Source organism: Amphiura filiformis, chromosome 14 (assembly GCF_039555335.1).
Source record: "Amphiura filiformis chromosome 14, Afil_fr2py, whole genome shotgun sequence".
Classification (NCBI taxonomy): Eukaryota; Metazoa; Echinodermata; class Ophiuroidea; order Amphilepidida; family Amphiuridae; genus Amphiura; species Amphiura filiformis.
Genome location: NC_092641.1, coordinates 3,868,834 through 3,940,922, shown reverse-complemented (window position 1 = coordinate 3,940,922; position 72,089 = coordinate 3,868,834). Strand labels below are relative to the sequence as shown.

Genomic DNA, 72,089 nt, shown 5'->3' with positions numbered 1-72,089 from the left:
TATGCATGTTGGAAAACGTCAATAACATTTTTATTTCTGTATTTTTTAGATGAAGCACTGACTGCTCAGAAAGATCAGGTTATAGAGTCCAGTAAAATTCAAGTACAGAGGAAATGCAATCCAGTTTGATTACAACAGTGAACAGAGAGAGACAGAATCACGAAAGCGATAGTCAAATTCCGTAAAGGAAATGGTCAGGAGGATTAGCAGATTTGGAAGAGGCGGTTGGTGAAATAAACAAAAGAAATAAGCTTATCAGAATTGCGTCAGATGATGGCTGGAAAGTCATTGATGAGTATCTGGCTGATGAGTTGGCGTCAAACAGCAATGACGAGAAAAGGACCAGATCAGCGCAGCGGACAGAGGCTACAAAACGTCTGAAAAATTAGTGCGTTCCTGTGAGATTGAAAGTGACTTTTGGTCCGATCATCTCATGGTTATGTATCACATTGATATTGCTAAACCATGTCTACCTAAGAAAATTGTTAAATGCCGTAACTTTAAGGCCATAAATCAAGTTCAGTTCAAGCATGATATTTACTACCTGGATGAATGAAAATCTTTACAAACGTATTCTCAACCAATTTGACCATGATAGCCTGAATTTGGTTCGAATAATTTGAGAAAACCTCGAGAAAATTAGCGGACTATAGAAACCAACTCCGTTTCAATCTACGGTGTTTACACTCCAAAACAACACCATTTAGCCTGTGGATTAAACCGCTTGTGAAAGGGAATTAGGCTAATAAAATCATAGTCACAGCGCAGATAGATCTGCTCGACGAACGTGTTCGTCAGAATAATTTTACCAATTTTATCAATGTTTTGAGGAATGAAATAAATAGTATTTCGGAGGATTTACATGCGAAATTACCAGCTGTTGTGTACGACGAAGTATCACAGTTCACCGTGCAGGCGCAGTTGACTCAGCATCCCAAGTCGAAGTCCAGACAACAAGAAAAGTTTGCAAGGTTGCAGAACTCGACACGTGCATCACGATCGGATTCGGATAGAAATTGGAGGAAAAGCGAAGGATTTGAACTGGACAGTGAGCTAAAAGATAAATGTGTTAAGTCCGAGACCGAAAGGGATGTTTTCGCGAGAGGATTGAACTTTTCTGTGGCACTAAATCGGATACCGCATGTTGATCTGATCACTGCTACTGAATCTGCTATCAAACACAACACCTTGAGCACATCGGACGCGGAAGATTTAAGGTTAAAAGTAAAGTTGGGTTCAGGTGGGCCGGGGAGGGGGGGGTAAATCCATGTGTCTGATAGGTAGGGGTCACTGAGCAGTTTTCCATCTTGTAATAATGTAATAATGTGTACATCCATATCGGGAGGGTGGGCTTGTCGGCTGCTGCATGTGTCTCTTTTCATTTGTTGGCCTTGGGTGGATGCCGGACTCGTCCCGGGTCCTGGTCGCTTGGGGTCGTCACAGGGTTGCCTGGTTTGGGAATGTTTTCTGTATTTCTTCATGTAGGCAATGTGGCTTGGGGATGATTTGGAGTGGCATGGGTCTTGTTTTTGTTCCTGGCTGGTGGGTTGGGGAGACACGTGTGGTGGCTGGCGGGTGCATCCTTGTGATGTGGATGTACACACAATGTGTTTAAACAGTGCAATAGTATATCTTTTATGTAATTGCCCCAATGGGTTGGAGGAGTCACACCTTTTGGTGACAGTGTCTTGATGCTTCTGACTCTTCCTGGCTAGCCCATTGGGTCTATTTTTACTTTTGTTTCCTTTTGCATGTATTGCGTAATTTTACTTTGCTTTTTGATGTATTTTTAGCCGAATTTGTAAAATTAAAAAATTTAAAAAAATTAAAAAAATATCATCTTGCCTTGTTAACGCGAAGGCTCCAAACTCGAATTTGAACAAACAGCAACTAGAAGCAATTAAAACCCTTGGTGGAGATAATGACATCACTAGTTTACCAGCGAACAAGGATAGGTGCACTGTTGTGTTAGATAAGACTGAATATCATAGCAAGGTGTGTGTACTGCTAAATGATACTAAGACTACGAACCACTGTAAGAAAGTGATAGACTGTCTCCAAATCCTTGAAAAATCTGAGGTTATTGATCGCAACTTGTATCACAAACTGCACCCGGGCGAGTCGATACCCAGGTTCTACGGTCTACCGAAGATCCACAAACCGCACGCTCCGTTGAGACTATAGTAAGCTGCGTGGACTCGGTGACTTATAATGTAGCAAAACACATCGCTTATATTATTGGACCGCTGGTTGGGAAATCCAAACATCTTTTGTCAACTCCCAGGATTTTGTAATCAAAGTTTGCGGCATTCATTTGGATGACAACGAGGCCATAACTTCGTATGACGTTTCAGCGTTGTTTACATGTGTACCACCTTAATTCTTAAGGAAGGATAATACCCTGAAGGAGCGCACAGACCTCAGTCTTGACCAAGTTTGTGAACTTCTTGAATTATGTCTGAACACGACCTACTTTGTCTACGATGGCAAGTTCTACAGACAACGCCATGGTTGCGCAATGGGGTCACCAGTATCGCCGATTGTCGTAAACTTGTTTACGGAACTGTTTGAACAGTTGGCCCTTACATCGTATGCTGGTACCCCCTCCCACTGGTATCGTTATGTTGATGACACTTGGGTGAAGCTACGTAAAGATCAACTAGCCCCTTTCTACAATCGTATCAATAATGTCATCGAACATATCAAGTTCACTCTAGAAGAACTGAAAGACAACAAACTTGCGTTTCTAGACTGTCTGGTCACCGTGCAAAGCGATGGCAGCCTAGAAACATCCTAGGACACGCTCACAGATCAGTATCTGTTGTTTAAATCACACCACCCATTGGTGCACAAACTGGGTGTAATAGGCACTTTATTTCATAAAGCGAACACTATTCCCTCTAGCGAGGACGCGAAGGAACAGGAACGGTAACATCTATAAAACGCCCTGAACCTTTGCGGTTATCGTAATTGGACCTTTCTCAAAGCACTCTCTCATACCTAATCTACCGACAAATGCGCCGCCGCTGCCGCACGCAAGACTCAAGATGACGGTAAGGTAACTTGCGATAGTAACATCACTATCCCCTACGTCTCCGGACTTTCAGAGAAACTCCGTTGGATTTTTCGAGACAAAGGGGTACCTGACTTTTGCACCACTAGCTCTGCCCCCTGGGGCATGGCCATAGGCCTATATTTTATCCGGCTGCCTGTGTGTTGGTAGTGGCATGTGGATCTGGGAGCCTGACTGTGTGCTCGCTTTTGCCATGGGATGTGGCTCCTGGGACGTATGTTGGGCTGCCGGCTCGTGGGTAGTGTTTTGGGGCCCATGGGGGTGCTCCGGTGGGTGGAGTGGGCGGCGGTGGGGGTCAGGGCTTCATCCAATGCAGGTTATGAATAACATATTATTTCCTCTCTATATCTAGTTTCATCTTAATTTTTTATCTTTAATTTATTTTTTGAACTATTTAAATGTTTGTGTGCAATATTTCGGACTGGGTAAACTTTTACACTTTTAGCTCTGCCCCCTAGGGCATGGCCATGGGCCTAATCCCGGCTGCCTGTGGGCTGGTGGTGGCGGTATGTGGACCTGGGAGTCGACTGTGTGCTCGTTTTTGCCTTGGGATGTTGGCTCCTGGGACGCATGCTGGGGCTGCTGGCTCGCGGGTAGTGGTTTGGGGCCCGTGGTGGTGCTCCGGTGGATGGAGTGGGCGTTGGTGGTGGTCAGGGTTTCATCCAGGTCTTTACACTGGTTTAGGTAGCTGGGGTGCTGTTGGAGTGTTTTTCGGGCTGACCCCGGTGTTTACCTGCTAGTAGCATGTCTTGGGTGCAGGGATGTTCTTTTCCATTCAGTTATGTCCCTGCGCTTCTGTTTCTTGTTCTTGGATATGCTGGGTCAGAGCTGACGTTGCTCCAGCTTTGGCTCCAGATACCTGAATCCATTGTGTTTGTCATTAAAAAAACTTCTTTTTTTCTCTACTGTTATGTATATTTCCTTGATGCTTTTGATGTAATGTGCAACCATATGACCTATGTCAGTTCATTGATTGGTCACCCCAGGTTAAATCAGAAATAAATAAATAAATAAACCCAAGAACACTTTACGTCCAGCGCTAGTCCACTCCAAAGATAAACAACCTAAATACAAGTAAAGCAACATCGTTTACGCGATTCAGTGTCAAGATAGTGGATACAAAGAGCTGTATATAGGGGACTAAACAAACGCCTGCTAAACGCATGTACCAGACGAGCCAGCACTGGTTGCGGTGACTCGGCCGTCTATAATTATTTGGACATCTCATGGTTTGAGAGAGGGGTCAAAGAAGCAATTTACATGAAACCGGAGGAGCCTTCACTTAACAGGGGAGGCGGCCTACGTCACAACTTGGCCGGGCTACAGCTCATCGATCAGGAAGATACCTCTCAGGTTGAACGCAAAGGTGGTGACCTGTGATACTACAACATCCGTTTCTTGGGTCAATGATCTTTTACCGCCAGATGATCAGTAGGGCTGATGATGCGTTCAGGATTGGACGTGAAAAATTCTCACTCAAAAATAATAAGTCAGTTGACTAGATTATAGTTCAGTATCAATATCGTTTACTACCTGGATGGATGATAATCTTCACAAACGTATGATCTTTATAGTAAAAAAAATAAGAAAAGCGCAGTGATTTATAGTGCGCTTCGCACAGGCACAACGCCTAGACGTTGATCCACAAGCCTCAGCACACTTTACAGATTGTCGCTGACCACTACGGCCCCCACATCATTCCATAAACCATTTAACAACAAATCAGGGACTTTGCTGCTACAAGAGCGCACACCCTAGACATTCCACAAATAATCATCGCAACCAGGATCAGCTCATGTTGTTTGACCATAGTACTTGGTATGCATGTTGGAAAACGTCAATAACATTTTTTATTTCTGTATTTTATAGATGAAGCACTGACTGCTCAGAAAGATCAGGTTATAGAGTCCAGTAAAATTCAAGTACAGAGGAAATGCAATCCAGTTTGATTACAACAGTGAACAGAGAGAGACAGAATCACGAAAGCGATAGTCAAATTCCGTAAAGGAAATGGTCAGGAGGGATTAGCAGATTTGGAAGAGGCGGTTGGTGAAATAAACAAAAGAAATAAGCTTATCAGAATTGCGTCAGATGATGGCTGGAAAGTCATTGATGAGTATCTGGCTGATGAGTTGGCGTCAAACAGCAATGACGAGAAAAGGACCAGATCAGCGCAGCGGACAGAGGCTACAAAAACGTCTGAAAAATTAGTGCGTTCCTGTGAGATTGAAAGTGACTTTTGGTCCGATCATCTCATGGTTATGTATCACATTGATATTGCTAAACCATGTCTACCTAAGAAAATTGTTAAATGCCGTAACTTTAGGCCATAAATCAAGTTCAGTTCAAATATGATATTTACTACCTGGATGAATGAAAATCTTTACAAACGTATTCTCAACCAATTTGACCATGATAGCCTGAATTTGGTTCGAATAATTTGAGAAAACCTCGAGAAAATTAGCGGACTATAGAAACCAACTCCGTTTCAATCTACGGTGTTTACACTCCAAAACAACACCATTTAGCCTGTGGATTAAACCGCTTGTGAAAGGTAATTAGGCTAATAAAATCATAGTCACAGCGCAGATAGATCTGCTCAACGAACGTGTTCGTCAGAATAATTTTACCAATTTTATCAATGTTTTGAGGAATGAAATAAATAGTATTTCGGAGGATTTACATGCGAAATTACCAGCTGTTGTGTACGACGAAGTATCACAGTTCACCGTGCAGGCGCAGTTGACTCAGCATCCCAAGTCGAAGTCCAGACAACAAGAAAAGTTTGCAAGGTTGCAGAACTCGACACGTGCATCACGATCGGATTCGGATAGAAATTGGAGGAACAGCGAAGGATTTGAACTGGACAGTGAGCTAAAAGATCAATGTGTTAAGTCCGAGACCGAAAGGGATGTTTTCGCGAGAGGATTGAACTTTTCTGTGGCACTAAATCGGATACCGCATGTTGATCTGATCACTGCTACTGAATCTGCTATCAAACACAACACCTTGAGCACATCGGACGCGGAGGATTTAAGGTTAAAAGTAAAGTTGGGTTCAGGTGGGCCGGGGAGGAGGGGGGGTAAATCCATGTGTCTGATAGGTAGGGGTCACTGAGCAGTTTTCCATCTTGTAATAATGTAATAATGTGTACATCCATATCTGGAGGGTGGGCTTGTCGGCTGCTGCATGTGTCTCTTTTCATTTGTTGGCCTTGGGTGGATGCCGGACTCGTCCCGGGTCCTGGTCGCTTGGGGTCGTCACAGGGTTGCCTGGTTTGGGAATGTTTTCTGTATTCCTTCATGTAGGCAATGTGGCTTGGGGATGATTTGGAGTGGCATGGGTCTTGTTTTTGTTCCTGGCTGGTGGGTTGGGGAGACACGTGTGGTGGCTGGCGGGTGCATCCTTGTGATGTGGATGTACACACAATGTGTTTAAACAGTGCAATAGTATATCTTTTTATGTAATTGCCCCAATGGGTTGGAGGAGTCACACCTTTTGGTGACAGTGTCTTGATGCTTCTGCCTCTTCCTGGCTAGCCCATTGGGTCTATTTTTACTTTTGTTTCCTTTTGCATGTACTGCGTAATTTTACTTTGCTTTTTGATGTATTTTTAGCCGAATTTGTCAAATAAAAAAATTTAAAAAAATAAAAAAAATATCATCTTGCCTTGTTAACGCGAAGGCTCCAAACTCGAACTTGAACAAACAGCAACTAGAAGCAATTAAAACCCTTGGTGGAGATAATGACATCACTAGTTTACCAGCGAACAAGGATAGGTGCACTGTTGTGTTAGATAAGACTGAATATCATAGCAAGGGGTGTGTACTGCTAAATGATACTAAGACTACGAACCACTGTAAGAAAGTGATAGACTGTCTCCAAATCCTTGAAAAATCTGAGGTTATTGATCGCAACTTGTATCACAAACTGCACCCGGGCGAGTCGATACCCAGGTTCTACGGTCTGCCGAAGATCCACAAACCGCACGCTCCGTTGAGACTATAGTAAGCTGCGTGGACTCGGTGACTTATAATGTAGCAAAACACATCGCTTATATTATTGGACCGCTGGTTGGGAAATCCAAACATCATTTGTCAACTCCCAGGATTTTGTAATCAAAGTTTGCGGCATTCATTTGGATGACATCGAGACCATAACTTCGTATGACGTTTCAGCGTTGTTTGCATGACGTGTACCACCTTAATTCTTAAGGAAGGATAATACCCTGAAGGAGCGCACAGCCCTCAGTCTTGACCAAGTTTGTGAACTTCTTGAAGTATGTCTGAACACGACCTACTTTGTCTACGATGGCAAGTTCTACAGACAACGCCATGGTTGCGCAATGGGGTCACCAGTATCGCCGATTGTCGTAAACTTGTTTACGGAACTGTTTGAACAGTTGGCCCTTACATCGTATGCTGGTACCCCTTCCACTGGTATCGTTATGTTGATGACACTTGGGTGAAGCTACGTAAAGATCAACTAGCCCCTTTCTACAATCGTATCAATAATGTCATCGAACATATCAAGTTCACTCTAGAAAAACTGAAAGACAACAAACTTGCGTTTCTAGACTGTCTGGTCACCGTGCAAAGCGATGGCAGCCTAGAAACATCCTAGGACACGCTCACAGATCAGTATCTGCTGTTTAAATCACACCACCCATTGGTGCACAAACTGGGTGTAATCGGCACTTTATTTCATAAAGCGAACAATATTCCCTCTAGCGAGGACGCGAAGGAACAGGAACGGTAACATCTATAAATAGCCCTGAACCTTTGCGGTTATCGTAATTGGACCTTTCTCAAAGCACTCTCTCATACCTAATCTACCGACAAATGCGCCGCCGCTGCCGCACGCAAGACTCAAGATGACGGTAAGGTAACTTGCGATAGTAACATCACTATCCCTACGTCTCCGGACTTTCAGAGAAACTCCGTTAGATTTTTCGAGACAAAGGGGTACCTGACTTTTGCACCACTACCTCTGCCCCCTGGGGCATGGCCATAGGCCTATATTTTATCCGGCTGCCTGTGTGTTGGTAGTGGCATGTGGATCTGGGAGCCTGACTGTGTGCTCGCTTTTGCCATGGGATGTGGCTCCTGGGACGTATGTTGGGCTGCCGGCTTGTGGGTAGTGTTTTGGGGCCCATGGGGGTGCTCCGGTGGGTGGAGTGGGCGGCGGTGGGGGTCAGGGCTTCATCCAATGCAGGTTATGAATAACATATTATTTCCTCTCTATATCTAGTTTCATCTTAATTTTTTATCTTTAATTTATTTTTTGAACTATTTAAATGTTTGTGTGCAATATTTCGGACTGGGTAAACCCCTGACTTTTACACTTTTAGCTCTGCCCCCTAGGGCATGGCCATGGGCCTAATCCCGGCTGCCTGTGGGCTGGTGGTGGCGGTATGTGGACCTGGGAGTCGACTGTGTGCTCGTGTTTGCCTTGGGATGTTGGCTCCTGGGACGCATGCTGGGGATGCTGGCTCGCGGGTAGTGGTTTGGGGCCCGTGGTGGTGCTCCGGTGGATGGAGTGGGCGTTGTTGGTGGTCAGGGTTTCATCCAGGTCTTTACACTGGTTTAGGTAGCTGGGGTGCTGTTGGAGTGTTTTTCGGGCTGACCCCGGTGTTTACCTGCTGGTAGCATGTCTTGGGCGCAGGGATGTTCTTTTCCATTCAGTTATGTCCCTGCGCTTCTGTTTCTTGTTCTTGGATATGCTGGGTCAGAGCTGACGTTGCTCCAGCTTTGGCTCCAGATACCTGAATCCATTGTGTTTTGTCATTAAAAAAAACGTTTTCTCTACTGTTATGTATATTTCCTTGATGCTTTTGATGTAATGTGCAATCATATGACCTATGTCAGTTCATTGATTGGTCACCCCAGGTTAAATAAATAAATAAATAAATAAATAAACCCAAGAACACTTTACGTCCAGCCTAGTCCACTCCAAAGATAAACAACCTAAAGACAAGTAAAGCAACATCGTTTACGCGATTCAGTGTCAAGATAGTGGATGCAAAGAGCTGTATATAGGGGGACTAAACAAACGCCTGCTAAACGCATGTACCAGACGAGCCAGCACTGGTTGCGGTGACTCGGCCGTCTATAATTTTTTGGACATTACAAAACATCCATTTGACAACAAGGATGTTAAAATCTTGGACAGAGAAAGCAGATGGTTTGAGAGAGGGGTCAAAGAAGCAATTTACATGAAACCGGAGGAGCCTTCACTTAACAGGGGAGGCGGCCTACGTCACAACTTGGCCGGGCTACAGCTCATCGATCAGGAAGATACCTCTCAGGTTGAACGCAAAGGTGACCTGTGATACTACAACATCCGTTTCTTGGGTCAATGATCTTTTACCGCCAGATGATCAGTAGGGCTGATGATGCGTTCAGGATTGGACGTGAAAAATTCCCACTCAAAAATAATAAGTCCAGTTGACTAGATTATAGTTCAGTATCAATATCGTTTACTACCTGGATGGATGATAATCTTCACAAACGTATGATCTTTATAGTAAAAAAAAATAAGAAAAGCGCAGTGATTTATAGTGCGCTTCGCACAGGCACAACGCCTAGATGTTGATCCACAAGCATCAGCACACTTTACAGATTGTCGCTGACCACTACGGCCCCCACATCATTCCATAAACCATTTAACAACAAATCAGGGACTTTGCTGCTACAAGAGCGCACACCCTAGACATTCTACAAATAATCATCGCAACCAGGATCAGCTCCCCGAGTTTCGTACGAGTTACAACGAGATAATTAGCAGTAAATTCCTTGTCCAGGGGAATTTCAAGCTAACTCAAGAGCATACTAGGCACAGCCAGGGTTCGATCGAACCTGCAACCTCTCGCACCATAGTCGAACGCCTTAACGATTGAGCTAACTTGACTGCTCTTAGTACCTTACCATCTGATGCTTCTTGTGAACAGTATCTCAATGAGTTTGATGATATGTTATGCACCATTATGGACAACCACGCCCCTAAAGAGACTAAGTACCGTACTATTAAACCACGGTATCCATGGTACAATGCTGATATCAGAGAGCAAACAAGGTTGCGTCGTAGGTTAGAAAGAAAATGGAGAAAAGATGGCTTACTGGTAGACAAACAGGGCTACCTGGTTCAAGCGTCCATGTTAACAAGCTTATTGAGAGAATTTAAGTTGAATTTTATCATGAAAAATTACCTAGTTCTGATGCTAAGGGTATTTCTCAAACTATAGATACCCTCTTGAATATATCTGGCAAACCTTCACAATCTTGTGATACTACTCAAAACGTATGTAACAAGTTTGCTGACTTTTTGAAACTAAGGTTGCTAAATTACGTAAAGATCTCCATAAAGACAATTGTTTTTCCAATTCTAGTGAACAACTTGCTTCTGCTAATAAACCTGTTATTCCTCGTTCATAGACTTTCGTAAAATGGTTTCCAAGTGTCCAACTAAATTATGCAAGCTTGGTACCATACATACCTGGCTGCTTAAAGATCATCTGGACACTTTTGTACCGCACCTCACCCACGGTTGTTTGATGGGATCATTTATTAGTTTTTCAAACAAAACATCATGTATAACCAAATTTTAGGCTTAAACAGCTAAAAGTGATATCGTGCTAATGTATACAGATTCTTTTGAGTCGTTCTCAACTTTAATTTCCCCTCTTTTACAAAATTATTCACTTTTATAGTATATTTTAAAGCTTTTTGGGATATAAAATGTGTGTATTAATGCCAAAATTGGTGGCGCTATTTAGTTACTGGAAATTACCCTTTCAACCTTTTAATACAAATAATTCCTTTTATTGTTTGATAAAATATGTTTATAAAATTTCCTTGTTGCTTGTTTCACCTATTCCAGCTGTTTTAATGGCGGTATTAATCATCTAACCCTTGCAAATAAAGATATATGATTTAGGATAAATAGCGCCATCTATAGTTTGCATTTGCTTAATAATAAAGCCAATTCTATATACATCAAACAGCCGTGCACCTCTTTTGATCAACATGTCTCTGTCTCAATGTGTTTTCCCAAAACCTTTGGGTCAGGCAATCATCTCTCCAATCGTAAGGAATCCAAACCTGGATTTTAATGAGTTGGCCAATTATAGGCCTGTGTCAAATGTTAAGTTTGTGTGTAGGTGGATTGAAAAGGTTGTTTGTAAACAAATTAATCAATATATGTTTGTGAACAATCTCAGTGAAATTAATCAGTCTGCATATACATCAAACAGGAACACTGCACTGAGACAGCGCTCGTCAAAGTCAAAAATGAGATGTTGAATGCCGTAGACAATCGGGAGGTGGTGTTACTTGTCGACACCATTGATCATGATGTGCTGCTGTCTCAGCTCGAGAAAAACCTTGGTATCTCTGGAAATGTCCTGAAATGGGTGCATTCATATCTTAACAACAGTTTCTCGCAGGTCCACATTGACGGATTTTTCTCAGAAGCTCGTCCACTTAGTTATGGGATACCACAGGGATTCGTTGTAGGCCCGCTTATGTATGTCATCTATACACTTCCAATAGGAGGAATTATTCTCAAATACGGACTAACTTATCGGCGCTGATGACACTCAGATTCTGACATCTTTCAACCCTAAAGAACCAGGTGCCTCTCGATAAAGACTAAATAACTAGATGTGCTTAAATAAACACACGCTAAACAGTAATAAAACTTTTTTTTTGTCGCCGGTATAATGCAAACACTCAGTACTCTTAGCCAAATTGAACTTAAAGTTGGTGATAGTATCATAAAACCATCTGATACTGTCCAAAACTTAGGCATCATATTGCACTCTCATCTCTCAATGACTCCGCAAATTAACAGCATTATATCATCCATCAGTTTTCAACTTCACAACATACGCCGCATTAAACGTTTTCTTGACCATGACACACCCCATCAGAGCTCTTGTACTATCGCGCTTTGATTATGGTAATGCCCTCTTGTATGGAGCCAAGTCTAAAGATCTTGATCGGCTACAACAACTCCAACACAAGGCTACCAAGTTGATTTTCTCTGCCGCAAGACGCAATAGTTCATCTTCACTTATGCATAAACTGCATTGGTTGCCCTTACGAGAACGCATAAACTTCAAATTTTGCATCTACATCTTCAAATGCCTGGAAGGATCTGCACCTAAATACCTCATTTATTTAGTTTCGCTAAAAAAAACCCATTCAGGACTGGTCACAAAATCATCATTGGACAAAACTCAAATCACTACTCATGTTGGCAGAATTCAGGTTGGCGACAGAGTATTCCAAGCTGCTATACCGGTACTGTTGAACTGTCTCCCACGTAACATCATGGAGGCACGCTCAATCACAAGCTTCAAGAAACTCTTAAATCTCACTATTATGCTTATTAATTTTGTGCTTTATTTATTATTATGTATGTTCTTGTCATTCACTCCTATGCGCCTTGATCTTTACGTTAAAGGCGCTATATAAATACTGTGTGTATGCATGTATTTGTGTATGTAACACAGTTAGGCATGAATACAGATTCTGCGTGTCGAGCTGATATTAAGAATAATACTCTGAAATGTATGGAAGTAGTGGTAAAATCAAATGAGAAGTTGGGATTTGTGACTAATTATGACAGCATGTTTATACCACAATTGATTTTAATAGATACCCAACAAAGAATGACACTGGGTACCAATAACATGGACACTGTCACCGGAGGTAACCGATTATTGCAGAGCCAATGATTTGTGGAGAAGAATAGAGATCCAAGGATGTCCGGGGAAGCAAGTTTCCGATTAAAGTGCTGGCTGAGAACTATGTTGATGAACGGTATGACTCTGAATTTTATTTATCAAACTTTTTAGTGCCAATTGTGCAAAAAAGAATGCAAGCTAGCATTGAATTTTGGAAGAGATTAGGCCTACTCAAGAAATTCTGCAGATAATAGAAAAGGGATACAGAATACCTTTCGTGGAAATGCCCCCACCAGCAAGATTCCAAAACAACAAATCGGCAATAAAACATTGAGAAGTTGTGCTAGACACTAATATGGATCTTCTTGCGAAAGATCTCATTGTGGAGAAAACAAGTCCTCCTGATATTGTGAATCCACTGTCTGCTTTGGTTCAAAGTTCGGGGAAATTGCGTTTAAATATTCGTTATGTAAATCAGCATTTGAGGGTTTTATAATGTTTAATACATGTTCCAGGGTGAAAACATCATGAAAGGTTGTGATAGATTTGTTTTGGCCCCTGAACATGTGTAAAACATTACCAAACTATACGCAAATTTAGTGTATACATGTTGATGGGCCAAGTGGACTTACGGTCTTCTTGCGCTCAGGTCTTCATTTATGAAAGGAGGGAGTTTAAGTTTGAGGATTGGAGGGTGGCTTTAGAGTATTTTCATCATGGGGATCATGTGCTTTCATTTGACCTTAAATCAGGGTATCACCACATTGATATATTTTCAGATCATTGCAAATTCCTAATAGTTCTGAAGCAAATGATACTGGTAATAAGACTGGTAGCAATTCAACTGGACAAAGTGACAGGTGTACGGTAACAAATCAATCTATTGTGAAAAAGGTTAAAGATCTCATTTCTGAAGAGATTAGTTCTCTGTGGGACAACAAAGTGCAAACCCTGCTTGTCCAGGGCAAATTCCTTGAGCTCCTTAAGATCCAGGAGTCTTCTCTGACATGGAATCAAATTATCTATGAATTGCCTAAAGGGTGTTACAGTTTGCTCTGAATGCTTCCACTGATTCTCTTCCTACACTAGCCCATTTATGTACATGTAGGTGGCGTCAGCTGTCCTTGTTTAACAATAAGTGTCCTCTTTGTGACAATAATCAAACTTTGAGTCACATTGGCTACAGTAAACAAAGTCAATCAGAGTTGTTTTAATATACATGTATAATAGAGGATTTTCCATATTGCTCAATGTTCAGTGCATTGCACCATCAGGGGAAACCCTGATAATAGAATGTGAAATGACATCATTGGGAATCACCCACATGAAGTGTTGTAATCCCGGGTTGTAATATAACAGAATGGTCTATTAATAGATCATGGGTTTTTGGGAGCATAAAAAGATGATGCTTGGAGTTTGCACTTGGCAGAATAACATGAGAGATTGTAAACTTTACATGTTTGTGTTGGTCGTCATTGTGCTTCAAAAGGAGGTACATTTTAACCAGTTTGCATAGCCAAGTATGTTCTATTTTAATACAGCAACGATTGAGATTTCGAGTACACGAATGTGCTCTTCCTCATCAAAGAATTACAATTCTTCTGTCGAACTGCTGGTGTATACAACAACACATCTGTCAAATACAGTGGAGCAGTGCAGAAAGGAGGCCTGTTTCCTGGAGAAAGAGTGAATGGTGAAAGAAGCACCATTTTTGGAGAAAGCAGCTCAAGGAGATAAGCGTTTGGAGAAAGCAGCGCAAGAAGAAGTGTTTGGGAGAAAGCAGCACCATTTTTGAGGATGTTATACTGTATAGTGGACTCCGCTGGTTTTCGCAGGAAAAGTGAATATATACATCAGTCGTCCAGAACATTGCAAGAACTCTATGATCACCAACAAGCAGACTACTTAAAAGTACTGATTAATTAAAACTGTGCTTGTGTGATTATATCGTATATGCAATTGTTGTTATATGTACCAATCATATTTTACTTTCAATTAAAGACTTAGATTTTGTTAGCTTAATCAATCCGTGTATTTGTGTTGTGCGTTCGTGTAAATTGGGGTAAAAGGTAATTTTGGCCTTGAGTCAGTACGACTCGTAACAGTACCACTTTTAAATGTCATATTTGTTAAAGCTCCTCCCACTTTCAAAACTTGTAGATTACATGTGCATTTTAGTTCTGACAAACACTTATTGGTATTTAGGTTCGGTAAATATCACCTCAAACCTCAATAAATTTAATAATATCAGAATAATGTTGCTCACATTCTGAAATTTTACACCCACAAAACTCAGATTCAGTCTCCTTAAATCCGCCATTTTAGGCAAATTCACTACATTATGAACACCATAATGAACTCATGGAAAGCACATTTTCTACCAATTATTATTTTACACCATCTCTCGACACATCCCGATTATTATTTAGCCCGTACGGTTTATGCAGCCCTCTTCTAGACCAGTCTTGGAATTGTGTGAAAAAGTATCGCATACTTCATGTCAAGTCTGTAATAATAATAATAATAATAATAATAATAATAATAATAATAATAATAATAATAATAATAATAATAATAATAATAATAATAATAATAATAATAATAATAATAATAATAATAATGACATGTGAACACCCTATAAGCACTTGCTAATGTCAATGCATAATGCATGTGTGTGTCTGCTATGTTATTTATTTGGCAGAAGAGGCATTTTGATATTATTTTGTCTCGCCAAACGCTGTTGGATTCAATATATTTAAAAACAATTCCAATCCCACCCCCATGTCACAAATAAATCTACGCCACTGTTAACAAACAAACAAAAGAACGAACAAAATATATATTTGAAGCATCGGAAATGTATATAGCCAATGGTTACAGGAAAAATCGAGAAACATTGAGTTAGAATAAATATAAAGGAAAGAAAAAAGAGACGGTGAAGACGAAATGCAAATAAGGAATAATATTCACCCTGCTGTATGTATATACTATTTTTATCGATATCCACATACAAAATTACCTCGCGTGTTTCTGCAATGGTACATGTATTACCAACTAACAGACTTTGTACATAATCTGCACAATCGTGATTCCTTCACCAATGTATTTTAGCAAACAAAACGTTTTACATATCTGTAATCTTGCGTAAAGCGTATACTATTTCGGGACTGGTAGCGATTAGTTATGGCTCATTCCTTCTTACTTTATTTTGAATAGTAATTAGTTCCAGATGTCTGGCATAAAATATAAGAATAGTTAGCGTTTGAGATATGCTGATGACGAAGTACAAATAAACAAACACAAGGTGTGTTATAATGTGATTGGTTTAAGGTGTGGTGTCATATCTCCAACTACTCACGGGAACAAAACATTCTTATCGGGATGATGCATTAACGTGAACAACTCGGATTGACAGTGCAGCGTTGATGATACCTTATATCGTGTATGTAGTAAATTGGTTAAAAACACCACGGGAAACAAGTCTTTGTAGAAAGATGCAGCTAGTAACCATTTAGTTGTGTAAGTATTTGTTTACTTAATTTCACAAAATACGTATTCATTATTTTAATTCATTATGTAATATAAAATTTGCCCAGATTAAAAATTATAATTCTAACAATTTGTTATTAGTAATTGCAAAATGTTTAGGTCATTGTGACAAAACGCTCCAATTTGTGTATAGCTCGCACATGGTTTAACAAAAATATTTTATTTTGCAATGTGGGAAAAAATCCCGAGTCTCTTACAATAAACATAATTTTTTCCCAGGTTCGTCGTCGCAAATAATAAAGGAGACAAGTAGAAAAGGTGATCACGCCTGGGAATCGAATCCAGGACATCAGGACCTCAGGTCCTGAATGTTCCCTTCGTCCAATCAGAATTTTTTTTTATATTGAACAAAAACTAAGGGTGCTGCAATCATTATGTGTACCCCTGAGGTGGTGAATTATAGGGGAAATGAATTTGTGGCAGACCAAAAGGGGGGAAAGCATATTTTGGCAGGTTGAAAGGGGGTCAAGCGATTTTTGGCAGGTCGAAAGTTACTAGTTTCGCCTGTTTGGGCCGATCTATTGGACTTATAATGATGGTGATGTGCACGAAAAAGACAACAAATTGATTTTGCAAGATTGACATAATATGTGCGCGTTCCATCACCCCTTCGCATCGCACACTTCATCAGTACCAATGGACTATCGCCCTGTGACATGGTGACAAGGTCCCACGCCCTCAGTCGACAGTAATGCTGTGACAACATTTACTATTTCCATCTTCCATTTGGTATATTTTAATTTTTTATTTCAACTTCGTGCGCATTCATCCTGGTAAAGTCGTCCTGATCAGGGAAACCTTCCCTTGCAAATTCCTTTTTTTTTCATCTTGAACTTGTAAAAAATTAGAGCTATCTAATTCCATCCTTTCTATTATTTAACTCATAAATATGAGTGCTAGGGCAGACCCCACCCCACACCATGCCTGGAAAAGTCCAAACCTCCTGAGCTGGCTCGAAATACCGTGAATAAATTGACAAAAAGTTGCAATACATTTATAACTTCCTTTAGCCATAGGCGTGGATCCATATCCCCACCCCCTGTTGACGCATGTATGTACGTTGTTGACCAAATTAACCTTATATTTGGCCATTTAGCCTAAAAAGTGCAACTTTTGCACAATATTTCACCAGTTTAGTTTCAATATGCCAAATATTTTCGCACTCTTCGCGCGCAATTGTACAATAAATGTCGCTAAAAGGTGATATTTCCAGAATTGTTTCCAACCCCATCTCCTAACGTTAAAAGTAAATATATTGCCACTGCCTTTAGCGCGATTTTTTAGAACACAACTGTCCTAAATTTGGTCCATTTTAGCATGATATGGCAAAATTTTCGCACGCTTTGCGCGTGTTTGTCCCGGTAGTATTCTTTTAGTCGCAGATCGGAGGGATTGGAAATACAATTTTTGTATACCAGCCATGGCCGAATTTACAAAGGCACATGTCCATAGGACATGATCTAGGGAAGGGGCAAAATTTTAATAGGAAGATAATATTAATAAAACAAATGAAGTTGGAATATAATTACACACAGATCCCCCTTTTGAAATTTAGCATTGAAATAGCAAATCTTGGCGCGCTACGAGCGCACTTTTTTGGATAACTAATCTGCAGATGGTTCAGCACGCAGGACAGCTTGGAAAAAAATTGGATTACAGTTCGATCCGAAGAGCCAGGGGTGGCAATCATGTTACCAAGCAATAGGTGAATCCGACCCTAATTTACCAGCAAGAATGATTTCTCCACCGACTGATTAATGGTCTAGCGACGGCACTGGTTTATGAGTTAAATTGTATGAATATTATATTAAATAAAATAAACATGATAAATGGCAACGCATTTCACGACCCGACTTCAACCTGTGATAAACATTATTGTGTTTTGCTACCCGAATTGTATTTGGTATGTCGGCACACAAATGGCTCGTCGGCAATCAGTGACTCTTACACCCTCTAATGAAAAGGTCTGGCGACGCCCTGTCAGCCATAATGTGGCTATCAACAAATTGATTGATTGATGTTATAGTGTTCGTCTGACAATAATATGCCATAATAGGTAGTTCTCAGACCAACCGTTCTCATATTAATTCAGGGTAAAATCATCTGAACCTCTCCTTGTATCGGGTGGTGTCCAAAAGGGGACCAACTTTAGCCCAGTCACATGTTCTGCTGTAGCAAATGACTCTGCCATTAAAGCCTCCTGTTGGAAGTATTCAAAACAATTACATTTTCACTGGGGCATCCAAGTCGGTTCAAACATACACCCCAAACAATACATTACAAACGGTAACCCAAATACATCACAAACCCAAAGACAGGCAAACAACATCTGTAAAAAGGAAATTCTAACAATCCTTGAAAGCGTTGAACCAGTGAAGTGCGCATGACTTCGGCATGAAGTGTGCGAATACGACACTGAATTAATTCAAGCACATTTTCCCCCACAGATATCTTTTAAAAGTGAGCTTTATGTACACAGGACATCATTTGTTTGGTGCTGGAACATAAATTTATCGACAAGAAGTTTTCGAAGAAATATGGCCACTATTTCTATGTCTACCATATCTACTGATAATGACCGCTATATTGATCTAACACAACATAAACATGGTAAGTATTGTTAATATAATTTCCATTCGTACATTGTTCGGAAACATCAGTCGTGGCTTTAGGTTGACAGGGCTGGCCCGCTTGCTATTTTGGCTTGCAGGCCCTTACTTTTTTGCAAGGGGACGTCCTCCCTTCTCCCCCAAAAAAATCATAACAAAAGAAAAAATAAAGCAATAATTGACCTGTACATTTGCCCTTTTAGTACAAAAACATCATGTTTTTTTGGCCCATGGGGTAAAATTCCAAAATTTTCAAAAAAAGTCACAGTAAAACAGGATCTAGGAACAAAATATGCTCGTGCCCGGACCCTCCCCCTAAATTGTAATGCTTCTGCCGCAACTGTTTCTTGTTTAAATAACGCCAGGTACAACGAAAAGAAGATATTTCCATTCTATTGTAGGATATTTCGGCCCTAGGGGTCCAAAGATTAATAGCAACCAATGAACGAATGAATGAATGAATGAATGAATGAATGAATGAATGAATGAATGAATGAATGAATGAATCTTTATTTTCATAATAAAAAACAACAACATACATTGAAATTAAACAATAAACATAAAATAATAAAAAGACAATTATAGAGGAGATGATTGAAAGGCCAATAAGGCCAGCATTGACCATCCCCTTACAGAAATAAATTAAAACAACATCAAAAAGTATATTAAGCCTATCACACACGAACAAAAACGGGGCTAAAGGAACTAGTTATAAAATGAGATTAGCTGTAATTTATATTTATTTCGAAAATGTTTTCGTTTAGGGTAATCCATAACAGTGGGCCAGTAGTCCTGATTGAATGATCAGTGAATACTTTCTCGTTTCTTGTTTGATTATACTTATTACTGTTTCTTGTGTCATAGCTATGAATATCGGATCTTTTTAGAAAGAAATGATCAAATGAGCATGGTAGTTGTTTAACAGAATATGTATACATGTATACATCTAGTTTTAGTTTGAATGTATCAAAAACATTAAGAATATTGAATTTATGAAATAGTGGTCCAGAATGGCTATTTGAAATGGTTCTCATAGCCCAGTGTTGGAGCAAAGGTATTTTTTCAAGATATGTTTTACATGCGTAAGTAGTCCATAATTAATATACGGCAAAACAAGCATACAATAAATCGTGTGCAAAACACGCACAGGTATGAACATTTTTGCATGGGTAATATCTCAGCTAAAAGTATTCTAATAGGCTCAATATTGGATAAGAGTAATGTCCTACCAAAGGGCTCTGACTGGCAAAAAAATGGACAATAAAATTATTTTTACTTTTGGAGTTCTGACCCCCCAAAGTTGGTCCTGGATGGACGAAGTTGCATTTTGAGGGCCCTATATCTTTTAAAGTAAAGGAGTTACACGTTTTCTGATGCCAAATTTGAATTCTACACAAATAAGTACCCCAGGATACATACTTTTCAAAGTTGTAAAGGGTTCCCTTTATACATTTATGGACCTCCAAACGTTGTCTTTCGCGTTGCGACACATTTTTACACTGACCCCCTAAATTTTAAATTGATGCCACGGGAAAACGAAATAGAGTATGAAGCTCAAATTTTCGGGATTTTACTTTCTCATCAATATCTACCACCACACAGAAAAAGAAAAAAAAAAATTGAAGAGGTGCTGCGGTGCACATCCCTGGAGTTGACATGGAATGGGTCCTATGTCATTTATATACAAAATTAAAAGTGAATGACCTTTGACCCATAATTGGAATTGGTACATCAGCTGAGGTCAATGCATACGCAAGTCGCAACGTTGTACTACTTACTTTGTGCGAAAGTTAGCATTTACAGGTATTTGGTGAATGACCAGAAATGACCGCTGAATGATCTTTGACTCCAAGTCGGAGATTACCTTTTGTGCACCCGTTGAGGTTAATGTATGATAACTTAAGTGTGTCAGTTAAGGTTACTGCATATGTACCAGTCCCAACTCTGTACCATTTAATGTGTGCCTGAAGTAGCATTTTCAGGGTATTTCGTAAATGAACGGAAACGATCCTTAGATGACCTTTGACCCTAAATTTGAGTTTAACTTTTGTGCACCAGCTAAGGTCAATGTGTGGAGGTGGGTGTGTGTGGGGATGGGGGTGTGTGTGTGTGTGTAAGTCCTAAATATGTTCCTAAAATTTTCAAGGTATATCGTAAATGACCGGAAGTGACCGGAAGTGACCTCTTAATGATCTTTGACCCAAATCGGAGATTACCTTTTGTACACCCGTTAAGGATAATGCATGTGTGTGAGTCGCAACTCTGTACTACTAAATTTGTGCGAGAAGTAGCATTTTGATTGCATTTCGTAAATGACCGGAAGTGACCCCTAAATTAGCTTTGACCCCAATCGGATATTAGCTTTTGTGTACCAGCGAAGGTTAATGCAGATGTGCAAGTCCCAACTCTGAGCCATGACATTTGTGGAAGGAGTATTTTACGCGAAAAATCACGTTTTTGAACCATTTGACCCTTGCGTGACCTTTGACCCAAAACTGGTCACACATCATTTTATATATTGGACAGTGATGTTTGTGACCAAGTTTGGTCAAATTCGGCCCAAGCATGAAGGAGCAGTGAACATGTTGCCAGAAACAAAGAAGAAACTAGATAAACTGCGGTCTTGTAAGACCACGAAGTCCAGCCGTGACCTTGAAATGATCTATGATGACTTAGAAATGACTTTGGTCAAAAAATGTTTTTGTGACATTATGTAGGTACTAATTTTAATAACAATTTATCATAACAATTAAGTATTACAAATTAAATTAGATATGTTTGACTCATAGATTGTTGCAACAAACAATTATACCAATTCAATAATGAACATTGCTTCTGTGAATCAAACTTAAATCTACTTAAAGCATAATTATTAACTACAAAGATAACAAAATACAATCATACCTGTTGCAAAAACCAGCAGAACATAAATACTTGAAGCTGAATTTTGGTATAGACGAAGTATGGATAAACTTCTCTCCAAGAACATGACAATTAGTCATCTCACAAACATGAGAAGTTGCTAGAAAGTTTCTAAACCCAAATTTATTTATGACTAACCAGATATAGTAAGAAACATAGAAAGTTTTTGTAGGCCTGACATGGTTGCCATATTAGATATGACAAAAAATTTAGGGGACTCAACTTTCCTGATTGTTACAGAAGTATATCACATACAATACATATTACAATGTGTGTTTGTTCTAACAGTGTTACAAGTTGAAGTTCAAGATGGAGCACTTACACCTCCAAATATGCCTCCAACGAAGACGGCAGCCATGGCAACACCAATAAAGAATGTTATCATGTACTGTGCCATCATCGTGTCAGTTATTAGCCTGCTTCTGTCCATCATTTGCCTGGCGTGGTTAGTGCAGTCTGGGGTGCAAATGAACATGATGAAAGGTGAAATTAGCAAGCTTAAGGAAAATGGTAAGATGATTTTGTATCATTTGCCTGGCGTGGTTAGTGCAGTCTGGGGTGCAAATGAACATGATGAAAGGTGAAATTAGCAAGCTTAAGGAAAATGGTAAGATGATTTTGTATCATTTGCCTGGCGTGGTTAGTGCAGTCTGGGGTGCAAATGAACATGATGAAAGGTGAAATTAGCAAGCTTAAGGAAAATGGTAAGATGATTTTGTAAACTTGGATGAACATTTTTATCGAAGGCCAAAAACTAAAAAGTTTGTTTCCAGCAGCTGTGTTTGAGCACGCGCAAATAACTATTATATACGTACTCGTATACCCTTCCACTAGGAGATACAAATCCGGGATCGGTTGAAAAATCCGTAAAAAATGTGTAATCAATACAGATTAACGCAATTAAAATAAAGTCCCACTGTAGGGCTGCGCTCCTAAATGGAAAAAGTACCAATTATTGTTGTAGAATCACACAGTAAAAGAAAACATTCCCCGTAGGATTTCTTTTTAACATCCTGTTTGTAGGACCACACTGTTAAAAAGTCCCTGATAGGACTACAGGGTAAAAAAGTTACTTTGTATAAATACATGTAAAGTCTGCACAAAAAGAAACTCAGCTGTTATGAATGCGCATATAGCGATGATTTATTTACGCGTATTTTGATACCCCATTTGTCCAATCTCGTTCAATATTAACAACAGTGTTTATAAATTGTAGTTTTGTATTGATTTGAAGTAAGCGCGGAGATAAATGGAGGGTTTTACGTGCTACAATGCTTGTGTAATAACCATTGATCACTGTAAACTGCAACTTTTAAATTAGTGTATTTTATCTTTAAAAGCACCACTGTGTTGTTGATATTGAACAACATTTGACAAATAGAAAAAAAAAAAACGGTAACTTGTGGTCATATCAAGAGCATCCAATGTTACATTTGGAAGAGGCAGGCCTTTCAATCAATATCAAAAGCAAACATTTTGATACAGCTTGTACCTTTTCAAATTCTTCTGTAGGAACATTGTCTTTTAATACTACAGATGCCTCTATCAGCCAGCATGTTGGGGTTAGTCTAAGTCAGACTACCATGCTGACAACAGAGAGACCTCAAGTCTCAACACTTAGCCCAAGCCAGACAACTACGCTGACAAAAGAGACACCTCAAGACTCAACAACCAGTCCACCAGTAAATTGCCCCATGGTGAGAGTTAGTAGCAGTGCAGCAAGTGGTGAGTACATGACATGTCGAGATAAAAAAAACCGCTTCATGGCTATTTATGTTTCCTGGGATGGCCGACAAATTCAATTTGCTACACAGGGACTAGAAACGGGGGAGATCAAATAAATACGTGTTTCATGTGGTTAATCACTGAGTGTTATTAATCACCGATGATATTTAGCAGCTTCGGGTTTAAGGGGCATTTTTGACAAACCACATCCATGGGAAATCAGTAGGGAAATCAAGAAGTTTAAGGAAACTTCTAATATGTTTCACCAATTGTAGACAGTTTTATCTAAGGCAAAAAAAAAGTTTGTTTCCAGTAGCTGTGTTTAAGCACGTGCAAATAACTATTATGTTCGTGAACCCCTTCCACTAGGAGATAAAATTTGTAATCGGTTGAAAAACCCGTCAAAAGTCAGTAATCCAACACAGGTTAACACAATGAAAATAAAGCCCACTGTAGGGCTGCACTCCAACGAGCATAAATAACGGCGGATACACGGCGTACAGGGACCGTGGGAGCTGGATTCGCTCCTGGCTATTGCCAGTAATGTATAATTAAGGAAGAGAAAAAACAATGAAACATTCCGCTTTAGGATTTACACTTTTTAACATCCTCTTGTAGGACCACATTTAAAAAGTCCATATTAGGACTAAATAGTAAAAAAGTTACCTTGTAAAATACTTCTTCAAATTCTCGTGTAGGACTACACAGGGGACCCCTATGACTATCTTGCTGCACAGGAAAAGTACTAAAAATGCAAGTTGCGTTTAACCCAAGCCAGACAACCATGCTGATAACACTCATGACTCAGCAATCTTTCCACCAGTCAATTGTCCTGATGGTGAGATTTAATGTTACCCCATAACAGTGTCTTCTAATTCTTCAGATGTCTCTACCAACCAACATGTTGGTGTTAGCCCAAGCACGACAACCACGCTGACAACAGAGACACCTCAAGACTCAACAACCTGTGTACCAGTCAATTGCCCCATGGTGAGAGTTAATAGCAGTGCAGCAAGTGGTAAGTACAGGACATGTCGAGATAAAACCAAAAAGCTTCGTGTCTATCAATGTCTCCATTGGGGTCTAAGAAATACCCCTACTTTGGCCAGCTGATTCAATCTGCTACACCAGGACTAGAAACCAGAGGGCAAATAAGTGGGGTCAAATAAAATGCAAATGAGCTTCAAATAATATTATTACACGGAAAAACAGTGGCATGATCGACGGGAATTATATAATTTCCACGGGAATTATATTATTTTTCACCGGCGAACCTGGTGAAAAATAATGTTAATTTAAATCATATTATGTTGGGTATCAAATGAAAGGACATTTTATATAGATTATATGCGGTTGTTTTTGTCATCCATTGTACCTGTAAAGAATTACAGGCCCTTGACTAGGTTCGGCGTATTTACGTTGCTTGTGTGCTCCCAAATAATAACCATAATATTATTGTACAGCTGCCTTTTCATTCAAATTAGATGTCTCTTTGGGGTATCATATACTCTGTGTAATACATGATCTACCAAAAACGTTGACAACGTAAAGAAGCAGCAAGTTTAAAAGCCCCACCTCGGCTCACCTTTTGAAACTTGGTCCCATTTGTAAAAGATACTGATTTAAACTTTGTCATAATTATCAACTTAAAACATTTCCAGAAGTGTTCAAAAAGTGGCCGAGGTGCTTTTTAAACTTGCTGCTTTCTTTACGTTGTCAACGTTTTTTTGGTAGATTTTATTTCTTTTTATGAATGTAGCCAAGCAGCTCTAAGCTTGGAAAGTCATCGGGTTACGAAGTACTCCATAAAACGAATAAAACGAAAAATAGATGTTTGAAATTATGTTATCCTTGATTTATGACAGTAAATAATTTAATAAAACTTTATCAGCCGTTTATTTTTAAAACTTGCTGGTCACAGCTACCGCGTGACTGTAATGTTAATAGGGAAACATATACATTTTAATAAACTTTATTCAAGGCAACTAAGAAAATGTAAATATGAACAACACATACCCAATGTTGACGATGCCAGCGAGACACAGAGTCAGTGCGATTTACTTCAAATTGAAGCTGAGAAATGCGTGTATATGTAGCAAGGCTTATACTACGGAAGCGTCTAAGTGCCACGACTTAGCAAGATAATTATGTTTTACTGATTGTAGTTTTGTAGCCCTGCGGGGCAATCTAGTTGGATATCCAAATTTCGCGGTTGATAGTTCTTTGTAGCCCTGTGGGGCAATCTAGTTGGATTTCCCTATTAAGCGGCGGTTGTTGGCGGTCTTTCGCGGTTTGTAGTTTTAATTTCCCTCATTCTTCATGTCAACCATGATTGTGGTTTTGTAGCCCTGCGGGGCAATCTAGTTGGATATCCAAATTTCGCGGTTGATAGTTCTTTGTAGCCCTGCGGGCAATCTAGTTGGATTTCCTATTAAGCGGCGGTTGTTGGCGGTCTTTCGCGGTTTGTAGTTTTAATTTCCCTCATTCTTCAAGCCCTGCTCTCTATCGGGGTTCCGTGTGTCTGTGGTGGGGACAGTCCCTCCTTTTAATATGCATTTGGGTATTTTTGCCGCTTTGCTAATTTGCCTTTACGTAACTATGACTTTAGTGGCCTTCCATATTTGGTTGTATCTTTTGGATACGTTTTTGTCCCTGCTGGCCTTCCATACTATAATAATTTTTCACACCTATAGAGTGTATGCAATAAACCAACCGGAACGGTATAACAATTGAAATGGCAGTCATGTTGGAATACAGTTCTACGATAGCTGAAGATGACAAAGGGACAGTTCTCTAGATCGATTCAACAACCATTCATACATATCACATGTTTTATTGTCCTATTATCATGCGAATCGCCCCGTGGTAGGACAGAACTAAAATGAGAAAAATATTGGTAACATCTTGCTTTAATAAAAAAAAAATAATATCATAATAGCACTGGATGATTAAAATTGTGTTATCCTTGATTAATGACAATAAAATAATTGTTTAATAAAATATTGAAAAAATAAGTTGGTCATCGGATTTCGAACTCGAGTACCCGGATTAGGAGTTCAATGCCTTAACCATTACACCACGAGACTCGGCTGCGAAATAGCGTGTCGATGTACAATATTTATTATATGAATTGAAGTGTCGTCCGAAAAGAACAAAAGAATTGTGAAAAACTTGATTTTTTGGCGAATGGGGTTCGGAATTTGTATGTACGGTATTTCAGAAATTGCTAGGGTATAATTGGAAGTGAATCTGAAAAAGTAGTGTGAAGGTGATAACCAAGAGTTGTGGATCAGTATGATTTACAACTAGTTTGCGCTATAAAATACCGCGTGAAATGGAAGCAAAAATATTTGTTTATTACGAACAATGATTGACTGTAGGATTGGTGGCCATTTTTGAATTAATGAATTGTCAAGATATTACACCTGGGACTGTAAATAACATTTAGCATGGTTTTAGATACATTTTAAACAAAAAAAAAAATAACATCGAACAATAGAAGTCAAGTGTTTTAATGTTAGCTGTAAATATAGTCTCGCGGGAGCATCTGTTATTAGTCTTCTTTATCAGTCTTTTTTTTTAAACTTGCTGGTCACGGCTACCGCGTGACTCTAATATAAAGTTTCCATAAAGTAACACGCAACTTGTAGCTTATTGAAATACTCTTCAGAGTCTATAAGTCTATAACTAGGTATGTCACAGTTGCTGCACAATAATTCTGCTACACTGTGCATGCAAGCATAACAGTGAATTGAAAAGGGCGCGCTTCAAATTTGGCCAATTTTAGAAAACATCCATGTCGATAAATGAATTTCCTCATATGCTTCGTTTATCCAAACTGTTTAAATGTTTAATATATGGTGTGTGAAGCCTTTCCGAGGCTAACATCGGGTACTCAAAATTAAAAATTGTTTTGTTTAAGTGCTACTGCCTGTTTTATGGATTTTTGAAGATCGCTCATAAATCAGTAAATATAGGCCTATTGAAGTAAAGGGACCTACCACCATTTAGCTGAAATACTAATCTTTCTTAGCATGTAAATTATTTCCGTCGACAACAAATGAAGCACTTCCCTAAAACTAGTTGAAGCAAAACATTAATCAATGATATTTTGGGGGAGTAATTTTCCAAACCACAATAGCTCTAAGCCATTGTGTGTGTCCAAAGCCATACTATTTTTTGTATACGCGGTACAGTAGAATAAGCTGTTCATTTTACCGATTGTCCTCCCATGTTAATCCAGATGACAAAATGTTAATTTAAAGTCTCATTGCAACTGAATTTTTATTTTTACTTTTCGGACTTGGCTTTGAGTAATGGTGACACATACCATGTTTACAGTAAAAATGAAAATTATATTCAACACCGTCAAAATGTCAAACTCTTTATTTTTTTGTATTGTTTTAAATAATTAACTGCAGTTCATTTATTCAACCTCATAACAGGATCATACTTACAAAATTTATGATGAATGAACAGACGTTCATTAAATATTGAAAAAAAAACCAAATATTACTCATGCCTAATTTGCATAATAATATCATAAATACATAATTAGCTGTAATTACCTAATTTGCATAATTAATTACTTTTTGTGTCTTTTTTGTTATCAATTGAAAGAACTTTGTATACATATGTGTGCAAAAAAAGCCGCACCTTTATGATATAATATCATGTACGGTTTTCTATTGGCATCAATTTTGCATATTAATAAGCTGAACTTAGTCATTTTTTGAGATTTAATTTGTCTGCAGATTGGCTGAAATTGCTAAAATAGTATATTTGGTTAATTTATTATAATTATTCAATGATAGATTTTTTAATTTTGTTTTCTGTAACGAAGTCAGGAAAGATAGGCATTTAACATGTGATATTTAAATTAACGCTGCTTTTCAAGCAAGCGTCCAAATAAACCTTCAAAATCTCGAAATGTGCCAATTTTGTCATTACAGCCATTTGTGGCAGGATTTCATTCCATCTACGAACATCTGTAAATTGACACTACATCACAATGCATTGACCGATTTCAATTCTGTTTTTTGATTTTTGATGCTTTAATAAAGCTCAATAATGTAGGATTATTTTTGAGATGATATGCCTACTATAACGATCATTTAATGATCCAACCGCTTCTTCTACCATTGCATGACACTATCCAAGTGATCTCCGCAAGCAGCAGCTAATGTATCAAGACGCGGTTAGACACCACTTTCTTTGCACAAAAACAGTTTCTTTTATCCTTTCTTCCATTAGCATTTGAATTATTTTTGACATATCTGCTAGGCATCCACGATTATTCATGGGAAAGGTGCTGGCTTATCTCCATTCAGTGTCTATCCATCCAATTGCATGTAGGCCAGGGAGTTACTGCGGGGGTATATGTGCACTGTTTTGTTAATGATTAATGATTGTGGCAAATGCAGCTTGCTTCAAGTACAAAAAAATGCATTATGTTGGTGGCAAAGGTTTGCAGGCGGATGTATAGGCTCATACCTTAGTAGTAGAGCCATTCCATGTCAACTCCTGGGATGTGCACCGCAGCACCTCTTCATTTTTTTTTCTGTGTGGTGGTAAATATGGATGAGAAAGTAAAATCCTGAAAATCTGACCTACATACGCTATTTCGTTTTCCCGTGGCATCAATTTGAAATTTAGGGGGATCAGCGTAAAAAATGTGTCGCAACGCGAAAGACGATGTTTCGAGGTCCATAAATGTATAAAGGGAACCCCCTACAACTTTGAAAAGTATGTATCCTGGGGTACTTTATTGTGTAGAGTTCAAATCTGGCATCAGAAAACTTGTAACTCCTTTACTTTAAAAGATATAGGGCTCTCAAAATGTAACTTTGTCCATCCAGCACCAACTTTGGGGGGGGGGTCAGAACTCCAAAAGTAAAAATATTTTTTGTCCATTTTTTGCCAGTCGGAACCCTTTGGTAGGACATTATCTTATCCAATATTGAGTCAATTAGAATAATTTTAACTGAGATATTACCCATGCAAAACTCCAATAGTACATTTTGTGTACATTTTGACCCCCCTGAAAACCAATGTCAGACATTTTGCCCCACCATCAACTTCAGGTATGTTGAAAATATGTTCTTGGACAACATTTCTGAGAAATAGTGGCTTGGGGTATTGATGACTTTGCTTTAAAAACATCAGTTAGGTTTGCCTACTCACATATGAGTCATTCCAGCCACATCAACAAAAAGGGTTGGTTGGTCAGTGGCCATCCCCTCAAATTTTGCTGAACGGGAAAACAAAATAGCGTATGAAGCTCAACTTTTCAGGATTTTACTTTCTCATCAATATCTTGACAAATTGAAGGGGTGCTGCTGGGGGCACATCCCAGGAGTTGACATGGAATGACTCAGTAGAGAAAGAGATCCATCACGAGCTAAAAGGTATACTGACAAGAGCCCCAATCTCCAATCCTGTCTTTCTTGGTTGGTGTAAAGTCCTCTTCCGGGGAAACCCGCCAGATGATCCAATGGTAATTTGATTTGCACCGCTGAAGTCTTCTTTCCTGTAAAATACAGAGAACTATAGATTATGAACAAGAGGCATATCTGAATAGTGATCTGTAGCATAATTTAATATAAAAAAACAAACAATTCAACTGTGCGTTTATTTGTCTCTAATAGCTGTTATTATTCAAGTTTTGCCCCATTTACATTTTTTTTTTCTCTTCATATGTTGGATTCATGATTGAGATGCTAAAATAACTTTCCTTTATGAGTGTTTTCCGTCTTACATGAAAAACCTGCTATATAAATGTTATATTAGGGCGGTCAACTCCCCCCCCCCCTCGCCCTGGGACGCTGTGTAGTTGATTGATTTAGCGGGCCAACCTAGAGTTGTTGCTTATGACCCATATAATTCACTCATATTGACCTACCTTTTGTATCTCGACATGTCAGTTCAAAAGATATGGGTTTTGCTCCCAGGTATAATGTTATCCCATGTACTAGAAGAGTGTCTTTAATTCTTCAGATGCCTCTACCAACCAGCATGTTGGGGTTAGCCCAAGCCAGACAACCACGCTGACAACAGAGACATCCCAAGACTCAACAACCTACCCACCAATCAATTGTTCTGATGGCGAGAGTTCATCCCAGCCAACACAAACACAGCAAAGCCATGGCAGCTCAGGTGGTGCAGTGTATGTAAGATGGGGTAAAACTGTGTGTCCAGCAAATGCTACTCTGGTCTACAAAGGTAAACAATTATTATAGACCTCCCCTGCTTAAAAAAAGGGAAATATCTACATTCTGCATGGTACCATGAAGCCAAAGATGTTTTTTATCCTTTTAATATTGAACATGACTTTGTATATCTATATCTTCCAACTTGGTAGACTTTTGTGACGAATTTTAGTTTGATAATCTTACTGAAAAGTATTCCAAGTGTTTTCTTGCTTTCAAAAACAGCCACTGCAGTCATGTCACACCTGAAGTATGCGCATCGGGCGTGACTTAAGATCACAGCAGTATACGCCATAATGAAAGGTTTCTAAAAGTGTTTTAGAACAAAATAAAATAACGCTAATTTAATGCATAGGCTTCAACAGCCTGATTACCAATAGAAATAGCCGTATGGGAAGGTTTCCAATGTAACATTTTTGGTGTAAAAACGGAAGCATCTTATGTATAAAGGAATATATAGAGATATATAGATGTACTAGTATTGCTAGCTAAAAAGAGAGACACATGTATCAGCCGATAAGTGCATAATTTTGATAAATTGTACACAGCTGTACATTATGTAAACGCATAAGTAAAATAGACACTAGTGACAGGGTATATAATGTAGGCCTAGTGTTATACTGCTCCCTTGGTTTGATTGATCGATAATTTCATTTTAGGGAAACTCTAATTCATCGCAAAAGGCCCCACGAGTGCGTTTGTATGACCATCCATGTTATTGTGCTATCTAGTGGGTCGTTTCTAGATTGACCAGGAAAATTGGGTTAGCCGAAGTTAATTATGGCGTAAGGAGGCGTGACTTAGGATAGTGCAAGTGTTAAGTATATGCAATGGGCGGACAGCTTGCCAAGTAGGTTTCGGTCAGTCAGGATTTTAGATTTTTGATTTTTTTAAACAAAATATTTATTCGATCATTGTACATCCCAATATCTATACAATGTCACAACATTTGGTAAAGGTCTTTGAGGCTAATAATGTGGCTGTCTTTTTTCTTCTTTATTTAATACTGAACAGGTCTTGCTGGAGGCAGCTGGTATGAAGAATCAGGCGGTGGTTCTAATTATCTGTGTCTAACATTGACTCCAGAGTATGCGGACTACGATGCAGATGTAAACTCATATAGGGCATATGTCTATTCTGCCGAATACAAAATAGGTTCCTTCGCACCAATATCATTCAGCTATCAACATCACGAGGTGCCCTGTGCAGTATGTCGAGCAGATAATCGTGTAAGCCATGTCATGATACCGGCAATGATGACATGTCCTGACTCTTGGACTCGTGAATATTGGGGTTATTTGATGGCAACCAGACACATTTACCGTAGTTCTGAGTTTGTTTGCGTTGACCAAAACCCAGAAATATTGGCAGGATCTAGTGCCGCCGGTGAGAACGGGGCATTGTTTCATCCTGTTGAAAGTCGATGTGATCGTGGTAATTTGCCATGTGGTCCATACATCGACGGAGCAGAACTCACATGTGTTGTCTGCACGAAATAGAAAATCATAAAACTGATTGCATCAAGCTTTTAATTGAGGAGTACGATTGCGCTATTCCAGTTGTATCCATACTCCTACACTAATAGAAGACATGACCTTAATCGCCCACACATGGGTGTAGATTTCAAATGGAGTCACCCATTTTGGTAAATCCATCTGCATTTCAAACTCCTGTGTGGAAAATCAAGGTTATATCTTCCATGGGGGGTATGGATTTCAACTATAATAGCTCATTGTAAATATATAGCTGCCTAATTCTTTATTATAGGTTATTAAGGTTAAGGTAAGGTCATTGTTTTGTAACTTTAGTATTGCCCAAATTCCAGCCATTAGATCGAGGCCAGCTTCAGCAGGAGGTTAATCACTTTCTGGGTGCTTCCTCGTCAGCAGCTTCTAAATGATTTTTGTCTCTTCTAAATGACTTTTGTCTGTTAATGCCCAGTTATGCCATGTCGTAAAAAAAGGTTCGGGTTTTTATTTTCTTAATCTCAGTCGGGCCGGGTATAAAACACAATTTCCCCAAGATTTGCGAAATTGTCTCATATTGTCAGCCTGCTACGTTAATTGCCTAAGGTAAGTTTTGTAACTTTGAGAAGAAAGAACAAAAATGTGGTTCAAGCATGCTTCAGTTACGTAATCACCCTAATTATTTCATTTGTATCATTATCATTTGTTCTTGTGTAAATATTGGTGAATAAATATGTTTAAATGCATGCTTGAACCATATTTTGTACTTTGTTTTCAAAATTACAAAAAATGACTTAGGCAAAAAGCGTAGCAGGCTGGCGATATATAATAACCATGCCAATGTTACTTAACCATGACTAAAACAATTTTGACCACCCTCGAATTAGCCAACAATAAGGTTAACTTTGGTCTTCATCCGGCCTAAAAGAAGACGCACATTACAATTTTCCTCAATTTGGAGCAAGGGGGCAATTACTCCAAAACAATTGCATGGATCAAAGTTGATTCTAACATGATTCCAACCAAATGTCTTTGAAAGAATAAGATTGATTCTCAGAATCTGAGAATTCTAACCATATCTTTCCCAAGTAATTGAATATATGAATACAAGTCCATACTTTGGTCAAATTGAGTTAAGCATGGGAAATTGTTGCTATACATAGGCCTGTCATATGCATGAAAGAACAACTCAAATTCATTCTCTGTGTCTATTGGGCATGTGAAAAATAGCATGTATGAAAGAATCACCCAATTCCATGATTTGAGTCTTGCAACACATTGATTGAAATCCAGTATGTATAAAAGTCCACTTGTAACACATTCATTGCTAGAGAATGACTTTTGAGAAAAAAATGGGTTTAATAAAGGAAAGTGTGTGGTTTATATTACATGGCAGAATGCTTATCAACATTATACATACCTGTGTGCTTTATTTTGTATTATCTTACTAGTGGTAATCTCATTCTAACATTGTTGTCTTTGTATATGATTCAAAAAACCACCTAAGTCCAAAATTTAAAATGAACCCCACGAAGTCCCTGAAATGCTAATCGTCATACCTAATACAGGTTAATCCACTCATTTGCACGTAAAACTTACCATATTGACCAGGTAAATCTAACTGAAGGAATTAAAATGATACACGGGTTTTTCTCTCAAAATAACTTCGCATGGACTTAGGTGGCTTTTGTATTCATGTATTCAATTGTTTTGTCCATGCTATCCTATTTTATGAAACCAATTTAAGTTAATGTTTATAGCTGAAACCTTCGGTGTAAGAATTGTATTGTGTCAAATGTAAAGTATGTAAAATTAGAATGCTTCGAATAAAATAAAAGTTCATTGTAGATCATTTTGTGTGTGTGATGTTTATAATTGCTTGATGTTTGTTCCATATAATCAGTTATATCGATCTTGAACTAAAATCATGCTCCTAGATCTTATCTACATGCACATAACTATAACCTCGTATGCGGTTATTCATAATTATAATCAGTGTAGAATAAAACAGATCAAGGTAAAAATTATTTTGTATGTTGTGTGTGATGTTTATTTGATGTGTGTACCGTACAGCACCCATGAGATTTTGACCTGCAATCATACTCATAGGCAACATCTACATAACTAACCTCATATGGCAGCTATTCATTTTCCATACAGCATCCATTCTTCGTAACCATGAACGATATAAACCGATACAAAGATAATGAAGAGAACAAGAATATGACCAGGGTTCTTATTTCTGTTACCAGGGTAGAAAAACATACTTCCATTTACTGCATATAGGTGTATGCTGCTTTGAACTATGGCCATACCTACAAAACTAAATTAATCAAGGTGAGACCAGAAATACCTTTATGAAATTTATTGGTAGAAACACAAGAAGCAAAATAATTGAGGTTTGTATTTACTGTATTTTACCTGAGTCACATCACGGCATAATTCAATAAAAATGTTTTATCATAAAGCCGTTATTGTCGTGGTATATAGGCATTGGGGTTATATAATAAATACAATTTTCTAGGCATTGTTGAAATGGTGTCTTCAGAAAGGAAGCTTCTTTTCCTATTACTCAGATCTAATTTTTGAAACGGTTTGTTTGGAGATGAAAAATAATCATAGCTAGGCACACTGTTTATCCGCGTTCAAAAATGTCAATCATCACGACAAATCGGAATGAACCAGTTTCTGAGTTTGATTGACAGGTGACATACGCCGCGAACTAGTATCTTTATCTCTGTCTTTCCCAGCAAACACATAACGTTTTCGACATCATTCGCAAAAGGTTATAAATATTGGCCATAAAACGTTTAAATGTCGGGTTATATAAAGGGTATAAAACGTTTTCATAACACGCAAAAACATTTTTGATAATACTACAAATATTCAAGTGTTGACAAAATATTTGGCCAAAAATGTTTCAAAAATATTGTACAATAACATTTTAAGAACATTCAAAATATATTGTTGTAGTGTGCTTTCATACAAAAACATTTTGAAACATTTTCATGACCTTTATATAACCCGACATTTAATGTTATAAAAATGCTTTTACTAAAACCAAAACCCAAAATAGGCCTATACCCTGTTTAAAACGTTTTAAAAACGTTTTGTCTTTGCTAGGTTTTATCATTAGTATGCATTGGGTTATTCAGTTAAAATCCACACTACCCCTGTAGTAGATTTAGCTAAAGTCTTCCACAGAGGGAGTATGAGTTTTGAATAGAATAAACAGTTGGGTAACTTCCATTTGAAATACTCACTCCAGCTGTGGAAGATATAGGTAAAGCCATAATACAGGGGAAGTATGGGTTTCAAAATGATTAACCCCGACCAATTAGATTTGAAAAACATACTCCCCCTTTCAATGATAGTTCCAAAATCTTCCACAGGGGTATTTTATTTAATCTTTCTTTAACCAGGGTAGTCTGAATTACAGGGGTAGTCTGAATTTTAAATGGAACAGCTCATTGTACCTTAGACGTGACGACGAAATTAGCCTTGCATTATAAAGACACTACGATTTGGGCTAGGAAGACAACGTTTATTCCGTTTCATTACAGCCTGTATGATGACAGTGCACATTTTGCCGAACACTTACAGGGTGTATCAAAATGATTGGTACCCATCAATATCCAGTGTGTATGTACAAAACCGGCATATGAAAATGGAGTCAAGCATCCACCTTATTTGTGGATTTATGTTGTAAAAGGTCATACAAATATAAGTTGTAGTCATTTTAAGAGGATCTAATGTTGAATTTGGAAAAAGCAGACATTTCATTACACAACATAACTGATGGATACCAATCATTTTGATCACCGTGTATTTAACATACCCATTATTATTTTTGATTTTTATCAATGATATGCCAAATGTAATATCACATGGGAAAATATCTATGTACGCAGACGATACCACTCTGTCTGTCAGTGGTACTGATACTGATATTATTTCTAAAAAAGCTCACTGACGATCTTTCTGCAATTAAGGCATGGTTAAATGTAAACAAATTGTTTCTTAATACTGATAAGACAAATTTTATGCTCATTGGTAGTGAGCCTAAGTTACGTAATGATAAATGCTCTGCTTTTTCAGTTTCCATTGATGATTGTCAACTTGTAAGAGTTCATAGTGCCAAATGTCTTGGTGTAAAGATAGATTCTAAATTACTTTGGCACGATCATGTTAATTCAGTCATACAGAAATTATTTTGTAAAATAGGACTCTTGAGACGTCTAAAACATTTCTTGACGTTCGCACTCTTAATGTTTTATATAAGGCTCTTATCCAACCGCAGTTCGACTATTGCAGTGTAGTTTGGTTTGGTCGCTTCAATGAAGATGTACGTAAATTATGTGTTTTACAAAAGCGATGTGCTAGAATAATATTGCGTGCCAACTACCTTACGTCTTCTGATATAATGTTTCCTATATTAGGATGGGAATCACTTCCAACTCGTTATTTCAAATCACTGTTAATGTTTAAATGTCTTAACGATTTATCACCACAGTACCTTATCAACAGGTTTTCTTATGTACATGAAAAGCATAATGTGAACACCAGACAAGCTGCGTCCAATTTATTGGCTCTACTGCCTTGCACAAATGGTTATGACACTGGGTACTTTAAATCATCTTTTTCATACAGTGGGGTTGAGGATTGGAATAAATTGAGTAATGATGTAAGAAGTTCAATAAATGTGCAGACTTTCAAGCAAAGATTCAAGTCTTAAAAAATTATTGAGCATGTACTTGTTAATGATGTATTTCTACTTTACTTTGAAAATTGTATATATTTCTGTATTTTAATTTTGCATGCGTATTAGTCGGGGAGGAAGATATGATTCCTATGCACCATGATGTTATATTTCTCTGCTGGTTTCATACTTTCTGTCGCTTACCGCTGAGCGCCGTGACACTTCATCTTGCCGCTTACACTTTTCTGCAAGCGGAGCCAATATTGCTGCTCAACAACGCCAAAAATCGTATCCTGATCTCATACGTCATAGCGGTGTCGCTTCCGAGTTGACTTGCATTCAGCTCCTAGCGATCTGCCGCTTTGGGCAAAGCGATGGAGTGATCGATATATCATTGAATTTTTTTAATCCTCAAGGTGACTAGTAAATGATTTTTGTTGTTTCCAAAATCTAAAATTGTGCTTTGGCGGCCATTGTGGCGGCATATTGGATGTCGACGAAATTCAATTATTGACATAACTTTTGAACTTGGCATCACGTGACGATAAATTACCCAATTTGTTAGTGTAATGCAGGCGTGAGGAAACAGCATCGCCACTATCGCATTCCGTCCTGCAGATGGTACAGCCTACAGGAACCCAGCATTGCCTCTTCCAAAGAAGGAATGTACAAACATCCTACAAAAAGCCAACGACTGTCCTAATGAAAGAAGAACACAAACAAATAGTGTTCCCTCTTCAAATAGCAGAGACAGCTAAACATCCTGACATTACCATCTACTCTGAAAGGCCAAGAAGAGTAAATTATAATTGAACTCACTGTTCCAATGCAGGAGAACCTGCCCAATGCATATGCCATGAAAAAGTGCAAATATCAAGACCTTGTAGCTGAGCGCGAGAATAGAGGTTGGTGCACCCACTGCTTTCCAATTGAAGTAGGAAGCAGAGGCTTTTACAATGCCTCACTGAGCAAATGCCTTGCAGCGTTGGGAGTTCCAAGTGGGAATAGAAAAATCATCATGGACACAGCCTCCGCCTCCAAGACTGCACTCAGAGCTATAACCTTGGCGGAAACTGTTGCCACACCTGAGCATTAATTGGCCAACATCCTTCCCCGCTCCCCCATTAGCAATGTTGATTTGGACAAAATCGTCATCATTTCAACATTACAGTCTCCCAACATTGAAAAATGGGGGGTGGGGAAAGGGCGAGTGTAAGCTGAATGTACATTTGCAACTATTATACAAAATAATACGGAAATATCACATATTTGGCTCCGATTGCGTGATTTTAACACCAGAACGTGCAGATGTGGCAACGAATTTCCGCCAAGGTTGTAGCTACAATATTTGGTTATGCCGTCAAAACAAAGCATTCAACCAGGTGGACCTAACTTCACCAATAAAGCATTTGGAGCACTAACTGTATTAGTTCCATCTTGTGTTGGATGAATAGCAACAAACCTATGTTAAACACTGACAAGACTGAGATCTTAACCGTTGGTACGTCCTCTCGCATAAAACAAGTTGACAGAGAAGAAGATGATACCATCCAGATTTTGAATTCTGACATATCTTTCCAACAATCTGTTAAATACCTCGGTGTTCGGCTGGACCAAACGCTGTCCATGTCTGACCATATAAGTGATATATGTCCCTCTCTATTTTTATCCTTGAGACAACTTGGCACAATCCGGCCATATTTGTCTGAGAAAGCGAAGTCGTGTCTTGTTAACTCTCTTATCACGTCTCGTCTTGATTTTTTTAATTCCACTTTGGCTGGTATCACTTCTGATCAAATTCTCCGCCTCCAGAGGATCCAAAACTCTGCCGCCCGGCTCATTGTTAAAAAACGTAAATATGATCATATCACTCCCATACTTAATATTTATTTCTTAATTTAAACTAACGACTTGGTAAATATAGTGTGATGAATTCTCCGTATTAGAAATAAATTGCGCCATCTATCGGCTAAGCGATATAGCCCTAAAAGGGCCACTTCCGTCGACATCTTCTGTTGTTCCCCTTGCGATCGCTGTAATACATTGTGATGGCACTGATACATCTTGGTTTCACCGAATTTCCCCAGTGATTCCAAAACACTTGCAATCTGTATCAGCCCAGTCATTGATTGAAAAATAATATACATTTAAAATAGATTCGAGTCTGGCAATCTTGCCTAAAGAAATCATCAGACTACCAATTCCAAATGTTACGACCACAAATAGAATTTGCAGTTCTCGTAGTAACACGGCACCTCCAGGTTTAGATGTCGACAAATACCCATGATGCATTGCAATTTTTGGCAGATTTCTCTTAGTTGATTGGTGGCGCAACGAATTATGAATACCAAGAATTGTTGCATCAAATAAAGAAAATCCCCACAACATTGTAATAATAATATTTTGTTTGTAATCATGGGTTTTGTGGATGTTTTGTTCGAATGCAAAGCTGAGCTCATTAATGATGATGGATTTAGAGCTTTCGTTTACTAAAACCAGATCTCACACACGACTTGTCTTTGCTGCGTGAGAAGAATAGCAGGAGATATTGTAGTACCACAAATAATTTTATTGACACCATCTAGGTCACAGTAGAATTTCCAATGGTCACTGACATCTTTAAGAGTGTCTATGATTATGCGGAGAACAGAGTTATGGCGCCCAGTATACCGACCTTTGTCAAGCATAGAGGTAAAGAACATGATGAAGAGTCTCGTGATTTCCACATAAGTTACATTTGGTGTCAAGAAAAGCATTTAGCATAAATTTCATAACAATAGGGAGATTGTAAATAAATGATTTCCAAAGATAAAAAGTTTAATTAGATAATTAAAACGTTTAATTAACAATATTTCAATATACACAAAACTACACAACATATACATTATACCTGTATTAATCATAATATTAATTCATTTTGTAAAGAATATTATTTTAACAATATCATGCAATGATTCATTGTATACAGTTTCAATTCGCACACAGATTTAACGTGTTTTCATAATAATTGTTTAATCATGCGCGTAACTATGAGGAAAGTGAAGCTACTGTCACCTCCTTTTATCGCCCCAAGAAATACAAGCAAGGAAAAACAAAATCTAAAGGAAATAAAAATTCCTTTTAAAAAGGAATGGGGCGCCCAATGTGAGTTTGGACGTGATATAGTGAATTCCATGGCATGGTGTTTAGATTTGATATTATAATGATCTACTCAGGGAAGAGTAGAAGATGATCAAATGCAAATGTGTTTGATTGGGGAAGGTGTATCACAGGACTGTTTTGGATGAAATAAATTGAATTGGAATGAAGCTGTCGTGTCAATTTGCGATTATGTGGGGTGGGGAGTTCTGTTTTGGTTCATATTGTAGTGATGATATTGCTTGTACTTGCTAATACACTGAAAATCTAATAGAGATGAAGGATAAAAAAAACAATTACAGAACATTCATTCTTCATAAAAGTAGCTATGGGTATACAATGTTTTACAAAGATAAGAACGTTAATGTTTTGTACATGAACGTAACGTCTTTGATACATAGTTGTTAACACACTGAAAATCTGACTAGAGATTTACAATTTGATGATATCCAAAAGAATACTTAGCATTGAAGAATTTTAAAAAAATTACAGAACTTTCATTTGTTAACATATACGTAGCAATGATTAACAATGTTGAAAATACAAACGTAACATCCTCGACACATCTAGGATCCGAATAATTTGTTGATTAATGCCATAAACAGTCACAAAAGATTTATGGTCTGATCATTTTATCATTTTAAGGGGACCCGATATTGCAATTGGAAGAACCAGACTTTTCAATAAACTGCTGGGTACCAAACTTTTTGATACAGCTTGTATAGTAATTTGTTCTAATTTCCATGCAAAAGAACTTGGCCAGTTGTTTCATCCTTGGTCACTACGTCACCATAATTTTCAATTATACCATGCAGATAGATAAGACCTTGGTAAGATAAGCATGTTATTGTTATGTACTATCACTATCTTGATCTTGATAAGATGCCTATTCATACACTGTGCCAAGGACAACTATACAACATACATTTGTACATTCATTGAATGACTTTGAAACTTTGGGTACAAAAACTCATACTCTGAAAGTTAGGTCAAATTTTGCACTATGATTGTTTATTTGAGGTTATTAGACTATGCCATTGGGATTAGGCCATTGTGGTCCATAGTGTTGGTCACCTTTACGGTAAATCCCATTGGCCTCTGTCTGTGAACCTCTGATGTCGTCAACTGGCGTCACGCCGATGCGCACAATCGTTACAAAAACATTTGTATTTCAATGCCGTGAGGTGCGCAGTAAGGATATGCGCAGAGGTATGATGAACTCAGGGTTCCAAACGCAAATGTTTATGAAACTTGCAGAAAAGGTGCATTTCTCAGGGGAGCATCACCCGTCACCCATATATTTTGTTTTCATTCCTGCTTACGCCTCTTAATATAATGAATCAAACCGCGCACTTGATTCGTGTTGACCATATTGCTAGGCGTTTCAAACGATTTTATATAGGCAACATCTTTTGAAATAGTGTCCTTTTTATCTTGCCCAACTTGCATTGATTTTGATAACGTTGCTGCGGCATGGGTGAGAAATCCAGGAGTGTAGTACCTTGTGGAATGAGAACCGATCTCCTTGGCTGGGAAACCTGAAAACAGACAAAGCAAATTATAAATGAGTCATATACATATTATACCCAATGCACATAGGATGAGTTATCATGAGATATATAAGACAAACAGTTTTATTTTGAAGGGTCGTTGGTCCAAACATATGTATTTCTTCTTCAACCCGGATTAGCCATTCAGTGAATATACAAGCAATCTCCTTGCTTCTCACATTCTACAAGTAATCCTCAGTTCTTCCATAAGATTCATTCGGAATAAAAAAACACTTCAAAATATGTCTTTGGATTGGTCGGATGGAACCCTAAAACTCGTCCCTTACTTAACATTCTCACTCACCAGTTTTCTGGCGGATATAGTTTGACACTTCTGGATGGGATATTGCATACGACACAAGCCTTGCTTCGTTTTCATTCCCGGTTTGAAATAGTGATTTCACGTAATCTCTGTGGATATGAAGTATTCAATATTAATATCGTTATGAGTTTGACTGACTGCCGAATATTGATTTGCCTTCTTGCTAAATAATTCATGTTACACGTGCATTCTCTTGAAAATAGCACTCCAACAAGATAACCTTCTAGTAGACGAGTCTATTCATTGTTATCTATTGATGATATAGATATCTAAGCAAATCCGATAATTTTCCATAATTTGTTGCTTTTGGTAAAACACAATACAGAGTCTGCCAAATCAATATTGAATTGAGTCACCGTTAACTAACAATGTATGCCACCCTATTCGCTCACAAAAGACTATCCTTGCTTCTTACACAAATAGGGCCTACATTTCTTAGGGTTGATGTTACCTTGCGTATTTGCTATCTTTCCCATTGCCAGTACTAAGTGCAGCCTTATGATGTTCAGTTCTTACAGTCATTGCCAAACCTTGTCCGGCTGATTTCGGATCAAGACATCCTTTAGCAGGGATGTGGTCTTGTTGAGTTTGTGGTATGTTTCTTTGATTTGGATCGTTTCTGCGGCTGACAATGAAATATAAAAAGAACAAGAAATTCAACCAAGTGACAATTTTTCTGGACAAACGCATGGCGCTTTTCCTTCAAAACACCAACTGGTTTTTAAAAGTTTTAAAAAGGTGACCTGCCCCCATTTCTTTTGTCACGGACGAGCGCGTCAGCTATGGGTCAGACCAGGGATATGTCTCATATCCCTGGTCAGACCCATTCATTAGCACACAAAAGAGGAGCTTTGTCGGAAATATGGTTAGGATTTTAAGGGATGAGGTCAGTCTTTTATAGGGAGAGGTAATTTTATTCAGAGGGGGGGGGGGCATGAATATACTGGGGGAAGATATTTATTACACCACAAATTAGGTCATAATTTGTGGAAACCAAATTCAGGGAGGAGGAATAATATGATCATGGGTTTGTGAAGTGTAATTTCAATATAGACTATAATAAAGCTAACAGCGAATTCCTTGTAAATAAAAATACATAACATAAATGTTGACCTGTTTTGAATAATTTGTTTTGGATATGCGTGTTCGGAGAGACAGAGAAAGACTCCCACAACGAGCGATGTGGGCGATAAACGCCCAAATAAAGGCCACGTAGTGTTCCCTTACATCAAAGGTACCTCCGAAGCTATTAGAAGGACATTTAGCAACTATGGTGTTAGCGTATTCTGCAAACCCACTCGCACACCAAGACAAATCATTGTGTCACACAAGGACAAGACAGATATGAAGGACATTAGTTCAAGTCTGTTATTAGGTCAAAGGTCAAGAAGATCGCGACTTGATATAGTCACTCACTCGCTGATGAAAGATGGATTACCATCTGAAAATTCCGCGGTAGGAATTATTTCTTTATGCTTGGATGAAAAGTTTTAATCAAAATAAAATAATTTACCTATTGTATTCATCTATACGACCAAGCTGTAAACTTTGTTCTTCCTCGCTCGGATTAGTCAATGTGCCACCGTTATCTTTGTAAGTATCGATACAAGCTTGTATGTCAGTTTCTAAACTTTGATAGGTCTTTTGCTTATAAATACTTTTCCCTCCTCTAGTTAAGAACAAACTCGAGTTGCTGTAAGCAAGACTGAATTGATGTTGACGTATGGCGGGCTCTCTCCATCTCCCTGGGTCTAACTTTATCTGAAAAGAGAGGTAGAAATAAAAATGGGTACAATCCCGGGGGTACAATGTATACATACATGTAAGGATCGCACGTTGGTAGATAAATAGGCGTCCGTTCACCATGTTCACTCTGTCGAAGGTTTGATATGTCGAATATTAAACAAGGGCGAGGGCAAGGTTTAGGGTGTAATAGTGTTAGGGCTAATGAGGAAAGTATAGGTTGATATGTATACCCACATCTTCAACTGTATATAGATGAATGTTTATAATTCGAGACCGAATTAAGATGACTTGTTCGCGGATAAGGCCAAACAATTGTTTGCTTCTCCTCCACCGACCGACCCAAAATTGGCCCAAATCAGGGTCGGCCCTTTAAAAACATTTTTTTGGTGTTTAGTTTATAATCTTAATGTCTAAATTTCATTTCAAACCCAACAACACTTTTCTTAAGAAGAAAATCATTACTGTAAACTCATTATAACATTTATAACTATCCATTCATGCATCAATGTTTCCAATAAACTTGGCGCCTTATGCCTGTATGTAGTCGTTCTATTTGAATGCGTATTGAAAGTCTTCAGTGAAATATTGATGTATCGTTGCACATGACCAATGTTCATTGCCTACAGGCTATACAGTAGTGAGTCATTAAAATAATTTCGACCGACTGACCCACCCCAAAAATTACACTGGAGGGCAAGCAAACAAATGTTTACTATAAATGCGTACTACGCAGGTCAGCAACCAATCACGCCGTGCTTTTGCCCTGACATCAGACGCAAACAAGTCTTTTTTAATTTTGTCTTCGATTATAATGAATACTAAAATGTGTTTATTAATAATTCGCGATCATAGAATACGTTAATGTTCCTAGAATATCAAAATAAACAAGTAATTAAAATAGAGTAAAAACAAAATCCCCAACACAAGCAGTAAATAATCAGTCCAATACCTGTTCACCGACTTGTCGTCGCAGATTATTGGGATTTGTTCCAGTTCCATGCGCAATGGCATCGAATAAACAGTTCTGATTGCTACCGTCACCTGTTTGTCCTTGTACAACATTGCCATGTTGATCCAGTCGCTGAAAATGACCGCTGTAGGAACTGACCTTTCCTGAACATTTCTCTAGGAATGATCTTTCTCTAGAAAGAGAATAAAACGAAGTTTCAACATGTTCAACATTCAAACAAATAAATACTCTCAATAAATCGAGCGTGTATCAACATTATACAGGTTGTCTCACAAAGAACTTAACCCACTGATGGTGAAAATATTTATGCAAACGGTGAAATCTATGAGGTAGTTGAAAACATTTTAGTTCAATCGGTGGTTATTTACAGAATATCTGCTTCATGAAACAAAGGAATCAAATATCGACTTCGCGCTATTTCTGCATTCAACAAGGTGATCTTATCTAGGTAATAACGCTTCATAAATAAATCAGGCGGTCGAATTATTGTTTCTTTTGTTATTGTCTTTTTCCTTTTTCTTTGCGTAGAAATTAATGAACTTCACTTTAATTTTACTCGCTATAGAATGTTTACTGATTTTGTAATGTATGGTAGTCTCTAACATTATAACCTTCAGCAATGTCACCATACAAATAGCTGCCCCGTATAACCAGTAGACTTCTTGTAAGCTATTGCACCAAACAAACTGCAAACTAAAATATGAATATTGACCGAGGTATTACAAGGAGTATCACCTCTGTGTGTGGGGAAATATTTTTTTATTCTTCACTTTTTTTCTCCTTCATTTGACAAAACCCTGGGGTCATACCTTCGAGGCAATTTGTCATTTTCATTATGTCCATACCAAAATGTGACCGAAAGGTTACTCAGTTAGCAAATAAGATGCACTCCTATAGACTGCACTCTTATTGGTCTATTCCACACTTTTAATTCCAGTTTAAATACATACACCCCCCTATGGAAGACATGACCTTAATCTCCCATACAGGGAGTGTAGATTTCAAATGGAGTCACCCATTCAGGTAACCCCCATTTGAAATTCACACTCCCTGTGTGGAAGCTTTAAGGTCATGTCTGTCATAGGGGGTGCATAGATTTCAACTGGAATAGCCCATTTCATTTTGTCAAAATACGCACAGTTCTCAAACTGGTCTATGGTCGTGTAATACAATCAGTTGGTTTATAGCAATCTGCAATTCGTCACTTTAAGGGAACCACGACGGTTATTATATTGTTCGGCAATGTCGTATTTTTTTACCCGTGAGCCATAAACTAACAAGCCTCAGCACACTTTACAGGAATTCGCTGAGGACTGTGGCCCAAGACACATCATATTAATCATTAAGCAAACTATAAGTGATTTGCAGCTAAGGAGTGCGCCCCATTATTCCACAACCATTAAGGTATAGGACATTTTTGTTTGTGCTATACCCCCTGAATAAAACACATTTTTAAAATATGTTTTAAAATATGTTTTAAACGAACATTAAATTATGTTCGTATTAATAATGTTATGACAATTCTTCATTCTCTTCTTTTTTATGGGCATTTTAGTGTCTAAAATGGTCCAAAATGAGGGTTTTCAAATATGTAAAATAAAAAGGCCAATTTAGTTCGGATGTAAAATTCACACAGTGCTTTTTGAGTGATTTAGAAAGATTCTTTTTTCAATCGGGGGCTATGTGGAATATGTTTTTATGGTTTCCTTGTACAATAAAATATAGGGTCGTTTCACAATAAAATGTCCAACTGAAACAAATACGCATGCCATATATATGCCACAATAAACGGTGAGCTCCCCGAGTTCTCGTACTGGTAATCGAGACAAAATAATAAGCAGTTACGTCATTGACCAGGGGAATTGCAAATTTGCTCAGTTATTAACGAGAACAAACGCCGGAACTTGAACTCGCATCGTCAAACACCAATACACTTGAGTCTAACACCTTACCTATTGAGCTAACTTGACTGCTGTTAAAAGCTGTGATGCTATTTCGTAAGCTTACCTATCACTGATCACGGGTAAAAGAAAAAGTGGTAATGGTGAATCCAACGGACGAGGATACAAAACACATCAAAGATCAATAAATGATACAAGAGGATACCTTGAATATGAACAACAGGAAAGAAAAAAAGCAAGGTACACCAACTTGGTGTGGGGAAACAAGTAAAATGCAGACGAGACAGTATGCAGTGGGACAAAAACAATGAAGACAAAAAAGAAACAAACAAAAAACAGGGAACCTGCAAAAGGATCAATGGTGATACAAAACTGCACTAGAACAAGTGATGAAAATCACTGTGCATATAAACAGACACAAACATCCAGAGTCGGCACAAAACAGGCAAAGTTCGATGGCCAAAACTTGCCAATTCCAGAGCCCACAAAAGTGTCAGGAAAACAGTACACTGGATATGATGAAAATTACTGTGTACATACATAGCAGTCAAACACCAAACAGACAAAAATCAACCGACGTTTCGAGCAGATAAACTGCTCTTCTTCAGGGACAAACAACAAAATATAAAGCAAACAACAAGAACTACATGCTGTAGTTCAAAAACAAATTCAAGTCAAAACTTGAAGGCAAGTTCAAATTGAAATAAGTAGCAAACAAAGACAGCAAACTCAGAGCAAAATAAGTTGATCACGGGTAGTATTAAACGATATTGTTTTAATGTTCTTACCCTTCTTTCGTCTGAGTCAAACGCAACCTGATTGGTTCTGTTCCAGGTTTTCCTTCGAACTGGTTTGATGTAACAAGCTTCCCTGTTTTCTCGTCAACTATGTCTATAATAATGCCTCGACCACCTTCGATTAGCCCACTTTGCACGAGTATGTTAAGATGGAGGTCATTAGCCGGATTCGATGGATCTGTAGCTTCTCTAACCAACTCATTGACTTGATTTACCTCTTCTTGACTAAATTTAGTTTGTGCGGGTTTTGAGTCTTCTGCGTCAACTTTCATTTCCCAACTATGGCTCTGATCTATAAGCTGCTGGTTGACGTCAGCTCTATCCAACGCATTAGCAGCCACTGTACCTAATTTTCCTGATACATATTGACAAGCATGTCTTTTGCTAATGGAAACCAACAAGTGGGTAATTTTGCCGGTAAACCCATCAGTCACTATCTCACACACAGATTCGTAGAGACGATCATGCAAGTCAGAATGCTGACCTTTCTGAAAGTCTGCGTTATTCTTTATGTTTGGGAGCTGAAAAACGTCCTCTATTTCTTTTGCTAACGCTGAAGCTACTTCGCCCTTCATGTAGTCAGCCGTAGGCCAGTCCTGAACAAGCTCAGTGACCAAACGTGTGTACTGATACATCTCGTTCCCAATTAAAATTACCTGAGCTAAATTACCACTTTTTTTCGAAGCAACAGCTGACATCAACCCCGTCCATCTGTCCATATGAAAGCCAATCTCATTAAACACAGGAAATTTGTTCAATACCTTACCAAGAGCTTTATCACACGTATATTTGACTAGATCGTTGAGTTTGTCCTTATCTAATTCTGAAGGATTGGTAGGCATATTTTGTTCGATCACTGCCCTCATTATTTCATTTAAAGGTCTTGAACGCTTCAAGTTTTCTTTGATGGTGTCATAAAAGTACTTTTTAAAAATGCGTTCCAGAATTGCAGTGGAAGCTTCGTCCCAAAGTAGTGACACACCTCTCATCACGATCTGTTTTCCTACTTCTTGCACTGCATACTTAGCAGCTGTCTTGAAGCCTGTTTTTATAGTAGCGTTTGTTGCGTTTTTTATTGCAAAATTAGTTGCCCTTATCCCACTAGCTGCTCCCTTTACTCCCTTCCATGTAGTCTTTGAGGCCCTTTTCAACGCGCTGAGTCCACTTGCTACTAGAGATATAGCCAAACTTATAGCCTTGGAAATTGCCCATTGAGCCCACGAAAAGGAGCCAGTGGCCATTCCAATTGTCCCTCAATTAAATCCGAAATACCTTCGCTAATCAGTCCTGTACCCAATGTTGCCGCAGCCCCAAGAGAGAATCCAATCACCAATACACCTGTTACTACTTGAAGTGCACCTAGTAAGAAGCACCATAATGCATTCCAACAAAACTTGAATTTTTTCTTCTTTTCCACTTTAAAGAAGTAGGTCATTCCCATGTCAGTCATCAGCATCATCTCGTCTTCCATGACGTCATCGGACACGTCTACCGCGAAGTTTAAGCCGACAGGCTCAACGCTGAAGGTAAATTCATCGTTTGACGCCCCTGGACAGGTTAGCTCCTGCTTTGCCATTTCTATAGCCTCAATCCATGCCTTTATGAAGCTACCACGAGCAGTTTGTTGTCTACTGAAATTTGTCTGTCCTTCATCTGATCCAAGGTGAGATTGTGAGTGACCTGCTGATGACGCTATTTGAATACATGACGTAACATTTGCCATTTCTGCTGTATACGCTTTTATGGCGTCTAATGTCTTGTCAAGGAGATCTAACGACTTCTGCCTGTACCCTCTTTTCTTCACTTTGATGGTTACATAGGCCTGGTTATATAAAGCAACAGCATTGTACACTTTCTCTGTGTCGATGAGTGTTTGCCATCGCTGAAGTACTCCATAACCATGCGTTGATTCTTGACCTCCCGCTAGAAGTGCCATTTTACTCATTGCGTTGCGACCATGGTCATAACAGTTGTCGGACTTTCCCCTTTGCGTCTCATCTATTTTCGTTTGAATGTCACGTTCCATGTCACGTTGCAAGTCTGAAAGCTCGATTCCATCGTCTTCTATTTTGGCACGGTTCAGAGTTAGCCAAAATGCCCATCTTTCCTTAACGGAGTTGAGTCCTGGGCTATAGTCAAACCTATTGTGGTGCGGCTTGCGAGGAACTTTTAGATCTGCCGAATACAGACTTTCGAAATTCTCAAGCATTTTACAGAATCCTTCAAAGAGAATTTCTCTTCGCTTTGTGCTGATCAGTTCATTTGCTTCTAACGTTTGAATCTTTTCTTGTTCATGTTTAGATCGCAGAGCATGTATTATCTCAATACTATGACCTTGATATGTACCGGGAAGACTGTCTTTGTCAACAATGAGCTGAAACATCCCAGGTTCACCTTTTCTGGCTGTTCGTCCAATCATTTGCTTTTCAACTCGCATGTTTCGGGGAAAGAAGGTCAATAGCACAAACAAGCCACCGCTGCTTTGAACATCACTGTGTACTTTGTAATCTGTTCCTCTACCACCGAGAGTTGTTGTGATTATTACTTCACCAAGTTTATATTCCCGCTTTTCTATGTCATATTTGTGAATATCGCTTCTAGTATACATGTGAACTTGACAGATATTGCTGTTTTCGATGCTATTGATCTTAGTTCCAAAACTTTCTGCAGTTTTCAGATCTTCACAAACAACTAGGACAGCTTGTTCTCTTGCAATGGTGCTAACCCTTTTACAAATTGCACTCATCCAAGAATCTCTTCCTTCGTCGATTTGTATCATGGAATGACATACTAACTTCTTTGTTCGGTGTGGTGGTAAAGAGAGGCACTTTGTAGAGAAATGCCTTTTGAGGAAATCATGGTCAATGGTGTCACCTAGGGTTCCTGTTACTCCGTGTATTCCACCATTGTCCAAATATCTGTGAAAGAAGCGGTAATTTGACATGAAATTGGTCACAGTTGAGACCGGAGATATCGCAAGTGCATGCTTCATCTCCAAAAATTGCTGAAGCCCATCTGCCCACTTTTTGTTTTTCTCCAGAATTCCAGTACCTTCAAAATCTACTGGAAGTACTCGGTCAAATGCATGATCATGCTGCTCAGTTTGTGGAAGTGAGTCCCGTCCATCTACAACGACATATTCGCGGCCCAATGTCATCGAAAGAGCCCTCAAAGCATTTTCAACAAATATCGGAAGACACTCTTCAACATATTCTTTCAGGTACATGGGAAGAACTATGTCTGTTGACTTTCCCAGTTGCGTTATGTCGGTGTTATCTGAATATCTAATCTTCTTGCTCACTACATCAATTGCAAGATTACTCAAATCCTGTTCGGTGAATATCTCGCACGCCAATACCTTGTCCAACAGCAACACGGACACTAGGTTCCTCTCATCATCGGAAACACCATCAAAACTTTCCCGAAATGGCATTGCTCTATTATCAGCACCAATTTTGTAGAATTTAAATGAAATGTTAGACAGGTCCTGTGACTCGATAAGCTGCACTTCATTTTCTGGGGTAATGTTTGCCATAACGCTTTGGATTTTTTCCTGCAGTTCCTCTGTTTCGTTATCTTCGTACATCTTTTGAATGTCGTCGCAGTCACTTCTTGTAAACAAGCCGATAGAAATTCCTTCCTGAAGGATCGTGCAAGCCTTGTCTACTAAATCATCAGTCTGATCTACCACATTTTCCGCTATGGCCGTGTGTATATATTGTGGCTTGGTAACCCATACTATGTTCCTAGAGGAATCTTGAATTTGGTGATACGATGAAAGAAGACACCAGATAGTAGCCAGCATTTGTTCAATGTGTCTGAGGCTGGTTGTGTTTTGCGATAAATATGTAAGCTGCAGTCCGTTATCAAGTGTCATAGAATCGACTTCATCAACGATGATCACTTGAAATTCTCGATTTCCTCGGATATTTCGTCGTTCAAATTCGTGACGAAGAATATCAGCCGCGAATTCGGAAGTTGTACCATAGACAATGTTAGACTGGTATTTCTGTCGTAAAAGAGAATCGGCTTCTTCCTGGCTCTTGCAACTTAACGTTTCTGGCACTGGAATAGCACATGAGGATAAGCCTAGGTCCTTGTAGAATGGCCTCCATTCTTCTTCGTCACGTCGTGCTAGCACTTCAGAGCTTGTTAAAACGTCAACGAAAGTTCCCTGTAACGCCAGTATTGCAGCAAACATGGCCACAATCGTGGACTTTCCTTCGCCTGTTGCTACTTCAAGTAAGCAACCCGTTCCTTTTTGCTGCTCAAGAAGCAAAGCGACAACTGCAAGTATCTGGTTATTTCGAGGAATGAATTTGGTATGATTCTGGACGTGCTCAACAATCGCAACAACTGCATTAGCAATCCCTGAGCTAGAGTTAAGATTTTGGTATTTTTTCTTCCTTTGCAGTTTGACTATGTGCGTGTCCGATTTTGCGTATTTTTTTCCTTCCAATTTTCTTGCAATTTTCTCTATAATATCAACTATTTCTTGATGCATTTCTGGAGACATTGTAGTAGAGTATTTTATCTCCGCTAGTAGTTGATGGAATGGCTTATCCTCTTCACTGTCTATTGTGCGATCCACCACCTCCATGATATTTGTCATGTCTTGTTCTTGCTTGTTGAATTTGGTACCGTTCATTACATTGTAACAACACTTATATTGTAGAAGCAAATGGGACAACTGCGCGGTGTCAATGTCTCTTTCTGGGGTTGAAGGACCGGTTGAAAATGAAATAGGCTCAACACAGCCTATGATGAGACATGTGAATTTGCTACTTGGTCTGGATATTCTATCAATATCATTGAATTGAGATGGCGTACCGTACACTATATTTGTTGGCATTGAATTACAGGGAATGTGCTCAGCACCTGCACCACATGAGGATAGACCAAGACCGGAGTAGAATTCTTGCCACTTTTCAACATCGGTTGTAACATACGTCTCGTTCGATACAACAATATCCACTGCATGACCAAGTAAAGCTTGTATTGCAGCAACCATTGCTACTACCACAGACCTTTCTTCACGATCGATGGTTGTCAAATAGTCGCTCGATAGAGACTTACTTACCAGAGTTTCAATGAGTAGACGAAGTTGATGTTCATGCATGTCTCCGTTTTGATGGGACGATAATGCTACAATAATATCTGCAAATTGGTCAAAGGAGAGCTCATTGTGACATTCAGGTAAAATCGTTGGTCCAGTTCTTTCTTCTTTTTGATTGTTTCTCTTTCCTTTTGATTGCTTCTTCCTCCGCTCTATTTTTATCTTTCTTTTTCTTTCTTTCTCTCTTTGGTTTGAACTAAGTTGATCAGTTTTTCAACATCTTCGGCGGTGCAAGTGGGTGATGATAAACACACCTGATGCACAGGGGCTGGACAAGAGAAATGCGTCTCTTGCAGCAAGGTCGTGTCTTCAATATGGTATATGAGAGCCTTACGTAACATATCAGCACGATCCCCGATATCAGTTAAAGACAGTAATTTTAGAGCTGACATTGGAGACCATATTTGATTACTGATAAGTAATGACAAATGGTCTTTTTCCTTTGCAGTTAGCTCACATGGAGGTCTACGATACCGGGAAGGTAACAGATTCACGCAGTGCACAAGTATCTTGGTGGCTACTTCCACATCGGTGTTAGTTGTAACAATTAGAAGACGGAGAAAGAGATCAAACCTAGCGTCTAGGTTGTGAACGCCGATGCTATCCTCCAGTTCTTCTACCTCATCAAACATGGTAAAATTATGTACTGACTCGCTCAATGCGTCGAGTATTACAAGCCTTTCCGTTAACCTTACTTCATTGTAAGCAGTGATAGATAACACCTCTTCATGAAATGATGGTGATATATTATTTGCATGGCAATAGTCGGCTAAAATAAAGTTGACCAGATACCCGCTACGATCTGATATCGTATAATTTTGCAGGGATTTGGACTCTTCGAATTCTTTATAAGCCGGTTGAGAAGCTATAGTCTTGTCGTAACTTTCACCGGCGGAGGTCTCCTGTAAGATCAGCAAACAATACAACTTGAATATTCATATATTACGAGTCCTTTATATGATATTCAAGAGACACAATAAAATATATAAACAGGTTACTGAACATTCTATTCTAGAATTCTATTCTATTCTATTCAGCTCTTTAGACTGAAACTTTAAAGTACGTGTACAGACGGCATTGCGTGCGTACTGCTTTAACAGAGGGACTGATCAAGATTCAGGATTGATTGACAGTTACTAGGTTCAGTCAATCATACTCAGTGCCAGATCTGCGAGTACATGAGGTTACGATTGAAATACAATTGAAATACACGTTTTCATCTCATTTTGTTTTGATATGGAAATATTAGTATTGTACTTATTTTGCTAAGTTTAGCTAATTGCGGTTCAGAAATGGAAATTCTGACAGCATGCTATTAATACGTCACTCAGTCGTGATCCAAGTCTAGCATCGTCTGCTGATTGACGGCGATTGACTTCATTTGCGCTAAAGTAAGCTTATCCTGATATGTGACTCCTCGCCACAACTGAGCCCGGATGTCGCCAGTGCCACTATTGAGATATGCTCCATCGAACTTAACAATAAACAATAGGAAACAAAGGATTTATTGACTGTTTTATTGATTTTTCACTACTTAAATGTCAAGTACTATAGACATGATATACATCATTCAAAGTTTAAAGCTAATTTAAAGCAGAATATTTTGGTTGAATATCTCAAAAATGATGATTGGCGACTTCCGGGCTCAGTTGTGACGAGGAGTCACATATAATATATGATTACTCCATAATCCTTGCTTACCTCATCATATATGATTGAACTTGTTGGATATTTGATTTCTTCCTGCAGCAGAATTTGTTGTTTTCGGGCAGGCACATCTACTTGGATGTGCCTTTCTAACTTGTTTTCTATTTCCATCATTCTTCTTTTCTTCTCATTTCTTTCTAATTGGATTTCTCTTTCTAGCTCTCGTTTTCTTTTCAGCCGTTCTTGTCTGTGTTCTTCTTTTCTTCTTTCTTCTAGCTTTTGTTCTCTTCTCAGCCGTTCTTGTCTTCGTGCTTCTTTTCTTCTTTCTTCTAGCTCTTGTTCTCTTCTCAGCCGTTCTTGTCTTCGTGCTTCTTTTCTTCTTTCTTCTAGCTTTTGTTCTCTTCTCAGCCGTTCTTGTCTTCGTGCTTCTTTTCTTCTTTCTTCTAGCTCTTGTTCTCTTCTCAGCCGTTCTTGTCTTCGTGCTTCTTTTCTTCTTTCTTCTAGCTCTTGTTCTCTTCTCAGCCGTTCTTGTTTTCGTTCTTCTTCTCTTCTTTCTGCTAGCTCTTGTTCTTTTCTCAGGCGTTCTTGTCTTCGTGCTTCTTTTCTTCTTTCTTCTAGCTCTTGTTCTCTTCTCAGCCGTTCTTGTTTTCGTTCTTCTTCTCTTCTTTCTGCTAGCTCTTGTTCTTTTCTCAGGCGTTCTTGTCTTCTTTCTTTTTTTCTTTCCTCCTCTTCACGAAGATCCCCCTCCTCGTCTGTGTTTAAAACGATACAATAATAATGAATCAAAATTAATACATCATAGTTACCTAGGTCTAAGCCTAGGTAAAGAGTGATATACGCTCTTAAAACACGTATAATACATGCGCTATTTATGGCACATTATTAGGGATAATTTTGCTTGGGGAAAAAAGGAAGGAAAATGGCGTGAAAGTAAAATATAGCCATAATACTATTTCAACCAAATTTTAATTTTGTTATTATTTGCCACAACTATGAAATAATATTGTTGACCACTTTCAGGAAGCGGAAAGGTTTTCTGGTCACTTAAGCCGAAATAATGAGATGAAATGAAAGAAACTCCACTTACGATAGGGGATTTAAATGTCTTAATTAGACAACTAATTAAAAATTTCCCTCTTTCTTAGTTTAGTTATAAGAAGATCTGGTCATAACAATTCAGAACAAACTACATATCCTACAAGCACAGTGATGTAAACCAATCCCAATTATGTCTATAGTGTAAGTTGGGACATGTGTAAACATATAATGTCAAAAATCAGGTTTAGTAGAAACACTAAACAAGAAAGAGAAATTCAATTTAAAAGATCACACTGTATGGCTTTAAGTTAAGGAAATAAACAAACAAAAAGGTTCACCTGGATGACCACATGTATCGCGTCTTCCTTCCCCATCTTGATACAGCTCTGCTGATTTTCTACCCAATGGTCTTATGCGCAGAGTAATTTTCCCCGATTTAGTGAAATATTCCAAATAATTGTACCTCAGCTGTGAATTTTGACTTTCTCCACTGGAGGCGAACTGGATGTGAACCTTACTTGGCTTATTCAATTCGTATTTGACTTGGGAGTGAGGTTGGATTGTCTGCGTAGACAAATAAACCAAAATTATTAATGCATTAGTACAACATATTGGCAATTCTACTTCATCAAATCCATATCCCCCATCCCCCAAATGGAATCCACAACCTTAATCATCAGTGTGGAATTTTAAATGGGTTTACCTGAATTGATGACTCCATTTGAAAACTACACCTTCTGTGTAAAAGTAAAGGTCATGACTTCTATAGTGTGTGTATGGATTTCAACGATGGTGTTTACAATCAGAAGGATAGTCACCAGTTCTTTTGTTGTGCATAATCGCGCTAAAAGTCGATCGATACATGTTAAAATCAGCACAATTCAGAGAAACACTCTGACAATTTGAACTTATTATAGCATTCTATCAGCATTTTTCTTCAACAAGACTCACAGCACAGCTGTTATAATGAGTACTCTCTTCATATCAGTACTTTTGGTAGCTTCATTTCAGCTTAGACTACATCAACTTGGTGAAGGTCATAATCTGGTAAGCTTACCTGACTGCGGAATTCTGCACCCTATCACAGCTCACCACAGGTCAGGCATAGACATTGCCAATTTTCATGGTGCAAAATATTTGCATAGACGTGTAGCCTATAGTATGCTAACAGTTCGGCTACGTTCCAGTTGTTGCTCTTGGCGGGGGATGTCCACCAAAATCCAGGACCTCGTCAGGAGTGTGCACATTGTACCAAACCAGTTTACAATAAGTACCGAGTCCAATGTACATCATGCAGTGATCATTTCCATCGTGCTTGTAGTGGACTGTCTGTGCATCAATTTCGCTCCCTCAGCTCCTGCTGGACTTGTATGTTGTGTATTTGCACACAAGGTCTCCCACCACTAACTGACTCCTTTTTTGATTCGACATCTTCGCTTAACTTGTCCGTGTCTACATGTAGTGAACCAGGCTCTTCAGGATCCTTTCTGTCAGTTTCCAATAGCTCCATTAGTTCTGTTGCTGACAGTAGAAACAACAATATGACTTGCTTTTATTTGAATACTCGTAGTACCAAGAAAAAAACCGTGGATCTTCAAGCTGTTGTATACAGCCTTGATTACGATGTTATCTTAATTACTGAATATTGGTTGAACTCAACTATTCCTGACAGCTTTATTCTCCCTTCTGGTTATGTTGTGTACCGAAATGATCGTACCGGTACTCATGGTTGTGGGGTGTTGATTGCAGTGAAAATGGACTTAGCGTCTCATCGCCATGTTGAGTTAGAAACGTATCCAGAGTCGTGTGTTGTTGAAGTAAATCCACAGCCTGGGGAAAAGTGTTCTTCTCTCCGTTGTGTGTCGTCCACCTGTGTACACCAATGCTGGCATGGAGGACATGGATATGCTGAGTTCTTTTATTGACTCTATTCAATCTCATCAAAAATAAAATATAGTAGGTGACTTTAATTTGCCACGTATTAATATTGGACACTAAACGAATATACCAATGACAGTAGAGTACTTGAAAGAGAATTTTGTGATGTTGCCAATGCTTGCTATTTGCACCAGATGGTGAATTTCCCAACTAGGTTTAATAAAGATGGTACTGGTAACATCCTTGATCTTGTTTTGCTGTGGGATCCTACTCTTGTTAATGATCTTAGAGAAGGGTGTGATAATATTGGCTCGGATCATACTGCCATTACCTTACCTTTTCAATTCCCATCTTGTGCAATCATGTCAAGCAACCAAAGCGCACCGTTTACAATTTCAAACGAGCCGACTGATCTGGCCTAAAAAATGCTCTCCTTTCTCACTCTTGGAATTTGGACGACAATGACATTGATGTTTTGTGGGACAATTGGAACACTAGTTTGTGTGACATTGTTGATACGTTTATTCCTAAGGTGCACTGCAAAAGCCAAAACTCTGCTCCTTGGATTGATTCAGAAATTATTAATATTGTGAAGAGAAAAGAACGTGCTTGGGTTAAGTTTTAAAAAAACTGGCAACAGCATTTACTGGGAAAAATTTCGTTCTTTGCGTAAGCAATCTAAATCCCTCATCAAGAGAAAGCGTGCCGATTTTCTCTTTGAAGTTTGAGACTCACTTAGAGACAACCCAAAGAGGTTTTGGTCATTCCACAAGATTAAAGACCCTGGTAAAATTCCCCATTCAATTACATACAAAACTCATACAATAATTCCACCACCAGCATTCCAGCTGAACAAGCCAGTCTCTTCAAGAAATATTTCCACAGTGTGTTTAGAAACAAAGATTCCTTTGACATTGCATGTGTATCTGATAATAGTAATGATACGAATAGATTGTGTTCTATTTTATTTTCTTCTACAGACATCTTCGACGTTCTGAGAGCATTGGATCCAGGCAAGGCATGTGGTCCGGACGGTATTCCAGGCAAGTTGTTGCGCGAGTGTGCTTTTGAGCTGTCACACTCCCTGACTGTCATCTTTAATGCTTCTCTGCTGCAAGGTAAGGTTCCATCCGCCTGGAAGTTGGCAAATGTCACACCAGTGTTTAAGAAAGGGGGCAACACTTGCGTTGAAAACTACCGTCCAATATCACTGCTCAGCCTGGTTTCCAAAGTTCTTGAACGCTGCATCCACAAGAAAGTATTGCCCTTTTACAGCCAATTATTTCCGATGGGCAGCATGGCTTTATGCCAAATCGGTCTTGTGTTACACAACTTGTTGATTTTACCCATACTCTTGGTTCTATCTATGACAGGGGGTGTGACACCGATGTTGTGTACCTGGACTTCTCAAAGGCATTTGACTCCGTCAACCATTCCAAGCTTATTGAGAAGCTCAGGTATGCAGGCATGGGTGGCTCACTCCTTGCCTGGTTCAACAATTATTTGGAGGGCAGATTGCAGAGAGTGGTCATCAATGGTGCTCATTCTGACTTATTACCAGTCACATCCGGTGTCCCACAGGGCTCTCTATCCTAGGGCCCTTACTTTTTGTTATCTTCATCAATGACATGCCATCCTGTGTCTCACCTGATACACGCATTGCTCTCTTTGCGGATGATGCACAATTATATAGAATTTCTTCCATTGATGATCAAGTGGCTCTGCAAAATGACCTCAATGCTCTGAATAACTGGAGTAAAACATGGGATATTGATATGAAAAATGTGTGGTTCTTCAGGTCAAAACTCGTAAACATCACCATGTTGATCCTGTTGATTATAAACTTGATAACCACAATTTACTTTCTGTTACTAGTCAAAATGATCTTGGTATCATGGTCACTAATAATTTGAATTGGAAAATGCATATTAATCATATGATTTGCAAAGCTAACCGTATTTTGGGATTGATCCGTCACACTTGCAATGAAATAAAAGACCCCCTTACTCGTAAAATTCTTTATTTGGCTCATGTCAGACCTATTTTGGAATACGGGTCAGAAATTTGGAATCCATCTACTAAGGGTCTCATTACTGCCATTGAAAGAGTTCAAAGGCGTGCTACCAGATTCATCCTTCAAGAAAGTTCTGCCCCTATGAAGAACGTCTTACAGAACTCAACCTTTCTAGTCTTGAGGACCGTCGCAAGTTTAAAGATAACATTCTGCTCTTCAAGGGTTTACATGGCATGTCTTTTATCTCATTGCAAGATAGAGTGAATTTCCGTGGCACTGAATCCATATCTTTAAGATCTTCTGACTCACCTACAATTATCCCAAATAAGTGCAATACCAATATTTTCAAGCAGACATTTTTTAACCGTGTGTACAACTCCTGGAACAACCTCCCTGCTGACGTTAGGAACGTTCAAATTTTCAAATATTTTAAATCCGAGCTCCTTAATTACTACATCTCAAATTCACCTGTCAGTATCCATAAATAATTTCATCGGGATTGTTCATGATTCACAATTTGCAAATGTTTCTTCTGTACATGTCCAGAAATGCTTCGGTATGGAGGTCTTAGACATGCCTCAGTGGCGTTTCGTACTGCATTGTTCCAGCAGGAATCAGACGCGGAGTGTGAGAGTTTATCAGTCAGTTTGATATAGTGCTACGGTGTGGTGCGGAGCGTCATTGGGGTGTGTAGGGGATCTTTGTGCCGAGGTGTTCTTGGATTTGTGCGGGGGAACATTTGCAGATTGTGAACTTATCAGTTTACCTACCTTGTGCAATTTCAAAAATGTTTATTGAATTATGCGATGTCTTTTGGCAACTCAATTTTAGTATTATATTGTATTTTTAATGTATTTTATAGTGTTTTTAAACATGTTTATAATTATGTACTGTGTAATTTTAGTTCTTTTATTTTGGTGTGTGTATAAGGGCCCCCATCCAGTGGGCCTGCGTGCCTGTTCGGGGTTGCCCTTTTGCACCACACACCGCTTTTTGATATATAATTGTGCAATAAAGGTATTTAAAAAAACCAAAAAAAACACCTTTTTGCTATGAAATATTTATTCCTGTAGAAATGTCAGTTAAAAACATAGTGCTTGGATATAATTAAATTTAAATCCTGGTGTTAAAATTAGCCATTAAATTGTGTCTTTTAGTGTGCAATTTTTTATAGGCCTTAAGTTCGCCCGCGAGCTTTTTCGGATTATGATTTTTAGCACTTCAAACTAATATAGTTTGCTGATGAAAGATATTTCCAACCTCTGTAAGGCACATCGTGTGGGTCAGATAGTTTGGTCAGAATGGGAAACAGAGTGGTCATTCCACAGAAACTACGGAGTGACATGAAGCTGAAACTACACTCTCCTCATCTAGGTGTTGACGGTTTTATACAGTCGCGCACGCGAATGTATCTTCTGGCCGGGCATGTCTAGCGAAATCAAGCAGTACATCGCAACTTGCGATATTTTGTCGCACTTATGAGAGCAGCCAGCAGAAAGAGACTCTCATGAATCATGAAACACCATCCAGACCATGAGAACGTGTTAGTACTGATCTGTTTTCATGGAATGGAAATGACTTTCTGGTAACTGTGGACTACTATAGCAATTTCTGGGAAATAGACCCTCTAACTGACACCTCAAGTAGCACAGTAGTCAAGAAACTCAAAGGGCATTTTGCTAGATATGGATGCCCAACTCAAGTGGTCAGTGACAATGGCCCGCAGTACACAGCAGACACTTTCAGGAAGTTCGCGCACGATTGGGACTTTCAACATTTAACATCATCAAGTTTTGAGATTTATTCAGCTAAGGACTATTTGACTTTCCTTAAAAGCAAGCTAAAATTTTGCATAAAATCATGCAAGTGAAATTTTGTTTCAGGCAAAAGTTTCAAGTGTTATTGCCAGTCTCACACAAAAGAAAGTGAGCATTTTTTTTTATCATTTTTTTTTGAGAAAAAAAGGGATGTTATGGTATCGATTACGATGTTTACAATATCGCCCATGCCTATATTGTATATTCATGTAAGGTCAGAGTTTACGTTGTGATGTGCCCTGGGTAATTTAATTTAATTATTTAACTTTGTTTACAAGCTAAAAGTATTCCATGAGATGGGAAACCCCCTTGCACTTGCAAGAGTTTGTGTGTTATGGCATGTTCTAGGGGAATTCCCTTTCATTCATCAGGTGATCAAAACAAACTGAACCAGAGTTATCAATATCATAGGGAATTTTCCATATTACTCAATATTCAGTGCATAGTTGCACCACGAAGTAAATGTGACAGAATGGTCTATTAATAGTTTGTGGGTATAAAAGCTGGAGGCTTGAGTTTGAACTTTACAGAATGTCATGGGAGATTTCAAAACTCCACATGTATGTGATGGTCTTCGTGCTTCAAAAAAGAAGTACATTTTAACCAGTTTACATAGCCAATAATTGAAGTAATTTTAATACAGCAACGAAGGAGATTGCGAACACTTAATGTGCTCTTCCTCATCAAATGATTAAAGTTCTTTCGTGTGAGGATTTCATACGCAAGGATATTTATAAACGCAATTATATTGAGTAATATGGAAAATCCCCTATGATATTGATAACTCTGGTTCAGTTTGTTTAGATCACCTGATGAATGAAAGGCAATTGACCTTTTCGGTAAATCCCATAACCCTTTGCGAGCACACCTGAGAACTCTTTCATTTTACGTCACGCCGACTTGCAATGCGCAGTAACGATGTTCGATAAACGATGTGCGCATCGGCGCAGAGCGGCGTGACGCAAAATGACGAATGCCATAACACACAAACTCTTGCAAGTGCCATAATTTTAACTGCTGCTTTAACCTTAATCGCCTCTGGCGGTCTCGGGAAAATAGTAGACCCACGGTCTCCAGTTCACCTGGGGAACAATAGATTCCACCAGATCCATCATGATCAGTAAATATTTGTATAATAACTAAAAACTAGTTTAATGAGCACAAAGGTTATTCTAAAATGAAAGAAACTTGATTACAACTTAAGTTGCACGTACTGGCGGTCTCGGGAAAATAGTAGACCCACGGTCTCCAGTTCACCTGGGGGAACAATAGATTCCACCAGATCCATCATGATCAGTAAATATTTGTATAATAACTAAAAACTAGTTTAATGAGCACAAAGGTTATTCTAAAATGAAAGAAACTTGATTACAACTTAAGTTGCACGTACTGCCATCGCGTGCGAGTATTACGCACTAGGCATATGCGTACAACTCGCTACATACGTGCGCCTGGACAAGCATGTTCCGCGACGATGTTAGACACCCAGAAACCAATGATATTTAGTGCTTACAAGTTAAATTAAACGACATCCACTTTTTTAACTAGTCATTTGTAGCCCAAACGTTTGAAGCCATGATTCTAATCTCTTCGTAGCCCTAACCCTAGCACTTATCGTAACCATAAACCAGTCCCTCTGTACAAATCTGTTGCCTATATCGAATTGGAGGACGTCGATTCGTTCATACCTTCGTGGCATTTCGAAATATGTCTATTTAAAATCAATATGTTTATAAGTTAATAAGTAGTCATGTAAGTAAGATACACTTCTATAGGCTGGACCTGATGTTCCATCAAAACCAATAAGTCAGGTTATTCATAACAAATTATGTTCACTGTAGTAGATCTTAGTTCTAGTTGAGTTTGGATAAGTAAAGAATAAAGAGGGAAGTTTTAATACTTACCTCTACAAGCCAATTTCCGTGGTTAGAACAAGTACAAAGTAATTGTACCTTCCAAGACTTTTCAGTTTCATTTTTAATTTCAACCTTTGAAGGCGTGTCACCCATGTTTGACAAGCTTATCTGAAAAAAAAGGATGATCGGATAATTATGAATAATGCATGAATGACGTGGATAAGAAAATAGGCCTAGTACTACGCTTACGCTGCTCCAAAAAGTATCGTTACACTTGAAAAAAGTCGTAATGAAAAAAAAAAAAAAAGGCTATTGAACATTTTATACAACGAATTTTGACACTTCATTTGTTGCTTTGCAATCTCGCTAATAAAAGTTGCAAGCATTTCAAAGTATACAAAAGTGCAAAGCCAATAATCACATTATAAATTCATTTCACTCAGTGATAACTTTTATTCAACCGACAGTAAGCCAAAGAATTAAGGTTCCAGCTATGTTCACCCCTGTATATCCTAAAAAAAGACAAATATGTCAAAATTAAAACACGCAGTCAATACCTGTACTCTTTAGCTCTGATTTATGACCTTTTGTTGAAATTGGTTACGAATTAAAGAAACGTTGATCTAGAAACCTAATGAAGAAACGAAATCAAAAGTTGCACCTTTGTGTTCTAATCAATGAAAGCACGACGCTAGTTTTAACGTGCTAATCAATGGAAGCGCAGCGCTAGATCTCTTGTTCACGAACGCTTTGTGAACAAATCAATAGGACATTTAATGCAGCAAACTGCAACTTTTACATTGGTATCCTCCTTAGATTTTGGGATCGCCGTGTCTTTATTTTTTGAACAATTTCAACGAATAAGGTCTTATTTTCGAACTAAAAGATGCACCTATTTGCTGCTGGTTCCGATTATGGCATATCTGTCTTTGTTTAGGATATACAGGAGGTGAACATAACTGGTACCTTAATTTTTTGGCTTACTGTATTTATTCCAATATCATGCTACTCTTATTTTCAAGAATACTAGTTCACCCGTAGCTGTGAGAGCAACTGATAGCAATGCTGTTTGACCCCTGATGACCCTCTTAACTCTTTGACATGTTCCTGTAATATTGAGGATTCTTTTTACCACTTTTAAGCCCGATCGGGCATACTATAAGATTTGACCCTACATGACCTTTATCCTCGTGTGACCTCGGTTTGATTTTGTTCATGCTCCCGTGATATGGAGAATTACTTTCACCAAGTTTAAGCCAAATCGGGCGAAGTTTAAAGTTTAGCCCCTGGATGACATTTGACCTTGGATGACCTTGATTTATATAGTTTTATATGTTCCCCTCATACGAAGGATTCCACCCACCAAGTTTAAGCCCGATTGGATAAATGTTGAACCCTCGTAATGACCTTTGACGTCGGTTGACCTTCATTTTAATTCGCGCACTCGTATCAAGGATTGCACCCACCAAGTTTGAGCCTGATCGAACAAAGTTTAGAATCGACGACCTTTGACTTTGACCTCCGATAACTATTAAAACCACCCGGTCAACATGCTTTTCCCGATAGCTAACCATATCTGAAATATCGGATCGATGCGTCGAAGCGCGGCGAAACGCATAGCCGGACAGGCAGACAGACAGATCCCCCACACACCCCACCAATACTCGCTACATTGTGGGGGTACCCCCAAGGGTTCAAGTATGTTTATCGGTACAACATGACATTGTGGGGGTATAAATAGGTATGAACATACATTGTGGGGGTATGAAACTGTGTGTTAATACTCCCATAGTGGCTGATGGTGTTTCACATAAAACGTTTTTAAAACGTTTTCATGAGCTTTATATGATCCAACTTTTAAATGGTTTTGAATAAAACCAAAACGTGTTTGCGGGGAATTAGGTGGGAAAGCGCATTAAACTGCTAAAAAAGAATACATAATACATAATCCAAATTAATACATAAGCAAATATAAAATAGCCAAAAACATCTTTTTTAAACCAGCAAATTTAAACACAACTGGTGACAGATAGTTCTCTGAGAGGCCTCTAAATTGAAATGCTTATTGGACAGAAACAAATCTAAACAATAAATATTATTAACTTTTGAAACATTAAAAAAAAAAAGTTTTCCCTTAGGGGCCTATAATAAAGAAAATAGCATTAAACATTTCAGACTCCCTCAATGGCAATGCCATGCGAAAGGAAGCGGGCTTGGACGATCAATTGTTATGTTTTTACCATCATCAAGCATGCAGCTTCCTATTTTACTTATTCATAAATTCAACCCCCGGTCAACATGACCAAGATATGATTCCGATGACTTTATGTGGGCCCTACATGGCATGTATGAAATCATATCGGTACAACATGACATTGTGGGGGTTTAAATAGGTATGAACATACATTGTGGGGGTATGAAACTGTGTGTTAATACTCCCATAGTGGCTGATGGTGGCATGTACAGTGTGTTATTCTGAAGGCATATTTAAGAGTTACCCCTACCCCCTCAAGAGGCCATAAAATGCCATTTGTTGATGTCTTCATTGTGGAGGTACCACATAATGTCGCAATACGCCCACAATGTAGACTCACACTTAAAAGTACCCCTACAGTGTACCTCCTGCACACCCCCACACCCCCCCACACACACACACACAAAATATCATAATCATCATTTGCATTTTTTCCATCTAACATTAGAATACTAGAAAAAAATAGAACACCCTATAGACATTGACTAATGTCAATGCATGTGTACAAGTGGCGTCACTACGCTATGTCTAACAGAAAACGTTTATTTGTCGGATATAAAACGTTTCAATAACGTTAAAATATTTTCGAAAACTTGATCAAAAACATTTTAATATAATGTTATTTGGGTTTACAAAATATTGTGAAAACATGTGTGCAAAATTATTTTACAATAACATTTTGACAACATTTTTTAAAATGTGTTTCACATAAAACGTTTTTAAAACGTTTTCATGAGCTTTATATGATCCAACTTTTAAATGGTTTTGAATAAAACCAAAACGTGTTTGCCGGGAATTAGGTGGGAAAGCGCATTAAACTGCTACAAAATAATACATAATACATAATCCAAATTAACACATAAGCAAATATAAAATAGCCAAAAACATCTTTTTTAAACCAGCAAATTTAAACACAACTGGTGACAGATGGATAATCAACAATGCACATGTGCAAGTGACGTCACTGTGTGATGTTGCTTGTGGGAGAAGCCCGGGGGGTCACTCTCACACAAACGTGCCTCCCACCCGCGTCCGAACACCTCTGAAATGCACCCTTAATGGTGAATTTTTACATAACCAAATCGCACCCCTTAATGGCGAATCACATACAAATCCTACCCTAAATGGCGTAGCATCAGTCGGAGGGCCATCATGCGCGTTTTCCGTTAAAGGTCAAATTATTAACGTACGCGACCTTTGCAAAAATGACCGTGGCACTCTTGGGTATGCATTTTTACCTTTCCCGCGGAAAATTTCGATTTGAAATGTATTGTATTATGTGTAGCCAATCATCTTGGGCAACTTACAAATAACTTGTATTGAAAATATCTTCACAATTCTCTACTTGATTTCCACTTTGTCTACTTTTGTCGTTAGAATTCGTGATTTTTGCGTTTGCTTTACCTTCAAATTTATTTTCGTTGCTAAGGACTTCTAACCCGGATATTTTCTGTCTTAACGGTTTAATCATTCTAATTTTTAGCCAGACACGTAATTTCAACCTTTATCTATCGATTAGTCTTTGTCCCAAATTTTGAACTTAAAATTCTAAGTTGTTATAATTGTTTAAATTGGTTACCCAGATTAGGCCCATCGACGAAAATTAAGTAAACAACTTCATAACAATACCGCGTGACTTGACACCATGAACGAGTACACTCGCGCGACTTTGTTGCGCCCAAGCGCGCCATTCATCTGCGTTCAGTGAAATACGCGCTCGCAGTTTAACACTGCTCGCATGAACCTTCTCAATGTTGTTGTCGCATGGCCTACTGAATACTGGTATTTTTCCGTCTTGTAAAATGTGAGTGGACGCGGCGAATCAGCCGTAAACTCGGCAAATTGTATTCTGAGTTAAAGTGTAAAATGTATGTGAAGGTCGTATTCATAGGTGTATCAATTCGTTGCGACAAGTATCTTATCAAACGCTGTTTAAATCAATCAATAATACTACTGCTGAAGAGGATAATAAGCTTCTACCTATTTCTATAGAATAGTTCTTGTCTTTGTTTGCTTTGGCTAAATCCAGTTCAAGTGGTAGATAACAAAGCATTGTATTTTGTCTAAGTATGTATAATCAACAATGAACAATGAGAGGATATTTCTGAACCTCGTTGACTTGGGGATGATCTGAAATGACCGTCAATTATGAATGTTGGATATTTATTACCAGAAATGTAGAAAAAGAGACACATGTAGAACCGATAAAAAATACAATTTTGTCGAAGGAACAGAGTTCAACAAATCATAACCCCGCTTTTGGATATCGTTTGAAGTCAAATGATATACCATTTTAAAGCTTATGGTATATATTTTCTAAACACGAAATAAAACAAAATTGACTGGGGCCGACTTTACGGCTGATTCGCCGCGTCCAGTCACAAATACCCTTTCATCCCGGCAGGTTTTTGTCTTAACCAACCACAAATCTTGATTTTTTAATATGAGGATAATAAGCCATGTTTCTAATCATATGCAAATTCCTGATTTATGAACTCGCACCATTTTTAAAATAACGCAGTTTTTGTTACTCTTTTATCTCAATTCATGACAAAAATTTGTGTTTATGCGCCCATATCATATTCCTTGCAAAGTTACGGTATTTTTTGTGAACATATACGGAATGTTGAAAGCCTTTCTTGTAGTTATATATAAAATATATAGCTATTACGAGTTGTAGAGAGAATTTTGGAAGCTTTTAAAACTGCAACCCAAACCAAGCAAATTTAAATTTTCGTTATGTGCGTATTCATAGCGTACAGTTTAATAATATCGCGTCAAAGTTGAATGGCCCTCCAACTGGCATAATGCAAAAACCATACCCTAAATGGCGTCAACTGAGAAATATCTATATTGATACCATACGTGGCGTAAACAGGGAAATGAGCTAATTTGATACCCAAGGTGTCTTTTTGATGTTGCAGACAGAGATACTGAAGAAATCATGAACAAAAGTAACAAGAATCAATTAAAAAGTGGTGATTTTTATCAAATTAGTGCAAACTCACTCAAACAATAATATTGCTAACCATAAACGTCTAAGGATTTAGCTGAAAAAGGACCCCTAAATGGCGTTGCCTTCTGAAAAAGTACCCCTTTTTCAAAAAGACGTCGACGACGCTGTGTGGTGAAAAACATACCCTTTTAGACGTTTTTCTTGGACACGGGTGCGTAGCAAGTCAAGTAGTGAGTGACCCCCCCCCGGGGGGGGAGAAGAAGCAGCAGAAATCGTTGAAATACTACTACTACCACTCCTACTACTGCTTGTACTACTACTATTACTACATACTTGTAACCCAGCAAACACAAAACGTTTTACAGAAAACGTTCATTTGTCGGATATAAAACGTTTCAATAACATTAAAATATTTTCGAAAACTTGATCAAAACTTTTTAATATAATTATTTGGGTTTACAAAATATCGTGAAAACATATGTGCAAATTTATTTTACAATAACATTTTGACAACATTTTTTTTAATGTGTTTCACATAAAACGTTATTAAAACGTTTTCATGAGCTTTATATAATCCAACTTTTAAATGTTATTGACGCGTTTTGAATAAAACCAAAACGTGGAAATTAGGTGGGAAAGCGCATTAAACTGCTACAAAAGAATACATAATACATAATCCAAATTAATACATAAGCAAATATAAAATAGCCAAAAACATCTTTTTTAAACCAGCAAATTTAAACACAACTGGTGACAGGTGGATAATCAATGGAAAAATCCGGGGGAATATTCCTGCGATGTGGAGTAAGAATCGGACTTTAATGTGGTACTACACCCCTGGATAACTGTGTGACTATTTTTGCATAAAAAAAAAAAAATAATAACACGCTGGTAACAAATGTTATGTATATTATAGGGGCAAGGAATCCAGTTACTACAGAAGTTACCCAGAATTTCAGTGACTCAAGACAAGCGGTACATTATTTATGATAAAAAAAAGAGATACCGCCAGAATGTACCTCATTTCTTAACATTATAATGAAACACTTATCTTGAATCACTGAAATTTCAGTGAAGTAATTGGATTCCTTACCCTTATATAACTTTTGTAACTAGTACGTAGTTATTTTTTGAGAAAAAGGCACAAAATTGATCAGGGGGTGCAGTACAACTTTATGGCCTATTTAGTAATTTGTATATTCGGAAAATCGTAAAAATCATCAAAATTCAGTTCTTTTGCTCATTTGTTAGTAGCCTAAATGTGTTAATAGAGCCAGCTAGTCTATGATTAAGTCGAAAATCATTTATTAAAGACAAAATATGACATTTTACATGAAACTGTAATAATTAACATCTGCTATAGAGAAATTAGCTACATGTATTAGCTACATGAATTTGGGGCTTCAACCCTGTTTTTTCCAAATTGTTTAAATCAAAAATACCTTACTGTTTTCATAATTTATCCTTCCCTTTTAAGCAAATTATATACAATTTTAATTTTTTACACTATTGCTGGGATCACCGAATGGGTTTTTTAAAGCCATACTAGTTGTTTTTGTACTTTAACCTTTCCACCACTTACCTCTACTTTGCATTGGACTTAATATAATATGTTTCCTTCCACTGCTCCCTTTCGGCTTATTATCACGTACATGGGCGTTATGTACAGCTACTACACAGAGGCTACTACACGTTGAACAGTGAAGACTTTTAACGCCATTCATGAATACATCGGAGCTATACACGTTGCGACAGTAAAGTATTAAATTAATGTCATCCATGAATACATCGTTCTGTCCATTTTATTACATCATTGGCTTGCTCAGAAATAATATTATCAGAGACACATCTTAATGGTTGACACAAAGCTTGATAAATGCCCGAACGGTGACAGGTTCTTAAAATGAGTCAGCAATGGTGGGAAAACCCCGCTTTAGTGAAATCCACATTTCGCAATATTAATGCTCTGCGTGCTAGCCACAGGCTTCGACATAAAAAGTCCAAGTTTTGAGACATTTTCTCAAAATATCAAGAGCTCTCTCAAGAACCACTGAACCAATACTAGGCTTGTTAGTACTCATTTTAATGCATTTTACATGCTGATTCTAAATATGGTCATGAACATTTAAAATTCTGAAATTTTTAAAATTGTTAAAACTATTTTCAAACTTGTCGTCTGGGGTCTAACCCCTCATAAGGCCAACAAAAATATTGTTGTGTTGCCCTCAAGTGGAAAAATGGGAAATTTGGGTAGGACAATTAAAGACTAGTCATACAATAAAATATTAATTTTAAGTGAAAAACATTGAGTTTTTGAACAAATCTGTAAAAATCATCATTCAAAAAACAAAAAAAATTGCGACCCTGATTTTTCAGGATTTAGGGTAGGACGGTTGAGGGCAACACAACAAAAAAATTTTGGCCTAATAATGAAAATGGGTCTCATCATTTTCCTGGCAGATGTTGAAAACTGTTTGCAATATTAATTTTACGTGAAAACTGCTGTATTTTATCAATTTTAGTAAAAACAAAAACCCAACAAAAACCACACAAAAAACACCTCCCTCCCTCCTCGCTTCAAAAAAGGTGGGGACGTCAAACGAATTAATTGTCCAATGTACATCCCAAAATAGTGTATGAGCTCAGGGGTTGGATGGTACCACTTAGGGGGGGGGGCAGCCAAGGATGCACTTTTACAATATGTAGTTGACATCATGGGCTACACAAAAATAGCAATTGAACCGGGGTAGCTTTTGGTGGGAAAAGGACATCGAACTTTACACAGGGTCAAATTTCAAAGTTGTTCAAATTGTGTTAAAACAAAAGCTACTCCGGTTCAATTAGCTTCAATTGATAGGCCTGTCGTGCATTTTTGTGTAGCCCATGATGTCAATTATCTCTGGTAACAGCGCAGCTGTGCCACCACCACCAACCCCCCCACCCCCAACTGGTACCAAACACCTCATTTGAGGATGTCAGGCTAGCACGCTAAAATTTGACCGAAAATATTGAGCTTTATTGGTAACGGACCGCTCCGTTCTGAAGGATGCCACAAAAAACGGTACAAGCTACATTTAAACTATTCTATGAAATTCTAGAAAATATAGTTTTGTAACATATCCTAAATGTTTAGCTAATTTAGGTGTTTGGAAATAGTCGCACTTTTGTGTTTTAGGAAGGATATGTAAACGACAGATAACACCAAAAATATGAAGAAATTATTTCCAAACCGTGTTAAGTCAACAATCATTATGTTGCTCATTTTCAAGAATGCTGGTTAACAAAAAGCAGGCCATTGTCTCATTTCGTGAACAAAGGTCCACATACCATTGTTTCCTTGCGTTTCCTTTATAATCAGTTACCCAACTTAAGCTGTATTATAGCACCTCATAGCGATATCGCACATATAAAACAGACACATGTGCACAACCAGAGAAGATCCGATTTAATCAGTTGAGCTGTTTCAATGAGTGTTATCTTGGTTTAATAGCTTTTAATGGGGTTTAAGTCCTGCAAAGGTCGAGATGAATTCTGCTGTAGACATGACTGCATCATGATATCATTTTTTGTACATACATTATGTAGCCAGCGATTTCCAGTGGTATAGAAATCTGAACTTTTTTTGAGAAACGTGGAGGGATGAGGCTGTGGATCACGAACTGCCCCTATAAAACTCCGGGGGGGGGGGTCTTCGTAATCAGTACACCAATTTTTCACAAACAACACCCAAAAAGCACCCAAATTTGCCCTAATTAGGCGCTTTTAGGGCCACTTTTACCCAAATGCGCCCAATTGGGCGCATTGGTCTCCACTAAAAACCCACCCATCGATATACCAACATTGCTGAAAGGGTAACCGTGGCACATCCCCGTATACCTTCAACCAGGGAGAACCCCCTCCAGGATAAAACTTCTATAGGCAGTATTCATCAATCATGACCGCGCATGATTCTAGGGCATGATTATACGTGATTTAACTGTGGCCTAGGCCAGGTAAGATACTTTTGCATCATTCTGTAGAAGGCAAGTCAATGGCATATGCCTAGAACATATGAGGGATCATAGACAGACAAGAAATAAATAACATTAATGAAATGGGATAAATGATGTTTGACCTAGGTTATCATCACTGCAGGATTTGGCCCACATTA

The 72,089-nt window shown here is 38.4% G+C and overlaps 3 protein-coding genes across 3 annotated transcripts; 1 reads left to right on the top strand and 2 right to left on the bottom strand.

Annotated features, from left to right (window-relative positions):
* The first annotated feature begins 22,469 nt into the window (after positions 1 to 22,469).
* On the top strand, positions 22,470 to 32,607 carry LOC140168892 (uncharacterized). The gene is made up of 5 exons (XM_072192222.1): positions 22,470 to 22,545; positions 23,354 to 23,566; positions 24,450 to 24,584; positions 30,563 to 30,787; positions 31,789 to 32,607. Exons 1-5 carry the CDS (start codon positions 22,503 to 22,505, stop codon positions 32,271 to 32,273), a joined length of 1,101 nt encoding a protein of 366 aa, XP_072048323.1. The 5' UTR covers positions 22,470 to 22,502; the 3' UTR covers positions 32,274 to 32,607.
* A 7,232-nt stretch (positions 32,608 to 39,839) lies between these two features.
* On the bottom strand, positions 39,840 to 48,711 carry LOC140169618 (uncharacterized). The gene is made up of 6 exons (XM_072192882.1): positions 47,355 to 48,711; positions 44,645 to 44,837; positions 43,463 to 43,710; positions 42,401 to 42,574; positions 41,932 to 42,038; positions 39,840 to 41,615 (listed from the first exon to the last, which is right to left on the bottom strand). The coding sequence occupies exons 1-6, from the start codon at positions 48,602 to 48,604 to the stop codon at positions 41,386 to 41,388; spliced, it is 2,202 nt and encodes a 733-aa protein (XP_072048983.1). The 5' UTR covers positions 48,605 to 48,711; the 3' UTR covers positions 39,840 to 41,385.
* A 3,517-nt stretch (positions 48,712 to 52,228) lies between these two features.
* On the bottom strand, positions 52,229 to 58,137 carry LOC140170552 (uncharacterized). Its single transcript, XM_072193900.1, has 5 exons — positions 57,855 to 58,137; positions 56,566 to 56,685; positions 55,503 to 55,832; positions 54,181 to 54,878; positions 52,229 to 53,381 (listed from the first exon to the last, which is right to left on the bottom strand). The coding sequence occupies exons 1-5, from the start codon at positions 58,135 to 58,137 to the stop codon at positions 52,638 to 52,640; spliced, it is 2,175 nt and encodes a 724-aa protein (XP_072050001.1). The 3' UTR covers positions 52,229 to 52,637.
* Between the last annotated feature and the right edge of the window lie 13,952 nt (positions 58,138 to 72,089).

What these genes read in the sequence shown, in the direction of transcription:
- LOC140168892 (XM_072192222.1), top strand. Translation starts at nt 22,503, where the DNA reads ATGAACATGATGAAAGGTGAAATTAGCAAGCTTAAGGAAAATG. An exon ending in TAGTAGCAGTGCAGCAAGTG is followed by an intron (nt 23,567 to 24,449) that starts GTGAGTACATGA and finishes CTAATTCTTCAG; the next exon opens with ATGTCTCTACCAACCAACAT. An exon ending in TGCTACTCTGGTCTACAAAG is followed by an intron (nt 30,788 to 31,788) that starts GTAAACAATTAT and finishes AATACTGAACAG; the next exon opens with GTCTTGCTGGAGGCAGCTGG.
- LOC140169618 (XM_072192882.1), bottom strand. Translation starts at nt 48,604, where the DNA reads ATGGCCACTGGCTCCTTTTCGTGGGCTCAATGGGCAATTTCCAAGGCT. An exon ending in CGTATAGATGAATACAATAG is followed by an intron (nt 42,575 to 43,462) that starts GTAAATTATTTT and finishes TTTCATTGTCAG; the next exon opens with CCGCAGAAACGATCCAAATC. An exon ending in CTATATCCGCCAGAAAACTG is followed by an intron (nt 41,616 to 41,931) that starts GTGAGTGAGAAT and finishes GTCTGTTTTCAG; the next exon opens with GTTTCCCAGCCAAGGAGATC.
- LOC140170552 (XM_072193900.1), bottom strand. Translation starts at nt 58,137, where the DNA reads ATGACAGTCAGGGAGTGTGACAGCTCAAAAGCACACTCGCGCAACAAC. An exon ending in AAAAAAGGAGTCAGTTAGTG is followed by an intron (nt 55,833 to 56,565) that starts GTGGGAGACCTT and finishes CTGATGATTAAG; the next exon opens with GTTGTGGATTCCATTTGGGG. An exon ending in GTTCAATCATATATGATGAG is followed by an intron (nt 53,382 to 54,180) that starts GTAAGCAAGGAT and finishes CTGATCTTACAG; the next exon opens with GAGACCTCCGCCGGTGAAAG.